Source organism: Lotus japonicus, chromosome 4 (genome assembly GCF_012489685.1).
Source record: "Lotus japonicus ecotype B-129 chromosome 4, LjGifu_v1.2".
Classification (NCBI taxonomy): domain Eukaryota; kingdom Viridiplantae; phylum Streptophyta; class Magnoliopsida; order Fabales; family Fabaceae; genus Lotus; species Lotus japonicus.
Window position 1 is genome coordinate 51,567,775 of NC_080044.1, and position 72,089 is coordinate 51,639,863.

Sequence of the window (72,089 nt, forward strand, 5' to 3'; positions counted from 1 at the left end):
TTTAATGAGGTTCCTTTTTATTTCAGCTTTATGTGGGATCTACATAGAATTCGTTTGACCTATTGGGTTAAAGCTTCACAACGTGATTGTGCTTTCATGGTGGAGCAATTACTGATGAACTTGGAAGCTATTAAAATCCTACTGCCCCCATAAAAAAATATATTAGCGTAGTGGATTCCCCCTGAACAACGTCTTGTTAATGGCAAAGCCATATAGGCTATAACCTTATGCCCCAAAAAAATTACAACCTACAGTATACTATTGAGATTTGAGAGAGGTAATGGAGCAATGAAAAGTCAAGTCATATTAATTGCAATGTTGACAATGCAAAGTGGGATTTGAAAAGTGCAACTGTGACAATTATTAGTAGTAGTGTTTCATACTATCAAACTTACATTTTTCCCAAAATCTAATAAATAAAATATCTATGTTTTTACATTCTCGAAACTGAAAACTTAATTTGTGTTAACTTATAACCGTTAGTTTTTTATGACTTTTGTATCCAAATGACTAACGAAATACAAATGCAATAAGTCCAATATCAAACACAATACTAAACCTAAGTTGTCTATATACAAACTCAACTTAAAGTACCATCAAAGTACAAAAACAAAGAAGTTAGTGAAAATAGGGAAAATATTAGGTATACAAGCTATGATGGAAGTCATGTCTTTTGTTGTTCCTTTGTTTGGTTGTCTGCATTTTAGCTAAGTATGTGTGTGCTAACTTGTCGGACCCGATGTTGTAACAACTTGCCTATGACATCTGTTCCTAAGTATCTGCTATTAGTTGGTTATTTGGTTATCCGTGAAGCTTTGTTTTCAAGTTAGGTTTTGCTGGAAGCTTCTGTGCGCCGTCAAGGGATATTCCATGTGTAATCAAACCCGGTTCAAGGGGGTTTGATTTGGAGCTATTTATGGAAGTTGGAATCTGCTTATTTACGAGGACCTGAATCAGATTTGTTACTCGATTGTTTTCAATTAACAACTTCCTAATTTGTGTATGGAGTGTGTGCTCTTTCAAGCTCAATGAAGACAAGGCCTGAAAGACTATATATGAAGACTCAAGACCTAGTCTCGTTGTAGAGAACATATCATTGAATTAGGGTTTTCATCGAGTTCATACTACTTGTACTCTTAGCAGCTTTATGCAATAGTTGTGAGCTAAGGGTGAGTGTCTTTCTGTGTGATCTTGAGATCTGTCTTTGTAACTCATACTTGAGTTCAATCACTGTGGCAGTGATTGTGAGAGAGAGTGAGAGGAGGTTCTCATACTTAGGGGGAGACCTAAGTAATATTCCACGGGTAGAGATAGGTAGAAAAGGTAGTTGAACTGGGGCAATTCTTGTGAGACCTTTTATGTACAATTTCTCTATAATAATGAATTATCTCTCTTGGGTGAAAACCCTCCAGACGTAGGTGATATTGCACCGAACTGGGTTAACAATTTCCTGTGTCTTTTAATTGTTGTTCAGTTGTTATCTTGTTGCATTATTTGCTGAGTTGTTCATGTTATACTTGCCAGAATTTCAATTGGCATCAGAGCAGGCACCCCTTGTTCTACTTTTGGGTGAGATCTAGGGAGATAATTCTGGTATTATGGATAACAACAAGGAAGGAGGATCTGTTCATAGGCCACCAATCTTGGATGGTACTAATTATGACTATTGGAAAGCTCGTATGGTAGCATTTTTTAGATCCATTGACAGCAAGACATGGAAATCCATTGTCAAAGGGTGGAAACATCCTGTGAAAAGTGACAAAGAGGGAACTTCAACCACTGAGTTGAGGCCTGAAGAAGAATGGACCAAAGAGGAAGATGATGAAGCCTTAGCAAACTCAAAAGCACTGAATGCCATCTTCAACGGAGTGGACAAGAACATGTTCAGGTTAATCAATACCTGCACTGTGGCTAAGGATGCCTGGGAAATCCTCAGAGTAGCTCATGAAGGTACCATAAGAGTAAGAGTGTCAAGACTTCAACTTCTCACCACTCAGTTTGAGAATCTGAAGATGAAGGACGATGAAACTGTGTCAGAATTTCACATGAGGGTGTGCGTCATGGCAAATGCTTCATTTGCACTTGGAGAACAAATGTCTGAGGAAAAGCTTGTCAGAAAAATTCTCAGATCTTTACCCAAGAAATTCGATATGAAGGTGACAACAATTGAGGAAGCTCAGGATATTGGGAGCATAAAAGTAGATGAATAAATTGGTTCATTACAGACCTTCGAGATGTCTATGAATGAAAGGTCAGACAAGAAGAGCAAAAGTATAGCTTTTGTATCAAATACTGAAGATGATGATGCAAGATAGAAAGAGTCTGATGAAAATCTATCTGAAGCAATAGCTATGCTTGGGAGAAAATTCAACAAAGTAATGAGGAGGTTTGAAAGAAGACCTAGACCAAATGTGCCAGACAAGCGGTCTGACGTCGCAAAACATTCTGGCTTTGCTCGCAGAAACAAGGAAGAAGACAAATCCAACAAAAGCAAAGGTGTCCAGTGTCATGAATGCGAAGGATATGGGCATATCAAGGCAGAATGTGCAACTTATCTAAAGAAACTGGGTAAAGGAATGGTGGCAACTTGGTCTGATGATGATACATAAGAGGAAGAAGAACCTCAGGTCATGGGTCTTACTGTGAAGTGCAACTCTGGATCAGAATTAAGTGATGGTGAAATATCTGAGGAGGAACTTGCAGAAACCTACAAACTTCTATTCAATAACTGGAAGGATGCCCGTGAAAAAGGAATGAAGTTGGAAGGAGTTGTCAAGAATCTGGAAGTTGAGAAGCAGAATTTGCTGATATTGAATGGCAACCTTCAAGAAGAAGACATTGTGCTGAAGTCAAAAATTGAAGGTATGGTAAAATATGTTCGTATGTTGAATAAAGGAACTGATGTGTTTGACTTAATTTTAGAAACAGGAAAGGTTGCAAAGGATATGACAGGATTAGGATATACTGAAGACCCCGCAGCTGAAGAAAATAAAAAGGTCAGTAACAAGTTCATTCCTGCAGAGAAGAAGACCGAGTTCAAGATGTCAAGCCGAATGTCCCAACATGTTGCTCAACAAGGGTACCGGCAGATTCCTTACTCTTATCCTCCAACCCAGATAATGAGGAACACAACCTGGAAATGTCACCACTGTAGTAAGCATGGACATATAAGACCTTACTTTTACAGGCTGTATGGAACACCTCAACATTGGAGAACTACTCAGATGCACACCTTTGCTAATCCAAAGAGAAGAGAGTGGAAACCTAAGAACATTGTAACAGCTCTTGTTGCCTACACCTCTCTGAGAGCATCTTCTAAGGAGGATTGGTACTTTGATAGTGGATGTTCCAGGCACATGACTGGTGTGAAGATGTACCTAGATAATATCAAACCTCACTCAACCAGCTTTGTCACCTTTGGTGATAGTGCTAAAGGAAGAATCAAGGGATCTGGAAAGATTGTTAGTAGTGGCTCTCCGAATCTAAGTAATGTTTTGCTGGTAGAAAGCTTGGCTGCTAACCTGATTAGCATAAGTCAATTATGTGACTTGGAACTGAATGTCTCTTTTAACAAAGCTGGCTGCACTGTTACTAATGAGAATGAGGAAGTTGTCATGACTGGAGTGAGATCCAAAGACAACTGCTATATGTGGTCTCCACAGAACAATGCTATGTCTTCAGTGTGCTTAGTATCAAAGGAAGATGAAGCAAAACTATGGCATAAAAAATTAGGACATCTAAATCCCACAAGCATGAAGAAGGTCATATCTAAGGAAGCCATCAGAGGTATTCCCAGATTGAAGATAGAAGAAGACAAAGTGTGTGGAGAATGCCAAATTGGAAAGCAGACTAAAACTTCTCACAAGAAACTGACTCAGATTGGTACAACAAGATCCTTAGAACTGCTACACATGGACTTGATAGGACCAATGCAAAAAGAAAGCTTTGGTGGAAAAAGGTATGTGTTTGTATGTGTTGATGATTTTATAAGATTCACTTGGGTGAGCTTTCTTGCAGAAAAGTCAGACACTTTTGAAGTATTCAGAGAGCTAAGTCAGCAACTCCAGAGAGAAAAGGGCTATGGAATTGTAAAAATCAGAAGTGACCATGGAAAGGAATTTGAGAATGGAAAATTTTCAGAATATTGTGGAAATGAAGGAATCAAGCATGAGTTCTCTGCACCTATTACTCCGCAATAGAATGGTGTGGTTGAAAGAAAGAACAGAACACTGCAAGAATCTGCTAGAGTATTGATTCATGCTAAGAAAGTTCCTTATCACTTCTGGGCTGAGGCTATAAACACTGCTTGCTATATTCACAACAGGGTAACTATACGTTCAGGAACTGACTCTACTCTATATGAGCTGTGGAAATGGAAGAAACCTACTGTTAAGTACTTTCATTTCTTTGGAAGTAGGTGTTATATTTTAACTGATAGAGAACAGAGGAGGAAGCTTGATCCTAAGAGTGATGAAGGGTTATTTCTGGGTTACTCAATAAATTGCAAGGCTTACAGGGTGTTCAATTCTCGCACAAAAACTATGATGGAATCCATAAATGTGGTTGTGGATGACAGGGTAAGCAGTCTAAATGAAGTCAACACAGATGGAGATGATAATGCGCCTCAGATAGTTGATGAGAGACAAAATGACTATGACATCCGGTCTGACACAGAACCTGAAGAAGAAAAATAACAAGAGTCATCTAAGGAGGTTGTTCCCTCAATCAGAATTCAGAAGTTACATCCCAAAGAAAACATAATTGGGAATCTAAATGAAGGAGTTATTACTAGGTCTAGAGACATCATTGCAAATGCATGCTTCATCTCTAAGATTGAACCAAAGAACATCAAGGAGGCCCTAACTGATGGGTATTGGATCAATGCTATGCAGGAAGAATTGAGCCAATTTAAGCGGAATAAAGTATGGAATCTTGTTCCCAGACTAGAAGGCGTGAATGTGATTGGTACCAAGTGGATTTTCAGAAATAAGTTAGATGAAAATGGTGCTGTGACAAGAAACAAGACCAGGCTAGTTGCTCAAGGGTATACTCAGATTGAAGGAGTTGATTTTGATGAGACCTTTGCCCCTGTTGCTCGATTGGAATCAATCAGATTGCTGTTAGGACTAGCATGCATTCTGAAATTCAAGCTGTTCCAAATGGATGTGAAGAGTGTCTTCTTGAATGGATACCTGAACGAGGAGGTCTATGTAGAACAACCAAAGGGCTTTGTAGATCCAACCTTTCTAGAACATGTTTACAAATTAAGAAAGGCTTTGTATGGATTAAAGCAAGCGCCAAGGGCTTGGTATGAAAGGTTGACTGAGTTCCTGATAAGCAAGGGATACAACAAAGGAGGAATAGACAAGACTCTATTTGTGAAAAGTGATGGTGGAAAAGTCATGATAGCTCAGATATATGTAGATGACATTGTCTTTGGAGGCATGACAGACCACATGGTAGAACATTTTGTTCACCACATGAAATCTGAGTTTGAAATGAGTCTGGTTGGTGAATTAAATTACTTCCTGGGATTGCAAGTAAAACAGATGGAAGACTCCATGTTCATCTCACAGAGCAAGTATGCTAAAGAACTAGTTAAGAAATTTGGACTTGAAGGTTCAACTCATAAGAGAACTCCTGCAGCAACCCATATCAAGCTAACTAAAGATGAAAGTGGAACTGATGTTGATCAAAGCTTGTACAGAAGTATGATTGGAAGTCTTCTTTATCTCACTGCTAGCAGACCAGATATTGCTTTCTCTGTTGGAGTGTGTGCCAGATATCAAGCTGCACCTAAAGAGAGTCATCTGATTCAAGTCAAGAGGATTATAAAGTACATTAATGGAACTGCTGATTACAAAATCTTTTATGGTCACAACTCTAATTTCAATTTGATAGGCTACTGTGATGCAGATTGGGCAGGAAATGCAGATGACAGAAAAAGTACTTCAGGAGGATGCTTCTTTCTTGGAAATAATCTCATATCTTGGTTCAGCAAAAAGCAGAATTGTGTCTCTTTATCTACTGCTAAGGCTGAGTATATAGCTGTTGGAAGTGGGCGTACTCAACTATTATGGATGAAGCAGATGCTGAAGGAATACAATGTCGAGCAAGATGTCATGACATTATACTGTGACAACCTGAGTGCCATCAACATTTCATAAAATCCAATTCAACATAGCAGGACTAAGCATATTGACATTCGTCATCACTTTATCAGAGATTTGGTGGAAGAAAAGATTATCACTCTTGAGCATGTGGAAACAAATATGCAGTTAGCGGATATTTTCACAAAAGCGCTGGATGCGGCTAAGTTTTAGGAGTTAAGAGGAAAATTGGGGATTTGTGTAATAACTGACTTATAGCAGTTATTGACACATGTCAAGGGCAACGACTATAATTTTCTCTATTTAACCGCCCTTGCTGCAGTTGAGGAAGACACATAACTGATTTGTCTTGGTTCCACAAACTTGATTTATTCTCTCTCTTTGTATTTTCTGCACTCTAACGGTTAATTTTGTAAGTGTGTCAAGTTGCTCTCAATCATGACTCAAGATTCAGGAAAGAAGATCGCTGCCGGTCCCAAACCTATCAAGAACTCACATGGAGTCGAATTTCTTGGTTTGAAGACTGCATCTTCTACTCCCTCTAGGGTTACTCGTTCTTCTGCAAAAATTGTTTCTCCAGAATCGTCTGGACCAGCTAAGAGGACAAGGAGTATGAGGATCAAGCATGTTATCAAGCGAAGCACAGGGAAAGCTTCAAGTGTTCAGGACATCTCAGAAGATTCCATTCCTGATCCACCGGTTGATGATAATCAAGAAAGCGATGTCGTCGATGCTGAAGCAGATCAAGTTATCCACAATGTCTTAGAGACTCTTGCAGATGTTGCCACTGCACAGGATGTCATGCCAAATGTTTAATCACAGGATGATCGTGATTCCGAACCGAACTCTGAGGCAAACCCTAGTGAACCTGATGCTGAGAAGGAAGATGATACTGATGGTTCTAGTCAAGAATCTTCAAGTAAGAAGACTCCCTCTGTTGAAATTCCCCATGAGAAGACCCCTGAACCCTTGTCCAAGAAGGGTAAGAAACAAGTGTATGTTGCCTCTGAAGAAGAAGACTCTGATGATCAAGAAGTGCACAAGAAAGTCACTACCTCTGCTAGTCAGAAGGCCACAGTTTCTACAAGCAAGAATGTTGCAGGTTTTAAAGAAAAGAAGAAAAAGGTTCCTGGTCCTCAGACTCCCAAGAATCCAAAAGCATCTCAGGTCTCAGGTCTCAGTTCCTGAGAAGAAGACAAAGAAGGACAAGAAAGATGAGAAGATTGCTGCATCCACTAGAAGGAAGAGGAAACATGTTGCTGAAACTGACTCTGAGCCAAATGTCGAGCCAGATGTTCCTGACATCACCACTACGGCCAAGAAAAGGATCAAGGGAAAGAGAATTCCTTTGAATGTTCCTGAGGCACCAATTGACAATGTATCCTTCCACTTTGCCAGTTATGCACAAAGTTGGAAGTTTGTTGTTCAGAAAAGGTTAGCCATAAAAAGGGAGCTTCATGCAGATGCCTTGGAACTCAAAGAGATCATGGAACTGTTGGTTCATGCAGGTTTGATGAAGACAGTCAAGGACATTGGCAGATGTTTCTCTCAATTGGTTAGGGAATTCATTGTGAATATCCCTACTGAAGATGAAATTCTGGAAAGTGTAGCCCTGAGTTCAGGAAGGTCTATGTCAGAGGAAAGTGTGTTAATTTCTCTCCTGAAGTTGTTAATGAGTTTTTGGGAAGAAGTCCGGTTGCTGGAACTGGTGAAGAACCTTATTTAAATAGGGTTTCTAAGACCCTTACTTGCAAGATGGTCAAGAAGTGGCCAAAGAAAGGATTGCTTCCCTCTAGGAAGTTAACTACCTAGTATGCAGTTCTTTTCAAGATTGGGTGTGAAAATTGGATGGCCACCAATCACCTATCTGGTGTAACTCCTCCCCTTGCAAGAATGCTCTATCTGATTGGCATTGGTGGTGAGTTTGATTTTGGCAAACTGGTTTTTGATCAGACTCTGAAGCATGCAGGCTCTTATGTTGTGAGACTGCCAATTCTATTTCCATGCCTATTGTCTGAACTAATTGTCAAACAACATCCTCATGTTGTGAGGGCTGATGAACCACAAGGTAAGAGACCTATGCCTTTCAAGTTAGATTATCACTTGTTTGCTGGGACACGTGTTCCAGACATTGTGCTATCTGCAGCAAAGGGTTCTGCCAGTACCAGTGGTACTCAGGCAGTTGGTGCAAGCAAAGATGATATTTTGGCTGAATTGAGGGTTGTCTCCAAATCCTTGGATGCCACTAGTCAGGCTTGCAAGATTAGGAAGCGGAATGTGGACAAGCTCATCAAAGCCATGACACAGGTTCCTGCTGCTGCTGCTGAGGAAAGTAATATTGAAGAGTCTACTGAGAATGTTGAGGATGACAATACTGATGTTGAGGAAGAAGAGGCTCAGTATGAAACTGCTGGAGAGGATGATGATGAGTCTGACAGGGAAAATGAGGAGTCTACTATAGAAGAGAAGGAAGATGTAACTGGATCCACAGTTCTAGCCCTCGTAGCACCTCTCTTTAGTTAATTTTTTTTTTTTGGATGTATTTGCTACAGCCTTGTGTGGCTCTATACCTACTACATTTTCTCCTGGTCTGTAATAAGCTTCTGAATACTGCTCTTGGATCTCTCAACAATAGAATGACTTTTCTATAATAGAATGACTTTTCTTCTTTGAGCCTTTGCCAAATTGTGCTAGTAAGGGGGAGTAATGGCTGTATGCAGTAATTGTAGCAGTAGTTCTTAATGATGCTGATGTGATGTGATGTGATCTTCTGTTGTGTGTTGTACTCTGTTTGTTTCTAGTCTTTGATACTGAATCTGGGTATTCATAGCTGCTTATAATAACTTTGTTGTTGAAGAATGTTTTAAGCTACCTTGGTATGGTTTGAGTTACTCTTCTCTGGTATTTCAAGCTACAAGTGTTTCTGAAGAGTCTTTATGGTAGTGTAGTATATTAGCTAAAATTTGACTAAGGGGGAGATTGTTGTTCCTTTGTTTGGTTGTCTGCATTTTAGCTAAGTATGTGTGTGCCAACTTGTCGGACCCGATGTTGTAACAACTTGCCTATGACACCTGTTCCTAAGTATCTGTGAAGCTTTTTTTTCATGTTAGGTTTTGCTGGAAGCTTCTGTGCGCCGTCAAGGGATATTACATGTGTAATCAAACCCAGTTCAAGGGGGTTTGATTTGGAGCTATTTATGGAAGTTGGAATCTGCTTATTTACGAGGATCTGAAGCAGATTTGTTACTCGGTTGTTTTCAATTAACAACTTCCTGATTTGTGTATGGACCGTGTGCTCTTTCAAGCCCAATGAAGACAAGGCCTGAAAGACTATATATGAAGGCTCAAGACCTAGTCTCGCTGTAGAGAACATATCATTGTATTTGGGTTTTCATCGAGTTCATACTACTTGTACTCTTAGCAGCTTTATGCAAGAGTTGTGAGCTAAGGGTGAGTGTCTTTCTGTGTGATCTTGAGATCTGTCTTTGTAACTCATACTTGAGTTCAATCACTGTGGCAGTGATTGTGAGAGAGAGTGAGAGGAGGTTCTCATATTTAGGGGGAGACCTAAGTAATATTCCACGGGTAGAGATAGGTAGAAAAGGTAGTTGAACTGGGGCAGTTCTTGTGAGACCTTTTATGTACAATTTCTCTATAATAGTGGATTATCTCTCTTGGGTGAAAACCCTCCAGACGTAGGTGATATTGCACCGAACTGGGTTAACAATTTCCTGTGTCTTTTACTTGTTGTTCCGTTGTTATCTTGTTGCATTATTTGTTGAGTTGTTCATATTGTTATACAAGATGTCTTAGACATCTGGTAGAACATCTGAGTTATACTTGCCAGAATTTCATCTTTATTCATACTTGCCTTTCACACCTATGATAGTGCATCATAACGACTTGATACTCCTAACTACTGTACTAAATTGAACTCATTCGTGAAAGTGTGTGTTTGGAGGTAAGAATATCAACTCTGGGGTTCAAGGTTTTCTCCATAATAAGTTTCGAACTTGAAACTTTATTTAAAGAGAATCAAGTAGGGGTGTGCACGTGTTGGACTTGGTCGAGTTAAGATGATCTTTGGACCCCAACCGACCTTATAAACATGGATTGGATCGGTTCGAGTTTTGAAAAAATTGGTTTCATATTTGAAACGGACATGCCTGATTGTTAACGAGTCAGCGGGTAGTCAGTTTAAAAATAAATATAATAAGTAGAGAAGGTAATAATAGTATTATGTTGTACTTGGGCTATAAGTCCATACTCAAAAGGAAACATTAGATTATCTCGTGCCTTAATTTCCTCTTAGCCTCTTTGCATCTCCTAAGTCACATCAACCTTTGTTCCTTACAGAGATGAACTCCTTCGAATCTGGACTACTTTTCCACTCTACAAGATCACCGCCCTTTCTTAAAATCTTGCTCTTCAACATGATCCACTTCACAAAAGCTTGAGAGCTCAACTCCTCACATGATAGTTCTTCAAATCAACACATATTGCGTCGTCAAATTTATTGGCATCTCCCATGTCGGCATTGTCAGCGTCGACACCATCAATCTCATAGGAGATTTAAGCGGATATTTCGGCACAACATTGATGGGGATGACTGTTACTCCATCATGGAGATAAAAAAGGTGAGATGCAAGTAAATAACACAAGAAAGGGGGGGGGGGTTGAATTGTGTACTTGAAAATTGATTTTTAAAACTTAGATTTTTGAAAAGAATATTAGTTCTCGAAAACGTTTAGTGAAACTTTTCGTAAACCGTTTAGTGCAGCGGAAATATAAGCAAAGTAAAGCAGACGATCAACACACAAAGATTTATACTGGTTCACCCTAAACGATTGGGCTACGTCCAGTATTTGGCCACCACCAAGATTTTCACTAGCAAGCTTCAAGGACTTCTCCGATACAAGTATATATATTCTCAAGGACTTCTCCAACAAGTATTATCACGGACTTCTCCCACAAGTATTATCATGGACTCCTCCAAGTATTCTACAAGACTCCTCCTACAAGTATTTTTCAGGACTTCTCCCACAATCTATTCAAGATTATTTCCCCCTACAAGGTTTCTCTTCGTACAAGAGTATAGGTAGAGAATTTATAGCACTGGAACTCTAAGTGTTTGGGTTCATATTTGACTTTGGTTCACTCAAGAGTTCTGGATTTAAGAGAGAAAGGAATAAACAGATTTGACTCTTTTAAGGTACGAGATTCTCTCTTTCACTTTGCAGAAGAAGTGGCTTGGATTTGACACTGACGGAATTTTCTGCTTTGAATGCTTTGAAGAATATTGAAATGAATGCTTTGAGTTCTTATGCTTTCAGTGTTGATTCTCTTAGTCTTAATTCTTCATGAATGCCTTAAATACTCGCTTTCTAGTGTTGTAGTCGTTGCGAGTCATGATCTAACTGTTGTTCTAGCCGTTGAGAGATGAGATCCATCTGTTGATTCAAATGGCTTCGGTTGGTAGCTTCAATGAATACATGTTCAGAATCAAGTCTATCATTTAGCCGAAAAGGTGATGTTTGTCAGCTAGTAGGTGGCAATAGACTTGGGCTACTTTTCAGACATGAGACAATTGGGAAATTTGATGTTTTACAACTTGTCATTTTCCCTTGTTGGTCAGCGTGCCTTTAGAAAAAGCAACATAGTCTTCACGTGATTTGATTTGAATGTAAGTCAATTGGTTGCAATCTTACTTTGTCTTTGGCGCTCAAAATTTGTCTTCAATTTTTCTGACTGATGAGTTTGCATTGGACGGTCAGAACAAATGTGTCTTGACTTGAGTTAGTTTGCTTGCCAAACAGTCTTGTAAGTTATGAAGCTTTTTCTCTTTTTGATGATTGAACGTTGAAGCATATTGAGCAAATTGAATTTCTTGCTGAAATTCAAATAGTTTAAGAAGCTTAGTTGACAATAGAAGTGCTTTTATAAAACAATTTATGATCAAAATAAGATTTTAGAAACGTTATGATGCATTTGAACTTAACAATCTCCCCCTTTTTTATAATGACGATTTTTAATTAAAAGGATAGAGGGTAGTTGAGAACGGTTAAGTAAATAAAGCATAGACTCCCCTGAGTTCAATATCGTTTGCAAAAAGAAAATATTTAAGTTCTGCTTAGCTTCCATTTCACAATAGGACTATTTCTAAGAGTTACTCCCCCTAAGTAAAACAACCCTGTTTGAATAAAACTTTTTCAGAAAATAAGGGTTTTAAGTTTTAAGTTCTAAAAATTTAATGATATTTTCTCTATACGTTTCTCCCCCTTTGACATTATTAAAAAAAACGTGCAATAATTTGACCAAAAGCGGTATCATAGCCTAAGCTATCATGTTAGGTCCTGCAATAAATAATTGAGATTTGCATAGCATATAGAAACATATTAAACAGTGCAGTAATGTGAGTTGCACCAGAGGTGCAATAATTAAACAGATAGGTAAACAACTGAAACTGTTTAAAAGAGTTTAAGATAGAAGGTGGCCATTAGCCAGAATGATTGAGCATCTGTTAAATCTTTGACGAGAGATTCATGAAGAGTTGATTGATGTAGTCTTTTGTGGTTGCTGAAGTCCTCCCTGCTGAAAATTTGATTTTCCAGAGACTGTTCTTGAGTTGATTGATGTAGTCTTTGTGGTTGTTGAAGTCCTCCCTGCTGAAAAGTTAAACTGATTTTTGAGCCAATAATTAGAGCATCACAAATGATTAGTATTACATAGATAAATCAGCAGATTAACTTCCCATTAGCTGAAGAGGTTAGCTTTTATATAAATGGAACAAGAAGATATTAACAGAATCAAACTAGCAAAACAAGTACTGAATCAATGGATTCATTCACAGACAAATGAAGAAAAACATGTTTAAAGATCTACACCATCAATTGCAGCAAACCCAGAAAAGCAATCATCAAATCATCAACAGATAAGAGAAGAGGAATGGGTGTAGTGAGAGAAAACTTGCAGCAAATCCAGAAAAGCAATCATCAAATAATCAGCAAAAATGAACCAAACCCAGATTAGAAACTACAATGAATAGATAATCAAACATTCTGGAACGTCGCTGTTGGTGGGAAGAATCTGAGCTCGGTGGTCAAGGTGACGGCGGTGCTGCCGTGCTGGCCGTGGTCAAGGTGACGGCGGCGCGTACGGAAGGTGTAAGACCCTACTTTGATGAATGAAATTATTTATTTTAGAATAAATGATAAAATGTGTCTTGCTTGTGAATTGTGAATTTTTCCTTGATGCATTGGAGTGTATAGTATTATTTATATTGAAGTGATAATACTCGGGGGTTAGGAAATAATTATTTATAAGGTCAAGGACTCCAAGGTAAGTGATTTTGGGTTGCTTGAGGGCCATACGCGAGTATGTGAAGAGGAGAGGAGAGGAGACTTGTTTTGACTAGGAATGCAAGAGTTAAGGGGAATATTGAGGGATTATTGCTCATAATCATGGCTGATCAGTTTTTATTCAAGGAAATAAAGGAGAATGAAGAGCCATAAATGCATTGTCTCCATTCAAATTCGTGAAATTTGTGGATGCCCTTGCATATCCTTGTCTTGGCCGCGGGTATAGGGGTAAAAGGGGAAGATTTATGCAGCTTTTGAGAGACCTAAAAGAGGCTGAGTAGAATCAAAATCTCATACCATCATTTTCCACACACATTCAGAAGAAAAAAAGAAAGAAAGAAAGAGTAAGAGAGTGAGAGAGGGCGGCGGCTGAAGGTGTGAAAAACGGTAGAAAGGGGGGGGGGGGTTTGAATAACGTTTTCAAGATAAAGCTTCCACGTTAAAGATTTTGACAAATCTTTCGAGAACTTAAGTGCTAAAGATAAGAGATAGAAAAGCACACAAGGATTTTATCCTGGTTCACTTGATAAATCACTCAAGCTAATCCAGTCCACCCGTTAAGGTGATTTCTTCCTTCTTAGAATGAAGGCAATCCACTAATCAGGTAAGAGTTACAACTGCACTTGAAACCTACAAGTGACTAACAATTACACTGACTTAGCTCACACTAAGATTCACTCTCTTAGTCTTCTCTAGGATCCGATCAACCTTGATCTCCTAAAGGAAAACTATACAACTGTATATGAAGTTCTTGTTTACAAAGAAAGTGCTTCTAAAAAGCTTATAGTAAACACAATGAATTTCAGATGAAAGAAAGCTTAGAAGAATTTGAATTTGTCTTGCGCGTATGTGAATGCTTCTAGCCGCTTCTTTCAGTCTTCAGCCTCTTTTTATACTCCAAGGATTAGGGTTGAACGTTGCATGGGAAATGCTACAGTTGGAGAGCAGTTCTGGAAAATCCAGCTTCTGCTGTGTCTGAGACTGTTAGGTAGGTCGTCATGAAGGTACAGTTGCTTTTGTACTTGGATAGTGACTTGACCTTTAAACCTAGGAGACTTCTGATCAGGGGAATGCTTCATATTGGGACTTGTGAAGCCAGTTGATCAGAGTCAGAGGGAAAGCACAGATCCTCTGATCGTTGTATCTTCTGATTCTGAACTCAGAGGGAAGTACATGGTCTTCAGAGTATCTTGCTTCTGGACATCAGAGTTTCCACTATTCAGCTTCTGGATCTTCAGAGTCTTCTACACCATCAGAACATCTGAACCTTCAGTGTTTCTTGGTTATCAGACTTTCTGGATCTTCAGAACTTCTAGTGACTGAGTCCACATCAGAGTTTGTATAACTTCTGAACTTCTGAAGCTTTTCCACTGTTCATACTGAACATGGTGAATGCGAAAGCGTTGCTTGGGACACTCTTTAAGCACAGTGCTTCTGATTAGTGTGAGATTGAATAGAGGTCAGAGCCTGTAAATAGCACACCAGAAAAACACGTTAGAGTACCACAATTGTTCATATCAAAAGGTTAACTTGTAATCATCAAAACATAGAGTTGTACTACTAGATCAAAACTTGATCTTACAGCGGCTAGAGGAGAGAAAGAAGAAGTAGAAGGAGTGAAAGCAAGAGAGATCAAGAGAGAAAGGAGAAGATCAAGTCAAGGCTGAAGGTGCAGCAAGTAGAGGACTTCTCCATTCATCTATTCCATCACCATTCTTTCATCCTTTCATTCCCAAAAACTAAGGTAAGGGTGGATCTAGTGGGTAGAGTCTAAGATAAAAATGATGAAGGTTTGTATGATTTACATGGTTATGGTCTGAATTTCGTGATGATGATGATGTATGTGGGTTAGGGGGCTGATCTTTTACTTTAAGAACTTGATATGTGCTGCCTTAAACATGATCAAAAGTTGATGCCATGATCACTTGCTATTGATGCCAAACTTGACAATTTTACCATGATTTTGCCTAGAACAAATTCTGTGATGTATCATATACTTAAGGATGATTATGTTGATGATTAACATGATGCGTTTGCTGCTGTATGTTGGCCTAGAGAATGGCCAAAACGTTTTCAAAAAAAAGAGAGAAGCCTAGAGCATATGGTGCTCTCGGCTACACCCAAAACAAGGGTTTTGGTGGATTTTTCTTTAGTTTTTTGGTGCTATTCATTATTGCTGCTTGCTACTGGAATTTTTACCAAATTTGTGATGCTTGTATAATGATATGATCAATATGTCAATGCTTATCAAATGATCCCATGTCATAGGTATGAATTCCATGATTTTTCACTAGATTTTGACTACATTTTCACATGATTTAGCATGAAAGATGATGTATGTTCAGTTCTGAAATTTTTGTGAGAATATGCTTGATAATGTTGGCTGGACATTGGCTTGTGAAGTTGGAATGGAAGAAACGAAGAGTTTTGAAAACCCTTGAGCCATTTAGGGTTCGGCCGAGCCACTTTTGTGGTTGTCGGCGAGTTTTCTTTCTTTCGATTCATGCACAAGTTTATGTGATAGCTTGATTGATGAGTTTTCCATGATTTAAGTATTGGTATGCATGAGAATACGGCTATGTGTTTTGGTATAGCTTATATGTTGCCTAACTTGGATATTGCCAAAGGGTCGCTCACCTAGCTGTAATTCCTTTTGGTGCTGTGTTTTTTTTCTGTCGTTTATGTTTCCCTATTCGATGATATAAGTGCTAAGACTCTAGGATGACTTATTAGAGCCTTGAACAAAGAGAAATGAGAACTTAATCGCTTGCAAGTAAAATGTGATGTGTAATTCAGGTTCCCTCTGATACGAATGTCCTGCACGATGCTGGGACAAGAGGTTTGACAACCGCTTAACAGTAAAACAGAACTTAACAACTGAAACAATAACACACAGTAATTGTTAACCCAGTTCAGTGAAAAACTTTCACCTACGTCTGGAGGGTTTGCACCCAAAGAAAGGAAATCCACTATCTCAAGATTCAGGAATTACAAACACTCATGAATAACTCAGTTCATAGTTCACTTCCTAATCTACCCAGTGTATTTCTACTTAGAATCTAAACCTAAGTATGAGAGCCCCTCTCACTTTCTCTCAATCACTGCCACAGTGATTGGTGAACACAATGAACAATCAGAGTTTGAATGTAATCAAAAAACACAGAACCCTTCTTTGCTTTATAGAATCAGTGAGCAAAGAGGATTCACAACTAACAAAGGACAAAGCACAATAACAAATCCTAAAACACTTGATCTCTCTCTATCAGCTTCGATAGTCTTCATGTTTTAGGTCTTCATCCTTTTATAGACTTCAGAAGCGGTAGCATGGGCTTTAGGGTTAGCATGGGCTGAAGAAACAGATTCCAGCAACAGCAATTCAAAACGCAATCTTGATAGATTTGGTTTCTTATTGCACAAGTAAAGATAGAAATCAATCTTTTAACAAAGATTGTTTCAACAAATAACAACCCAACAATTTAAAACCCTTATGGAATAGCTACTTGCTCCTCAAGTAATTCAAAAACATATCTTCAATAAATCTTCAGAGGGCCCACAACAGAAACACAAGCTGAGGACTGATGCCCTAGCTTCACGGAATCAGATGCCACGACAACTGCTTCGACAATCGGTTGTTTTGACAAAATGCATGGCAACATGTTCCAACAATCTCCCCCTTTGTCAAATTTTGTCTAAAACAACTCACAATCAGAGAGGATAAAAACTAGAGAATCAATTCTCCCCCTTAACCATTGCTCCCCCTCACATGATGCATCCATACCAACAACTTAGCATAGTTGAACCTCATACTTAGCAGCAAAAATGCACACACAGAAGAACTATCAACCCTTAGCAGATGATGACTTCACAGTTTATCAGCTTGAACTTCAACAAACCAGAAAGCACTATCAGAAGTAACTTGCACAAACAACTAACCACATAGCAGAAGATGCAACTTGGAACAAACATAGCGAATGTCTTGAACACGTCTTCAAATTGAATAGACCAAAGATAAACATTAGCAAGACACACATAGTCTTCACAGAAGCAACTTCACAGTAGTAACACAGAATCTTACAGACCACATAGCAGATAGAATCTTCAATCTCAAACTACTACCCCTTTTTAGCACAAATTTGCAAAGGGTGCACAAATACTGCCAACAACAAAAGAGATTAACAAAAAATTCATAACAATCTAGGCTTCAGAACTAGACTCCTCTCCTGATCCTTCTACACTCTTCTCTTCACTCTCATCAGATCCTTCCTCCTCTTCATTGCTCACATCCTGAGCAGCTGTAGAAGTAGCACTTTGCTCACCACCTTGGCGTTCTTCTTCCTGTAGCTTGAGTAGCAAAGCATCAACCTTGAGCTTCCTGGCAGTGCTCACCCTAATTGTCTCCTGCAAAGCCTTGGAGACTTCCAGTAATTCAGCAATTATGGCCTTAGTGCCAGATTCAGTCACAGGAGGAGCAGATGTTCTGCTGGTTGGTAAGGCAATGTCTAGGACATTTGGCTCCATAAACAAACGTTGATCCAAAGTGATTGGAACTCCACGAGACATAGCCACTTCATCAGCCCTAAGAATCTGAGGATGTTGCTTGAGAATGATCTCAGTAAGAAGTGATGGAAATGAAACAGGTAGCTTCACAGCACAAGTATCAGCATGCTTCAATGTCTGCTCAAACACAATAGTTCCAAAATCAAAAGCGATAGACTTGCCAATCCTATAGATCAATTTGGCAAGCGTTGCAGAAACACCAGAGGTATGCTGAGTAGGAACCCAATTCACAGCACCAATCCTGTTAAGGATAGCATACTTCACACTGAGATTTCCAGTAGACAGCAACTTCTTGTTGGGCCACTTCTTCACATAACCAGCAGTAAGTTCCTTGGCCACATCATCCATGGACACTTCCTCATCAACAAACTCAATAGCACTTCTGCCAAGTGCTTGATTGATCACAGCAGGTGAGAACACAACACATTTAGCCCTTGATGACCCTAGTTTAGTAGTGTTTTTAGGGTCATTTCTTAGTTTGTTTTGAGTCTTTTTGTTGAGTCTCATGTAGTGTTTCATGCATTCTCATGCATTTTTATCTTTATTTGTGTTTCTACTTTGTTTTGGTAATTTCATAGTTTTATAGGGACCTTTCATGCATTTTAAGTAAGTTTAAGACTTGCATATCTTTTCTACTTGAATTGAGGGTCTTTTGTGCTAATAAACTCTTGGAAATCCTAGATATTTTCCTTGCTTTGTTCCCAAGCAGCTAGGTCTGAAAACTGATGAAGAAAGAAGGTCAAAAGGCTTGGAAAATTGAAGGGAGGCTTAAAGGGAAGTTAAGAAGAAGGTCAAGAGGCTTCCTAGCATGTAGAGAGCGCTCAGGCGCTCGTGTTGAGCGCCTGAGCGCCAATTGGATCGATGTTTACAAGATGCTAGAAAGGAATTGGCGCCTGAGCGCTCCTGATTGAGCGCCTGAGCACCAATTACTTCCAGAGAGCATGTTTTCAGCTTGGAATTGGCGCTCAGGCGTGCTTAATTGGCGCCTGAGCGCCCAGACTCGGCCTGTTTGCCTATAAATAGGCTTTTTGCCATTTCTTTTGTAACTTTTGTCATTTCTATACATCCCTAAATAAGTGAGAAGTAGGGTTAGGCTCTGGAGCTTGAGGAGAAGCATTCTCCAAGTTCATGTTCCAGGTTTTATCCTTCTTTTCTTGTATGGATTCTATAGCCATGCTTGGCTAAAACCCCTTTTGCTTTGGGTTCTTTGTAAGACTTTGAATGTTTTAGCTATCAATCCTTTTCTATTCATGATGTTCTGAGTAAACCCTTGAATCTCACTTCTATGCTTTATCTTTCAAGCTTGAATGCATGCTAGCTTCTTACTTTTCTATAATCATAACGATAGTTTGTTATAGAATTGGGACTTGTTGTGAGATTACTCCTTCTATACTTGCTACTAGGAATAGAGGAAGGGTTGGGGTTTGTTGGCCTGATTTGTATGCTTAGTGCTTCTAGCAAATGTTTAGGTTATCAAGGAATTGAACCTATCTTTTGATTAGGAAGGGTTTTCTTTGCGAGGCATCGAAAGATAACTAACTAGGCTAGAACATCAAGGAGATACTCCGGATTAATTGAATAGGAAGGTTTGCTAAAACTGAATTAGTTGAACAAGAACCCAAGGCAATCTCATCTCTGTTTTTCAATTGCTTTATTACTTGGCTACTTGTCTTTTTACAAACTCGAGAAACAACCAATTATTAAAACTGAATTTTACTCGCTTTACTACCGTGAACTCGAGGCTTAAACTGAATTGCCACACCAATTCCCTGTGGTTCGATAATTTAAAACCGGGTGAATTCCGTACCCTTGCAGATTGACCAACAAGTTTTTGGCGCCGTTTCCGGGGAATTGTTTGTGGTTTTTGGTTTAAGTTTTTAGTTTGTGGTTTTATTTTTTGTTTTTATCTTTGTCTAGAATTGGTGCTACTAATCTTTCTCTGTTTGAGTGTCACACTTTCAGGTTGCTCTCGAGAGAGACACCATCATGGGTGGCCATATGACGGAGGAGGAGATGCAAGCCCATATCGAGGCAAGAATCCAAGAGGGGATTGTAAGATCAAGTTTTGATCTAGTAGTACAACTCTATGTTTTGATGATTACAAGTTAACCTTTTGATATGAACAATTGTGGTACTCTAACGTGTTTTTCTGAGTGTGCTATTTGTAGGTTCTGACCTCAACTCAATCTCACACAAATCAGAAGCACTGTGTATAAAGAGTAACCCAAGCAGCGCTTTCGCATTCACCATGTTCAGTATGAACAGTGGAAAAGCTTCAGAAGTTCTGAAGCTATACAAACTCTGATGTGGACTCAGTCGCTAGAAGCTTTGAAGATCCAGAAGTTCTGATAACCTAGAAACACTGAAGGTTCAGATGTTCTGATGGTGTAGAAGACTCTGAAGATCCAGAAGCTGAATAGTGGAAACTCTGATGTCCAGAAGCAAGAAACTCTGAAGGCCATGTTCTTCCCTCTGAGTTCAGAATCAGAAGATACAATGGTCAGAGGATCTGTGCTTTCCCTCTGACTCTGATCAACCGGCTTCACAAGTTCCAATATGAAGTATTCCCCTGATCAGAAGTCTCCTAGGTTAAAATGTCAAGTCGCTATCCAAGTACAAAAGCAAGTGTACCTTCCTGACGACCTACCTAACGTTCTCAGCCACAGCAGAAGCTGGATTTTCCAGAACTGCCCTCCAACGGTAGCATTTTCCATGCATTGCTCAACCCTAATCCTTGGAGTATATATAGAGGCTGAAGATTGAAAGAAGCGGCTAGAAGCAAGATATATGCACAAGATATATTCAAAATATTCTAAGCTTTCTTTCATCTGAAATTCATTGAGTTTACTATTAGCTTTTTAGAAGCAAATCTCTTGTAAACAATCCTTTGATAAACAGTTTGTTTAGTTCCTTTAGGAGATCAAGGTTGATCGGATCCTAGAGAAGACTAAGAGAGTGAATCTTAGTGTGAGCTAAGTCAGTGTAATTGTTAGTCACTTGTAGGTTTCAAGTGCAGTTGTAACTCTTACCTGATTAGTGGATTGCCTTCATTCTAAGAAGGAAGAAATCACCTTAACGGGTGGACTGGAGTAGCTTGAGTGATTTATCAAGTGAACCAGGATAAAATCCTTGTGTGCTTCTCTATCTCTTATCTTTAGCACTTAAGTTCTCGAAAGATTTGTCAAAATCTTTAAGGTGGAAGTTTTGTACTGAAAACGTTATTCAAACCCCCCCTTTCTACCGTTTTTCATACCTTCAGGGATCACCCTTCGATTACGTGAACAAGAAGTTGATGTAAGATCAAGTTTTGATCTAGTAGTACAACTCTATGTTTTGATGATTACAAGTTAACCTTTTGATATGAACAATTGTGGTACTCTAACGTGTTTTTCTGAGTGTGCTATTTACAGGCTCTGACCTCAACTCAATCTCACACAAATCAGAAGCACTGTGTATAAAGGGTAACCCAAGCAACGCTTTCGCATTCACCATGTTCAGTATGAACAGTGGAAAAGCTTCAGAAGTTCTGAAGCTATACAAACTCTGATGTGGACTCAGTCGCTAGAAGCTCTGAAGATCCAGAAGTTCTGATAACCAAGAAACACTGAAGGTTCAGATGTTCTGATGGTGTAGAAGACTCTGAAGATCCAGAAGCTGAATAGTGGAAACTCTGAAGTCCAGAAGCAAGAAACTCTGAAGGCCATGTTCTTCCCTCTGAGTTCAGAATCAGAAGATACAATGGTCAGAGGATCTGTGCTTTCCCTCTGACTCTGATCAACCGGCTTCACAAGTTCCAATATGAAGTATTCCCCTGATCAGAAGTCTCCTAGGTTAAAAGGTCAAGTCGCTATCCAAGTACAAAAGCAAGAGTACCTTCCTGACGACCTACCTAACGTTCTCAGCCACAGCAGAAGCTGGATTTTCCAGAACTGCCCTCCAACGGTAGCATTTCCCATGCAACGCTCAACCCTAATCCTTGGAGTATATATAGAGGCTGAAGATTGAAAGAAGTGGCTAGAAAAAAAAGAAATACACACGCGCAAGACATTTTCAAAATATTCTAAGCTTTCTTTCATCTGAAATTCATTGAGTTTACAATTAGCTTTTTAGAAGCAAATCTCTTGTAAACAATTCTTTGATAAACAGTTTGTTTAGTTCCTTTAGGAGATCAAGGTTGATCGGATCCTAGAGAAGACTAAGAGAGTGAATCTTAGTGTGAGCTAAGTCAGTGTAATTGTTAGTCACTTGTAGGTTTCAAGTGCAGTTGTAACTCTTACCTGATTAGTGGATTGCCTTCATTCTAAGAAGGAAGAAATCACCTTAACGGGTGGACTGGAGTAGCTTGAGTGATTTATCAAGTGAACCAGGATAAAATCCTTGTGTGCTTTTCTATCTCTTATCTTTAGCACTTAAGTTCTCGAAAGATTTGTCAAAATCTTTAAGGTGGAAGTTTTGTTCTGAAAACGTTATTCAAACCCCCCCTTTCTACCGTTTTTCATACCTTCAATTGGTATCAGAGCGCAAGTTCTGATTACCACACCTAACAGTGTTCAGTGATCCGGGCCGGTGTGAAAAACAATGGCTGCCACCACCAGTGAAACTCAAAGAGATGGTTACAACGCAAAGCCTCCTATGTTCGATGGTCAAAGGTTCGAATATTGGAAAGATAGACTGGAAAGTTTCTTTCTGGGTTTCGATGCAGATCTCTGGGATATTATTGTGGATGGCTATGAGCGTCCAGTTGATGCAGATGGCAAGAAGATCCCAAGGTCAGAGATGACTGCAGATCAAAAGAAGCTGTACTCACAACATCACAAAGCAAGAGCAATTCTTCTAAGTGCTATTTCCTATGAGGAGTACCAGAAGATTACAGATCGTGAGTTTGCTAAAGGCATTTTTGAATCTCTGAAGATGTCTCATGAAGGAAACAAGAAAGTCAAAGAATCAAAGGCATTGTCTTTGATCCAAAAGTATGAATCCTTCATCATGGAGCCAAATGAGTCCATTGAAGAAATGTTCTCCAGATTTCAATTGCTTGTAGCTGGCATACGACCTCTCAACAAGAGCTACACAACAAAAGATCATGTCATAAGGGTCATCAGGTGTCTTCCTGAAAGTTGGATGCCTTTGGTGACTTCAATAGAGCTCACGAGAGACGTTGAGAATATGAGTTTAGAAGAACTCATCAGCATTTTGAAATGCCATGAGCTGAAACGCTCAGAGATGCAAGATCTGAGGAAAAAGTCCATAGCCTTGAAATCCAAATCTGAAAAGGCTAAGGTTGAGAAGTCAAAGGCTCTTCAAGCTGAAGAAGAAGAATCTGAAGAAGCATCAGAAGATTCTGATGAAGATGAGCTGACTCTGATCTCCAAGAGACTCAACCGCATCTTGAAGCACAGGCAGAGCAAGTTCAAAGGCTCTGGAAAGGCAAAAGGAAAGTATGAGTCCTCAGGCCAGAAGAAGTCTTCAATCAAGGAAGTCACATGTTTTGAGTGCAAAGAATCTGGGCACTACAAAAGTGATTGTCCAAAGTTGAAGAAAGACAAGAAGCCAAAGAAGCACTTCAAGACGAAGAAGAGTCTGATGGTGACATTTGATGAATCAGAGTCAGAGGATGTTGACTCTGATGGTGAAGTCCAAGGACTCATGGCAATTGTCAAAGACAAGGAAGCAGAGTCAAAGGAAGCTGTTGACTCTGACTCAAAATCAGAAGGAGATCCTAACTCAGACGATGAAAATGAGGTATTTGCTTCTTTCTCTACCTCTGAACTGAAACATGCTTTGTCTGATATCATGGATAAGTATAACTCTTTATTGTCTAAGCATAAAAAGTTGAAAAAGAACTTATCTGCTGTCTCCAAGACTCCTTCTGAACATGAGAAAATTATTTCTGATTTGAAAAATGAAAATCATGCTTTGGTAAATTCTAACTCTGTGCTTAAGAACCAGATTGCTAAGTTAGAAGAAATTGTTGCCTGTGATGCCTCTGATTGTAGAAATGAATCTAAGTATGAAAAGTCTTTTCAAAGATTCCTAGCTAAAAGCGTGGATAGAAGCTTAATGGCTTCAATGATCTATGGCGTAAGCAGAAATGGAATGCATGGCATTGGCTATTCTAAACCAATTAGAAATGAGCCTTCTGTGTCTAAAGCTAAATCCTTGTATGAATGCTTTGTTCCCTCTGGTACCATATTGCCTGATCCTGTACCTGCTAAAATTGCTAAAAACCCTCTTAAAAAGGGATCTTTCTCTATGACTAAATATCATGCAAATATTCCTTTAAAATATTATGTTGAGACACCCAAGGTGATCAGAACCTCTGGGGTAACTAACAAAAGAGGACCCAGAAAGTGGGTACCTAAGGACAAGATTATCTATGTTGCAGATATCCTTGATAGCTCCACTGAAACACCAATCATGGTATCTGGACAGTGGATGCTCGCGTCACATGACGGGAGAAAAGCGTATGTTCCGAGAGCTGAAACTTAAGCCTGGAGGCGAAGTTGGCTTCGGAGGAAATGAAAAGGGTAAAATTGTTGGTACTGGTACTATTTGTGTAGATAGTAGTCCATGCATTGATAATGTTTTATTGGTAGACGGCTTAACACATAACTTATTGTCTATAAGTCAATTAGCTGACAAGGGTTATGATGTTATATTCAATCAAAAGTCCTGCCGGGCTGTAAGTCAGATCGATGGCTCTGTTCTGTTTAACAGCAAGAGGAAGAACAACATTTATAAGATCAGATTATCTGAGTTGGAGGCTCAGAATGTGAAGTGCCTTCTGTCTGTTGATGAAGAGCAGTGGGTATGGCATAGACGGTTAGGGCATGCCAGTATGAGAAAGATTTCTCAGCTGAGGAAGCTAAATCTTGTCAGGGGCTTACCCAATCTGAAGTTCGCTTCAGACGCTCTTTGTGAAGCATGTCAGAAAGGAAAATTCACAAAAGTCCCTTTCAAGGCAAAGAATGTTGTCTCAACCTCAAGGCCGTTAGAACTTCTGCATATCGACCTGTTTGGACCAGTGAAAACTGAGTCTATAGGTGGCAAGAGATATGGGATGGTTATCGTTGATGACTATAGCCGCTGGACATGGGTAAAGTTTCTAACCCGCAAGGATGAGTCTCATGCTGTGTTCTCTACCTTCATTGCTCAAGTGCAAAACGAGAAGGCTTGTAGGATTGTGCGTGTCAGAAGTGACCATGGTGGAGAGTTTGAGAATGACAAGTTTGAGAGTCTGTTTGATTCCTATGGAATTGCACATGATTTCTCTTGTCCCAGAACTCCTCAACAAAATGGTGTTGTTGAGAGGAAGAACAGAACTCTTCAGGAGATGGCTAGAACCATGCTCCAAGAAACTGGCATGGCTAAGCACTTTTGGGCAGAGGCAGTAAATACAGCATGTTACATTCAGAACAGAATCTCTGTGAGACCAATTCTGAATAAGACTCCTTATGAATTGTGGAAGAACATAAAACCCAACATTTCTTATTTTCATCCTTTTGGCTGTGTTTGTTATGTTCTCAATACTAAGGATAGATTGCATAAATTTGATGCTAAGTCTTCTAAGTGTCTATTACTTGGTTATTCTGATAGATCTAAAGGTTTTAGATTTTATAATACTGATGCTAAGACTATTGAAGAATCTATTCATGTTAGATTTGATGATAAGCTTGACTCTGACCAGTCAAAGCTAGTTGAAAAGTTTGCAGATTTAAGCATTAATGTTTCTGACAAAGGCAAAGCTCCAGAGGAAGTTGAGCCAGAGGAAGATGAACCAGAGGAAGAAGCTGGTCCCTCTAACTCACAAACTCTGAAGAAGAGCAGAATCACTGCAGCTCACCCTAAGGAATTGATTCTGGGCAACAAAGATGAACCAGTCAGAACCAGATTTGCCTTCAGACCCTCTGAAGAGACCTTGCTGAGTCTGAAAGGATTGGTGTCCTTAATTGAACCCAAGTCCATAGATGAAGCTCTTTAGGACAAGGATTGGATTCTGGCCATGGAAGAAGAATTGAATCAATTTTCCAAGAACGATGTTTGGAGCTTAGTGAAGAAGACTGAGAATGTTCATGTTATTGGAACGAAATGGGTATTCAGAAACAAGCTAAATGAGAAAGGAGAAGTAGTCAGAAACAAGGCAAGGCTAGTTGCTCAAGGCTACAGCCAGCAGGAAGGAATAGACTACACTGAAACATTTGCTCCGGTAGCAAGACTGGAGGCAATTAGACTGTTGATCTCCTTCTCAGTAAATCACAACATAGTTCTACATCAGATGGACGTAAAGAGTGCCTTCCTAAATGGTTATATCTCAGAGGAAGTCTATGTTCATCAACCCCCAGGTTTTGAAGATGAAAAGAAACCAGACCATGTGTTCAAATTGAAGAAATCACTCTACGGTCTGAAGCAAGCTCCCAGAGCATGGTATGAGAGACTTAGCTCATTCCTTCTGGAGAATGAGTTTGTAAGGGGTAAAGTAGATACAACTCTTTTTTGCAAGACTTATAAAGATGATATCTTAATTGTGCAAATTTATGTTGATGATATTATATTTGGTTCTGCTAATCAATCTCTATGCAAAGAATTTTCTGAGATGATGCAGGCTGAATTTGAGATGAGTATGATGGGAGAATTAAAGTACTTTCTGGGAATACAAGTTGATCAAACACCAGAAGGAACATATATCCATCAGAGCAAGTACACTAAAGAACTTCTGAAGAAGTTCAATATGCTGGAATCTACAGTGGCCAAGACTCCAATGCATCCTACATGCATTTTGGAGAAAGAAGATAAAAGTGGTAAAGTATGTCAGAAGCTCTATCGTGGAATGATAGGTTCACTTCTATACTTAACTGCATCTAGGCCAGACATATTATTTAGTGTTCACTTATGTGCTCGTTTCCAATCAGATCCAAGGGAAACCCACTTAACTGCTGTTAAGAGGATCCTAAGGTATCTGAAAGGCACCACTAACCTTGGCTTGATGTATAAGAAAACATCAGAGTATAAGCTTTCAGGTTATTGTGATGCTGATTATGATGGAGATAGAACAGAGAGAAAAAGTACTTCTGGAAATTGTCAATTTCTGGGAAGCAATCTAGTCTCATGGGCAAGCAAGAGGCAATCAACCATTGCACTATCAACTGCAGAGGCAGAATATATCTCAGCAGCAATATGCAGCACTCAGATGCTCTGGATGAAACATCAGCTGGAGGATTATCAGATCCTTGAGAGCAATATCCCAATCTATTGTGATAACACTGCTGCAATCTCATTGAGTAAGAATCCTATCTTGCATTCAAGGGCAAAGCACATTGAGGTAAAGTATCACTTTATTAGAGATTATGTACAGAAGGGCGTACTTCTTCTGAAGTTTGTTGATACTGACCATCAATGGGCAGATATCTTTACAAAGCCCTTAGCAGAGGATTGATTTAATTTTATTCTAAAAAATCTAAACATGGACTTTTGTCCAGAGTGAAGATGGATCAGAACCTCTGACTATGATACTTCTTGATCAGAAGATGTCTAGTCCAGAAGGTAACTCAATCAGAGTGTGTGTGCCCACTGGTACTGACTCTGAAGCTGAGACAACAACACGTGTGTCAGAAATTCTGATGCATAATTCCTTGTGCCCGTGTGACAGTCTGTTATGATTGCGTGTAGATATGCTTATCTCCTGTGTGTGATTGTGTATTTTACTGTTACTATCTATCTTTAATTTTCAACCGTTGATCTTAAAGTGCTTTTTGAATCAACAACGGTTATTTGATAAAACCCACTATACACACACGTTCTCGTTCACTTCCGATTTTCACTCTCGCACTCTCTGCTTTTCAAAACCGCCTCTTTCTTGATTTCTCTCTCGATCTCTCTTCATCCTTCAAACTTCATCTTCTACCTCAAACCTTCAACCTCTTCAAAATGGTGAGACAAACCAGAAGATCTACTGCAGATGCACCTCAGTTCCCTCACATGGAAGTTGGTTTGGCAACGGGTCAAAGGGGCTCTGAGAACCCGGCACAAGAACAAGTTCAAGTTCAAGAGCAGATTGTTCCAATTGCAGAACGGGGCTGTGCCGTTCACTGCGTATTTGCTCCTGAGGAACTCCAAGTCCTGGCAGAATGGAGATTCGACCTCGACAACCTGGCTGCAAACGGGTTTGATCTTCGTCCTGAAGTCCAAGCTCAAGGTTGGGGAAACTACTTCAACCGACTTCGAGGACCGGTGTATGAGAAGTTGGTCAAGGAATTCTGGAAGCACGCCGACTGCGATGATACTCAAGTGGTATCTCATATTCTTGGCAGGAAGATCATCATCACGGAGAAGTCATTCGTGAATCTGCTAGGTGCAGACACTGCTTATGGGTTTCGATTCCCATTCACTGAGTCGAAGCTGAAACCCAGCACCAAAGACAAAACCAACCAGGCCCTGTACACCACTTTCAAACCGGGCAAGACAAGTTACAAGGTGATGGACCTTCACCCCAACCTCAGGATCTGGCACAAGATCCTGCTCAACTGCATCAATGCTGGTTGCACAGAGGACTTGAGCACAATTGTCAGCGATGTCTTCACTGCCAACTCTCTGAAGAAGATGGGTTTGGTCCAGAAGAAGATTGCTCCTGCTCATGAAGACACATCTTTTGAGATCAGAGGAAGAAGGATGCCTCTGAATGACTACCCACTGTGGACTCAAGCAGACAATCCTGAAGCCATCAGATGCTATGTTGAAGACCTCAGGGCTCAAGGATTCGAAATTGATCTTGATGATTTCTTCAGCAGACTGCCGCCAGCTCCAGAGTTTCCTTCTCCTCCCAAGAAGAAAGCTCAAAGGAAGATGGTTCTGGAAGAATCCTCTGAAGACTCTGATGTCCCTCTGGTCAAGAAGACAAAGAGAAAGCCTGATGATGGTGATGATAGTGATAGTGAGGATGGTCCTCCAAAGAAGAAGCAGAAGAAGGTCAGAATCGTGGTGAAGCCTACTCGGGTGGAACCAGCTGCTGCAGTGGTCAGAAGGACTGAACCTCCTGCCAGAGTGACTCGATCATCAGCACATTCAAGTAAGCCTGCACTTGCTTCTGATGATGATTTGAATTTATTTGATGCACTACCTATTTCTGCCTTGCTTCAACACTCCTCAAATCCCCTCACTCCTATTCCTGAATTCCAACCAGCCGCACAAACCACCTCTCCACCACATTCCCCACGATCCTCCTTCTTTCAACCTTCTCCTACCGAAGCACCTCTCTGGAATTTGCTTCAGAACCCAACCTCTAGGTCAGAAGATCCAACCTCTCTCCTTACCATTCCGTACGACCCATTATCTTCTGAACCCATCATCCATGACCAATCAGAGCCCAACCAAACAGAACCACAACCCAGAACGTCTGATCACTCTGCTCCCAGAGCATCAGCACGTCCTGCTGCCAGAACCACGGATACAGACTCTTCAACAGCCTTTACACCTGTATCCTTCCCAATCAATGTTGTTGATTCTTCTCCCTCCAATAACTCTGAATCAATTAGAAAATTCATGGAGGTTAGAAAAGAGAAGGTGTCTGCCTTGGAAGAGTATTACCTTACCTGTCCAAGCCCTAGGAGATATCCTGGCCCTAGACCTGAACGTCTAGTTGACCCAGATGAACCTACCTTGGCCAATCCTATCCAAGAGGCAGACCCCTTAGTTCAACAAGCTCACCCTGTCCCTGACCAACAAGAGCCCATTCAACCAGACCCTGAACCCGAACAATCAATGTCTAACCAATCCTCGGTTAGATCACCTCACCCTCTGGTTGAAACTTCAGACCCTCACCTTGGAACCTCTGAACCCAATGCTCCCATGATTAACATTGGTTCTCCACAAGGTGCCTCTGAAGCTCATAGCAGCAATCACCCAGCCTCTCCTGCACCCAACCTCTCCATAATTCCCTATACTCACCTTCAACCCACATCTCTCTCTGAGTGCATCAATATCTTCTATCATGAAGCCTCCTTGAGGCTCCGCAATGTGCACGGTCAGACTGATCTCAGTGAGAATGCTGAAAATGTGGCTGATGAGTGGAACAATCTGAGCACTTGGCTAGTGGCTCAAGTTCCGATTATGATGCAGCTCCTGCATGCAGAGGGCAGTCAGAGCATTGAGGCTGCAAAGCAAAGGTTTGCTAGAAGGGTGGCTCTTCATGAACTAGAACAGAGAAATAAGCTTCTTGAAGCTATTGAAGAAGCCAAGAGAAAGAAAGAACAAGCAGAAGAAGCTGCACGTCAAGCAGCAGCTCAAGCTGCACAAGCAAGACTTGAGGCAGAGCGACTTGAAGCTGAGGCTGAAGCTCTTAGATGCCAAGCACTTGCACCAGTTGTGTTTACTCCTGCTGCTTCTGCTTCCATTCCAGATCCTCAAGCTGCTCAGAATGTTCCTTCCAGTTCTACTCAGACAAGCTCATCCAGACTCGACATCATGGAACAACGTCTTGACACTCATGAATCCATGCTGATTGAGATGAAGCACATGATGATGGAACTTCTGCGACGCACTGACAAACCTTAGTTTTAGGATCTCTTCTTTTTCTTCTTTTTCGTTACCTTTGTTTTCCTTTGTTAAACTCTGTTTCTTTTTATTCTCTTTTGTTCGTTTGTGATTATATATGCATAACTATATACTTATGTCACATATGTTTGCTAAACTCGTTTTATTCATAATTGTTTTGTGTTTACATCATATTTCTTTCCATCATATAATCTAGAATGGAGGATCTCTCCTCATTCTTCTGCACTCCTGGCGCTGCTCTGACCTATCCTTCTCCAGACGCTCCAGTACATGCTGGATGTTGCTGAGCCTGATCTTTAGCTCATCCCTCTCCAGAATCTCTTCTGAAGTCTTGAGCTTCTCTTCCAAACTCTCTTTCTCTTCCAGCAGCTTGAGTTCAAGCCGGCTGAGTTCTTGCACCTCCTCCACGAAGGCAAGAAATTCCTTCAGGTCTCTCTCCAACTCTGGACGCAGGTCCTCTTCCAGCAGTGTCCGTGTCAGCTCCGCGATGGTAGTTGCACCTTCTGGATGCCTGATGTTCAGGAACAAGTCCTCTTCAAAGGCCTTCTTCCTCAGCTCTTCTAGTGCTACGTTGTATGATGCCATTTTTTTCTTACTGAAAATTATTCGAGGTGTGAAGCTTACCTTTCTCTCCAACGCTTTTTATAGGCTTCACTTTCTCTCTGAAAGTTAATGCTCTTACAGTTTCTCGAGGTTAAGTTCTTGGTAACTGAGCCTTCTATTTACTCACACCCCAAGCTTTTTGCTTATGACAAAAAGGGGGAGTAAACCCAGTTTTTGATTTGTAAGATGTGTTAGTGTGACTTATTTTTCTTTTGGAGATTTTAAGAGTTCCACCTTCATGACCATAGATGTGTCACTGGGCAAATACAAGGAATACATTTCACTTCTTCTGAAGTGATTCTAAGTTGACTCTGATACCCAAGACTCTGATACCTTGTCCCTGACTCTGATCACTTATGCGCTATGATTATTCGTTTTTCATCTATGTCATAAGCTTTTCACTCTGAACTCTTATATTTTTTAGCTCAGAATCTAGACTTTACTAACGTTTTCATCAAGTATTAGATTTAGGGGGAGCTAAGCTCAGAATCAAGCAGTGACTTGAATTCAGAATGAGCAAGATAAACTATTCACATCAGGATAAGTCTTATTCTATATCTCTAAACTCTGAGTGAATTCAGTTTAATGTTTAAGAATTGTTCATCAAAAATCTTAGTTTTGTCATCATCAAAAAGGGGGAGATTGTAAGATCAAGTTTTGATCTAGTAGTACAACTCTATGTTTTGATGATTACAAGTTAACCTTTTGATATGAACAATTGTGGTACTCTAACGTGTTTTTCTGAGTGTGCTATTTACAGGCTCTGACCTCAACTCAATCTCACACAAATCAGAAGCACTGTGTATAAAGGGTAACCCAAGCAACGCTTTCGCATTCACCATGTTCAGTATGAACAGTGGAAAAGCTTCAGAAGTTCTGAAGCTATACAAACTCTGATGTGGACTCAGTCGCTAGAAGCTCTGAAGATCCAGAAGTTCTGATAACCAAGAAACACTGAAGGTTCAGATGTTCTGATGGTGTAGAAGACTCTGAAGATCCAGAAGCTGAATAGTGGAAACTCTGAAGTCCAGAAGCAAGAAACTCTGAAGGCCATGTTCTTCCCTCTGAGTTCAGAATCAGAAGATACAATGGTCAGAGGATCTGTGCTTTCCCTCTGACTCTGATCAACCGGCTTCACAAGTTCCAATATGAAGTATTCCCCTGATCAGAAGTCTCCTAGGTTAAAAGGTCAAGTCGCTATCCAAGTACAAAAGCAAGTGTACCTTCCTGACGACCTACCTAACGTTCTCAGCCACAGCAGAAGCTGGATTTTCCAGAACTGCCCTCCAACGGTAGCATTTCCCATGCAACGCTCAACCCTAATCCTTGGAGTATATATAGAGGCTGAAGATTGAAAGAAGTGGCTAGAAAAAAAAGAAATACACACGCGCAAGACATATTCAAAATATTCTAAGCTTTCTTTCATCTGAAATTCATTGAGTTTACAATTAGCTTTTTAGAAGCAAATCTCTTGTAAACAATTCTTTGATAAACAGTTTGTTTAGTTCCTTTAGGAGATCAAGGTTGATCGGATCCTAGAGAAGACTAAGAGAGTGAATCTTAGTGTGAGCTAAGTCAGTGTAATTGTTAGTCACTTGTAGGTTTCAAGTGCAGTTGTAACTCTTACCTGATTAGTGGATTGCCTTCATTCTAAGAAGGAAGAAATCACCTTAACGGGTGGACTGGAGTAGCTTGAGTGATTTATCAAGTGAACCAGGATAAAATACTTGTGTGCTTTTCTATCTCTTATCTTTAGCACTTAAGTTCTCGAAAGATTTGTCAAAATCTTTAAGGTGGAAGTTTTGTTCTGAAAACGTTATTCAAACCCCCCCCCTTTCTACCGTTTTTCATACCTTCAGTAGAGGATGCCAACCGGTCTCTTCGGGAACTCACTTCGGCTACCATGAGTTATGACTATCCCGGGAGCATTGTCTTTCCCGAGGGAGTGGGAAACTTTAAGTTGAGACCGGCATTCATCAACTTGGTGAGCCAAAACCAATATGGTGGAGGTACTTTGGAAGATCCACATGCTCACATGGTGAGGTTCATCCGGAATTGCAACACTTACCGTGTGAACAATGTTCCGACGGATGCAATTCGGTTGAGCTTGTTTCCATTTTCTTTGAAGGATGCAACGGAGGAATGGCTGAATTCTCAACCTCAAGGGAGCTTCACTACTTGGGAAGACTTCGCAGAAAAATTCACAACAAGGTTCTTCCCAAGAGCCCTTTTGAGGAAATTGAAAAAAGACATCATGAATTTTGTGCAAACCGCTGAAGAGAATCTCTATGAAGCTTGGGAGCGCTTCAAGAAGCTCTTGAGGAAATGTCCTCAACACAATCTCACCCAAGCTGAATTGGTTGCAACATTTTATGATGGTCTACAATACTCTTGGAGGTTTGGCCTAGATGCGGCTTCAAATGGGGAGTTCGATGCTCTTCCCCCACAAGCGGGGTATGACTTAATAGAAAAGATGGCAGCGAGAGCCATGAACTCTGAAAATGATAGCCAAACCCGAAGGAGTAAGTTTGAAGTGGAAGCTTATGACAAGCTCTTGGCCTCCAACAAGCAACTCACGGAACAAGTGGCAGAGATTCGAATGCATATTAAGGAGACCAAGGCTATTGGTGCAAGAATGACTTGTGTGGAGTGCAAGTCTTGTGGTGGACCTCATGTTAGTAACTTGTGTACTGTCAATGCTGAGAGCAATGAAGCCAAAGCTATAGCTCAAGGAAGCATAGTTCCATCCTCAAATCATGGACCTCTTGTCCAAACACAAGTTGTTGGAAAGGTGAATTGCAAGAGGAGTTTAGAGAAGCTATTGGAGAGTTGCATCAACCGCATGAACAACAACCATAAGAACCAAGAGGCGGCTATCAAGAACTTGGAGAACCAACTTGGCCAGCTAGCCAAGAAAATTGCCGAAAGGCCTCAAGGTAAATTTCCTTCCGATACTATCCCCAATCCCGAACAAGAAAATTCTGCTGTTGTTACCACTAGGAGTGGGAGAGTGTTACATGAGTTAAAAAAGAAAGTAGAGGGAGAAAAAAGTGAGAGGATAGTTGAGGAGGAAAGGAGTGTTCCTATTAAAGCTAGAGTGATGAATGATCCTATTCCTGAGCTTAGCAAAGTTCCATTTCCTAAAGCATTGGCTAAAAAGAATTTGGATAAAAAGTTTTCAAAATTTATGGATGTTTTTAAGAAACTCCATATCGATATCCCTTTTTCTGATGCTTTGGACCAAATGCCTATCTATGCTAAGTTCATGAAGGACATTTTAAGTAAGAAAAGGAAGTTGAGTGAGGTTGATGAAACTATCATGATGACCGAGGAGTGTAGTGCCATTTTGCAAAGAAAAATGCCTAAGAAGAGAAGGGATCCTGGGAGTTTTACCATCCCAGTGGAGATTGAGGGGTTGATTGTTGTTGAAGCCTTGTGCGACTTAGAAGCGAGCATCAACTTGATGCCGCTTAGCATGTTTAGGAGGTTGAACTTAGGTGAGGTTACCCCAACTATGATCTCTTTGCAAATGGCGGACCGATCCCTAAAAACACCATATGGGATTGTGGAAGATGTTATGGTGAAGGTGGACAAGTATGTGTTCCCCGTGGACTTTGTGGTGTTGGACATGGAGGAGGATGCAAAGATTCCTCTCATTCTAGGCCGACCCTTCTTAGCCACTGGCAGGGCGAAGATCGATGTTGATAAGGGTCAGCTCATTCTCAGAGTTGGTGAGGACAAGGTAAGATTTTCGGTTTTCAATCCTAATTTGCAAACTAACATTAATGATGGTTTTGTTTGTGATATGATCAAAAGCTTGTCCAGGTCTTCAAAGGAGACCCCCAATGTTAGTGAAAAAGATGTTGAGCTTAATAAAGCTCTCATCAAGCTTGTTAGTGAAAACAAGAATGGGGGGTCTAAGGATGAGAATTTCCAAGCCCACATGGCCCGATTCACTCAAGCTAGTCACCTTGTAAAGAAGGAAGGTGTGACTAGTGATGAGCTCAAGGTTAAGCTCTTCCCTCACTCCTTGAAGGGGGGAGCAAGGATTTGGTATGATGGTTTAGATGATACCCTCTCTTGGGAGGAGATGTTCCAAAGGTTTTGTGCAAGGTTCATACCTTGCACATGTGGAAGAAATATTGATGGTAAGGAATTTCCTTCCTAACACCAAAGGAAGGAGAGTCCACCTAGGACTATAACTTAGGGCTGCTTGGGAGACAACCCAAGTCTTGTTTTATTTCCCTTAGTTTAGCTCATGCATTTTTGCATATTTTTCTTTTGTAGCTTTTATTTTTCTTTTATTCATGCATTGTTTTGTTAGAGTCGTTTTTGGGTCTTTACTTCCCTATACTCACATGTTTTTGCCCGTAGTTATGCTCTCGTACTTGTGCTGGTTTTGAAAATGTTTTTGTGAATACTTGTGTTTCTTTTGGGGATAAGTGATTGCATGCTTTGGGGAAGAGAGGAGGAGACTTCGGTCTTCCGAGTGTTTCTTAAGGATAGAGTTGGTGTGAGTCCATAAGGGTCCATCTTTGACCCTTCACCATAAAATTTCCCTGGAGGATCCTGACTCACTCGTACTTCTTGGTTCTGTATTGATCTCACTCTTTGCATGCTCTGTGATACTTGCACTATTCTTGAGACTTGTAGGTTTTTGAGCTTCAGAGTTGTTGGTTTGAACATTGTCTTTAGTTGTCCCATTTGAGCCTTATTGGAGAATTTGTTGTAGCCAGGTGATTGGGACGGATGTTTGGTTGGATTTTGGGGAGTGTTGGTCCTTGCATTGTTTTGGAGCTAAGTAAAGTTGAAAGTGTCTCTTGCCCCAAGTGAAAAATATTGAAAAAGAAGAAGAATAAAAAGAAAAGAACTCCTAATCAAAGTTGGAGTGCAAAAAAAAAAAAAAAAAAGAAAAGGAAGTTGAGAAAGGGGTCAAGAGACTGGTGTTTGTAAAGTTTGTTGATGAAAGCTCCGGGGTTATGTGATTGGACCACACTCAACAGTTTTGAAGCTTTAGACTTCCTTAGGGACCAACCACCTTGTACTTCACCAAGCCAACATTTCAACCCTTTGAAGTCTCATTGAATTTGTGCATGTTTGATCTCTGTTGCTCTTGAGTGAATGATATCCAGAACCTATGAACTACTTGTGTGCTTAGTGTACTTAATATATATCTCATCCTAGGAATTTTAGATCTATATGCTTCTCATGATGGACTCTACACTCTCCTTTATCTAAAAGTTGCATAAAGTGGATTGTTGTGTCTTTCTTTTGGAACCAGCGGTAGTTGCTAAATCCCCCGGTTTTCTTATAACTATTCCTTGTTGAGAGCACTTGTTTTGGGAGCATTTCTTGCGCTTGAGGGCAAGCGAGTGTTTTTTACGCTCGAGGGCGAGCTGTCGTTGAGTATAGTGGTGTGATGACCCTAGTTTAGTAGTGTTTTTAGGGTCATTTCTTAGTTTGTTTTGAGTCTTTTTGTTGAGTCTCATGTAGTGTTTCATGCATTCTCATGCATTTTTATCTTTATTTGTGTTTCTACTTTATTTTGGTAATTTCATAGTTTTATAGGGACCTTTCATGCATTTTAAGTAAGTTTAAGACTTGCATATCTTTTCTACTTGAATTGAGGGTCTTTTGTGCTAATAAACTCTTGGAAATCCTAGATATTTTCCTTGCTTTGTTCCCAAGCAGCTAGGTCTGAAAACTGATGAAGAAAGAAGGTCAAAAGGCTTGGAAAATTGAAGGGAGGCTTAAAGGGAAGTTAAGAAGAAGGTCAAGAGGCTTCCTAGCATGTAGAGAGCGCTCAGGCGCTCGTGTTGAGCGCCTGAGCGCCAATTGGATCGATGTTTACAAGATGCTAGAAAGGAATTGGCGCCTGAGCGCTCTTGATTGAGCGCCTGAGCGCCAATTACTTCCAGAGAGCATGTTTTCAGCTTGGAATTGGCGCTCAGGCGTGCTTAATTGGCGCCTGAGCGCCCAGACTCGACCTGTTTGCCTATAAATAGGCTTTTTGCCATTTCTTTTGTAACTTTTGTCATTTCTATACATCCCTAAATAAGTGAGAAGTAGGGTTAGGCTCTGGAGCTTGAGGAGAAGCATTCTCCAAGTTCATGTTCCAGGTTTTATCCTTCTTTTCTTGTATGGATTCTATAGCCATGCTTGGCTAAAACCCCTTTTGCTTTGGGTTCTTTGTAAGACTTTGAATGTTTTAGCTATCAATCCTTTTCTATTCATGATGTTCTGAGTAAACCCTTGAATCTCACTTCTATGCTTTATCTTTCAAGCTTGAATGCATGCTAGCTTCTTACTTTTCTATAATCATAACGATAGTTTGTTATAGAATTGGGACTTGTTGTGAGATTACTCCTTCTATACTTGCTACTAGGAATAGAGGAAGGGTTGGGGTTTGTTGGCCTGATTTGTATGCTTAGTGCTTCTAGCAAATGTTTAGGTTATCAAGGAATTGAACCTATCTTTTGATTAGGAAGGGTTTTCTTTGCGAGGCATCGAAAGATAACTAACTAGGCTAGAACATCAAGGAGATACTCCGGATTAATTGAATAGGAAGGTTTGCTAAAACTGAATTAGTTGAACAAGAACCCAAGGCAATATCATCTCTGTTTTTCAATTGCTTTATTACTTGGCTACTTGTCTTTTTACAAACTCGAGAAACAACCAATTATTAAAACTGAATTTTACTCGCTTTACTACCGTGAACTCGAGGCTTAAACTGAATTGCCACACCAATTCCCTGTGGTTCGATAATTTAAAACCGGGTGAATTCCGTACACTTGCGGATTGACCAACAGCCCTCACATAGACTTTCCTGAATTCTGCACTATCAGGAAGTCCAACATCACCAGAGAGATTCACCAAGAACTCTCTCACAAGCTTCTCATAGCACCTTCCAACATTCTGAAATGTCTTCATCAGACCAGCCTTCTCAATAAGAGCAATAACATCCTTACACTCAGGAACATCAGGGCCAACTTCCCTTTCCTTGGCCATTCTCCTTTTGCAAACAAACTTCCACTTCTGAACATTCTCTTCTAAGTAAAAGGACACTCTATCAATAGGAACAGCAGGAACATTTTGAGGGATACGCTTACCAGAAAACTTCTTTTTCTCAGAGGATCGAATGTCCTGAACATCGACTTCAACATCTGACTCAGAGTCTGCAACTTCAACTGGAATTTTCCTCTTCTTCTTCTCATTGGGAGTCTTGTCTTCCTTTTGCTTTCCCTTACTCTTCACACTGGCCTGTCGTGACTTGTAGTTTATAGGTGAAGACTTGGATTTCTTTGATGGAGTAGAAGTGACTTCAGGAGAAGAAACCCTTCTTTTCTTTTTCATCCTCGCAGCAACATTATCAGCAAAGGACTCAGTCAGAGGAAAATCATCAGAATCATCATCAGAGATGTCCTGAACAGAGGCTGGAGCCTAGATTGGCTCTTCAGAATTGGTGCCCTCAGAGTTACCATTCTTTGGATCAGCATCCTTCGAAGAGGATGAAACAGAGATATCAGATTGGGTAGCATTGCCTGAATCTTCATGAGAAGTGGAATCCTTTCCAGGATTTTCTTGAGCAGAACTTTCCATAGACCCAGATGTCTCAACATCAGGCACAACATCAGGGGGCGATTTTACAGGAGAATCTTCATCATTGATTTCCTCTTCGTCAGGAACATCCTCAAGGACAGGAACATTCGTAGGTTCTCTGTTCTGAACCTGTGACTTGTAGACCTTACAAGTTGGGTTTCTTGATCTCATCTTGGGAGCTTTCTTTGACACAGAAGATGGTTGAGAAGAATCACTCTTCAAAACCATACACTTGACTCCTTTAACAGTTCTTTCAATCTTGGCCTTGACAAATTCCTTCTTTCCTGAACTTTGAGACATGATGACTCGAGAGCAAATACAAACAGAGTACAGAACAATGAAACAGAATTGCAAATGAGAAATGATAAGTCTTGAAGAAGATAGATGCACAAGCGGTTGAGAGAACACAATTTGCCCGTTGGAGGTAGTTATAAGATAAGTGAACCATGAAGTAACAACGGGGCACGCTAATTGCTATGCATCAGAAAGACAAATCCCTAGACTTCATCTTAATTTTTCAAAAGTGATTGCATCAAGGGGTTTTGTGAAAATATCAGCCAATTGCTTGTCAGTTGTAATATGATCCAAATTGACAATTTTATCCTCCACCAAGTCTCTAATAAAATGATGTCTAATGTCAATATGCTTGGTCCTGCTATGCTGTATGGGATTCTTAGAAATATTAATTGCACTGAGATTGTCGCAATACAATGTCATGATATCCTGTTCAACATCATACTCCTTCAGCATTTGCTTCATCCACATGAGTTGTGTACAACTACTTCCTGCTGCAATATATTCTGCTTCAGCTGTAGACAATTCTGCTTCTTGCTAAACCATGAAATCAAATTATTCCCTAGGAAGAAACATCCACCAGATGTGCTCTTTCGATCATCTGCACTACCTGCCCAATCTGCATCATAGAATCCAACTAAAGAGGAATTTGTATCATGAGTATAGAGAATACCATAGTCACTTGTGCCATTGATGTACTTGATAATTCTCTTGACTTGTAGCAGATGACTTGCTTTAGGAGCTGCTTGATATCTAGCACAAACTCCGACAGCAAAGGTGATGTCTGGTCTGCTAGCAGTGAGATACAACAAGCTCCCAATCATGCTTCTATAGAGACTTTGATCAACATCTTCCCCTTGCTCATCCTTGGAAAGTTTGATGTGTGTAGCAGTAGGAGTTCTCTTGTGACCAGTCTTTTCAAGGCCAAACTTCTTGATTAACCCTTTAGCATACTTACTCTGTGATATGAACATAGAATCCTCCATTTGTTTGACTTGTAGTCCTAGAAAATAATTCAATTCACCAACTAGGCTCATCTCAAATTCAGATTTCATTTGTCGGACGAAATGCTCCACCATTGAGTTCGACATTCCTCCAAAAACAATGTCATCCACATAAATCTGTGCTATCATGAGCTTACCTTTGTCATTCTTCACAAACAGAGTTTTATCAATTCCACCCTTACTGTAACCATTGCTTACAAGGAATTCAGTTAACCTTTCATACCAAGCCCTAGGTGCTTGCTTCAAGCCATACAAGGCTTTCCTCAATTTGTACACATGATCTGGATGATGTGGATCTGTAAATCCTTTAGGTTGTTCAACATAAACTTCTTCACTCAAATAGCCATTCAGAAAAGAACTCTTCACATCCATATGATAAAGTCTGAACTTCAAGAGACAAGCAACACCTAACAAAAGTCTTATAGATTCCAGTCTAGCTACTGGAGCAAAGGTCTCATCAAAATCAACTCCTTCTATCTTAGTATATCCTTGAGCAACTAGCCTTGCTTTATTCCTTGTGACTGTTCCAGTTTCATCTGATTTGTTCTTGAAGATCCACTTAGTGCCAATGATGTTTACTTCTTCAGGTCTAGGCACTAACTCCCACACTTCATTTCTCCTGAACTACTCTAGCTCCTCTTGCATAGCATTTATTCTGTATTCATCAGTGAGAGCTTCATTGACATTCTTGGGTTCTATCTTAGAGATGAAACAACTGTGAGCAATTATACTTCTGGATCTGGTAGTCACCCCTTCTTGAAGATTACCAATAATGTTTTCTTGAGGATGATTCTTCTGAACTCTGATTGATGGAGCTTTGTTTGATGGGATATCTTTGTCTTCCTTTTCATCAGCACTTGTTTCTGACTCATTGTCGAGGGCGGTTGCTGGAGCATCGGCTGGCACATCCGCACCATTATCATCTTCATTCAAAACTGCTTCTTCCTTCTTGCTTGGTTCATCATCCACAGTCACATTCACAGATTCCATCATGGTCCTTGTGCGAGAGTTAAAAACTCTATAAGCTTTGCTGTTCATAGAATACCCCATGAAAATTCCTTCATCACTTCTAGGATCAAGCTTCCTCTTAGGATCACGATCTGCAAGGATATAACATTTACTTCCAAATATGTGAAAGTATTTTACAGACGGCTTTCTACCTTTCCATAGCTCATACTGTGTAGAGGATGTCCCTGCCCTGATGGTGACTCTATTATGTATGTAACAGGCAGTACTCATAGCTTCAGCCCAGAACTGGTGTGGAATCTTCTTAGCATGTAACATTACTCTAGCTGATTCCTGGAGAGTTCTATTTTTCCTTTCAACAATTCCATTATGCTGTGGAGTGATGGGGGCAGAAAATTCATGGCTAATACCTTCTGTTCCACAGAACTCCAAGAATTTTGAATTCTCAAACTCCCTTCCATGATCACTTCTGATTCTTACAAGCACACAGTCCTTCTCATTCTGAAGTCTCAAACATAGATTCTTGAATATTTCAAAAGTCTCTGATTTTTCTCTCAAAAATTCAACCCATGTATACCTTGAAAAATCATCTACACAGACAAACACATACCTTTTTCCTCCCAAGCTTTCAACCTGCATGGGACCCATGAGATCCATGTGAAGCAATTCCAGAACCTTTGTCGTGGTCTGATGCTGGAGCATCTTGTGTGGCACCTTGGTTTGCTTACCAATCTGACATTCTCCACATAGCTTTCCTTCTCCCAAGCTCAAATTGGGCAATCCCCTTATTGCTTCATCAGCAATAATCTTTTGCATGCTCCTGTAGTTGAGATGTCCTAGTCTTTGATGCCATACATTCACCTCATCTTCTTTAGTTAACAAACATCTAGAAACATGAGCTTTTTCTTCTGATGTCCACATATAACAGTTGTCTTTTGATCTGACTCCTCTCATCACAACTCTCTCATCATCAGTGGTCACAACACATTCTATCTTATTGAACTTCACATCATACCCTTGATCACACAGTTGACTTATGCTGATTAGGTTGGCAGTTAAACCATTTACAAGTAACACATTGTTCAAGTTAGGAGATTCTGTGCTAACAAGCTTTCCTACTCACTTGATCTTTCCTTTAGCTCCATCTCCAAAAGTAACATAGTTGGTGGAGTGACTTCTGATGTCTTGCAAGAAGCTCTTGTTTCCTGTCATGTGCTTTGATCAGCCACTATCAAAATACCAATCTTCCTTTGATGATGCTCTGAAAGACGTGTAGGCTACCTGACATCTGACTTCACCCTTGGGCTTCCATTGCTTCCTCATCTGACCAGGCTTTTTATCGTACATCTGAGGATAACCATAGAACCTGTAACAGTAGGGATTTATATGACCATTCTTACCACAGTAGTGACACTTCCAAGGTACAGTTTTGTCAAGCTTAAGCTGGGGTTTCACATGTTGAGGTACATGTCGAGGCAGTGGATCTGGCAACTGATAATTTCTGGGCTTCTTGAATTCAGTTTGTTTTGCAGCAGACACAAATTTCTTTGAACTTTTCTGATTTTCTTTGTTTGTTGTTCTATAGTCAAAGCCAATTCCCTTCAAACTCTCTCCTTGCTTGCTAGTTTCTTTCAGAATTTCATCAAGCATATCAGAACCACTGTTCAACATTCTAACAGATTTATGAGTGGCTTCAAGTTTTATTGTCAGAGTTGTCACTTCCTCTTGAAGTCCTGCATTAATCAGCATTAGGTTAGCCTTTTCCATAACATCAGCATTATTAAACTTACTTTGCCATTCCTCCAGATCTTCCTTCAGCTTAGTGCTGAGCTCTTTCAACCTTTCATTCTGAGAAACAAGTTGTTCTATCTCACTTTGCTTTTCTCTTACAAGTTTGCATGCTTCTTCCCACTTGTTGTGTAGCAGCTTGTAAGTTTCAGCCAATTCCTCATCAGAGATGTCCTCATCACTTGTCTCAGACTCACAGATAGTTCCAGAGAAAGCATTGACTTTGTTTACAGATATCTCCTCCTCATCTTCAGTGTCTTCATCTGACCAAGTTACCATCATACCTTTCTTTTGCTTCTTTAGATAGGTGGCACATTCAGACCTGATGTGACCATATCCTTCACATTCATGACATTGCACTCCTTTGTTCTGAACAGGTCTTTCTTCTTCCTTGGTCTTCCTCTGTGAATTTGAAAACTTGGGTTTGTTGTCGAACTTCATGTCCTGGACATTAGGTCTGGTTATTTTGTCAATCTTCCTCAAAGCCCTGTTAAATTTTTTTGCTAGCATAGCCAGAGCCTCAGAAAGATTTTCACCCTCACAGTCTTCATCATCACCTTCATCAGTGTTAGACACAAAAGCAATACTCTTATTCTTCTTCTCAGATTTTCCACTCAGTTTCAACTCAAATGTTTGCAAAGAGCAAATAAGTTCATCAACCTTCATGTTCTCAATGTCTTGAGCCTCCTCAATTGCAGTGACTTTCATAGCAAACTTCTGAGGAAGAGATCTCAAGATCTTCCTTACAAGCTTCTCATCTGACATAGGTTCTCCCAAAGCAAATGAAGCATTAGACAAGTCACGGACACGCATGTGGAATTCTGAAATAGTCTCTTCTTCAGTCATCATCAAATTTTCAAATTGAGTAGTAAGCATCTGAAGCCTTGACATCCTCACTCGAGTAGTTCCTTCATGTGCAGTTTTCAGAATTTCCCAAGCATCTTTTGCCACAGTACACGTATTGATCAGCCTAAACATATTCTTGTCAACTCCATTAAAGATAGCATTTAGAGCCTTTGAATTTCCAAGAGCAGCTTCATCTTCAACACTGGTCCATTCTTCTTCAGGTTTTTCCACAATAGTAGTAGAGGTGCCTTCAACCTCAGCCTTAGTGGGGTGCTTCCAACCCTTGACAATAGCTTTCCAAGTCTTGTTGTCAATTGATTTGAGAAAGGCTGTCATGCGAACCTTCCAGTAGTAATAGTTAGTACCATCCAGAATGGGTGGCCTATTGACTGATCCTCCCTCCTTGTTATCCATGAGAACTTGAATAAAACTCCCTTGAGCTCACCCAACCAGAACAGGGTGCCTGCTCTGATGCCAATTGTAATTCAGGTTCCCTCTGATACGATGGTCCTGCACGATGCCGGGACAGGAGGTTTGACAATCGCTTAACAGTAAAACAGAACTTAACAACTGAAACAATAACACACAGTAATTGTTAACCCAGTTCAGTGAAAAACTTTCACCTACGTCTGGAGGGTTTGCACCCAAAGAAAGGAAATCCACTATCTCAAGATTCAGGAATTACAGACACTCATGAACAACTCAGTTCATAGTTCACTTCCTAATCTACCCAGTGTATTTCTACTTAGAATCTCAACCTAAGTATGAGAGCCCCTCTCACTTTCTCTCAATCACTGCCACAGTGATTGGTGAACACAATGAACAATCAGAGTTTGAATGTAATCAAACAACACAGAACCCTTTTTTGCTTTATAGAATCAGTGAGCAAAGAGGATTAACAACTAACAAAGGACAAAGCAAAATAACAAATCCTAAAACACTTGATCTCTCTCTATCAGCTTCGGTAGTCTTCATGTTTTAGGTCTTCATCCTTTTATAGACTTCAGCAGCGGTAGCATGGGCTTTAGGGTTAGCATGGGCTGAAGAAACAGATTCCAGCAACAGCAATTCAAAACGCAATCTTGATAGATTTGGTTTCTTATTGCACAAGTAAAGATAGAAATCAATCTTTTAACAAAGATTATTTCAACAAATAACAACCCAACAATTTAAAACCCTTATGGAATAGCTACTTGCTCCTCAAGTAATTCAAAAACATATCATCAGTAAATCTTCAGAGGGCCCACAACAGAAACACAAGCTGAGGACTGATGCCCTAGCTTCACGGAATCAGATGCCACGACATCTGCTTCGACAATCGGTTGTTTGGACAAAATGCATGACAACATGTTCCAACATGATGAAATTGGAACATAGGTCTAGTGATGACTATGGACCATGAGAACGATGGTACCGTTAGAGACAAACGGTTGCTTGCACGAGAGGGTGTTTGTGGATTGTACTGTGTGTCCCCACGTGATGAGGTTGACTGCGGTCTCCTCGAGATTTATGGATTGTACTGTGTGTCCCCATGTGACTTGGGATGTACTGAGTGTCCCCTTGTGATTGTTCATCTGCGGATGATCGTGATTTGGCCATGGTGTTGAGGTGGTTGTGTGAATGGTGAGGACGTTAGTCTAACTGGACTTAGGTGACTAACTGAGATGAGACTTAAAGATTTTCCATTTAAAACTTATTATTCATGTGATATATGATTTTGCTATATGTGAACATGAGATCTGGCCCTGTTATGTGTTATGTGTTATTCTGGGGGGGGGCCCAGATGGTGAAGATCAAGAGCTCAGTGACCTCTTGGACGATCGATCTTCATGATCAGGAGAAGGACAACGCCTGGCAGACCGACTCTAGCCAGGTACGTCGCTTGTACGTCGGCAGTGCTACGATCACCGGACGAGACCGACATGGGAACATTATCGAGACTCAGAAGATGGAATGGGGCAAGGTCAAGATGCCCTTTGCACCATGCCGCTTTCTGCACCCAGGTGATAAGGGTTCCAGCTCAAACTATCCATAGTTGGCTGATGCAGAGGAGGATACTTCACGAGCGCCTGAGGCACCAGCCTGGTGGGGGCGTATTGGTGACTTTCCAGTCCCGCCTCTAGAGTCACTTCCAGATCCTGATGCCGGTGCTCCGTCAAAGAAGAGACAATGTGGGTGGCTCGAGGAGTGATTGATGTTTGTCTTGTTGGGGGTCCAGTGACACGTAGTTCTGAACTATCATTTATTTGTTTCATTTTCAGAGATTTTGGGTGTATTTTGGTTTAGGGCTTTAGCCCGAGGTTTCAACTTTTGTATTGTTGGATTATTTACTGCTTTTATTAAAGAGTTGCTTTATTCATAAATGTATGTTTTATTTATTCCGCAAGTTTAAGTCGTAAAGTTTCCAAGAGTTTCATAATAATTGAACCTTTGTCATTAATGCAAGATTAATATGTGAATCGACGAAAACTCTTTACGAAAATACATGTGATTGGTTACTGTGTGACACTCGAGAAATCGGGGCGTTACATTGTGGTATCAGAGCTCCGGTTGAGAAACCAGAGCACTAAGGGTTTTGGGCTTACGAGTTTCCGAACTAGTTGTGTTTTTTTTTATAAAGGTGTTTTCAAAGCTTCGCGGTGAGATTGGGTAGACTTGTTTGTTAAGATGTTTGCTTGGCTGTGAGATTGTCTGCAGTTAGTATCATTGTCGTGATACTTGAGACTAAGTGTTTGATTATGTTAAGATGTTTGAACTCTAAGATCGATTGATGGAATGTCAACCGAAGGAAGAGTGAGCTTTGGAAACCCTTTTGCGCCCCACAGCGTACGCCTGTGTGCGTTTGGGGAGCACCTGTGTTGTTGGTGAAGAAGAAGAATGGGAAGTCTGGAGTATGCGTGGATTACCGACAACTCAACAAAGTGACTGTGAAGAATCGTTATCCGATGCCTCGGATAGATGATTTGATGGATCAACTTCGAGGAGCTGTCGTTTTCTCGAAGATAGATTTGAAGTCGGGTTATCACCATATTCGAGTCAAGGAAGCTGACATTCAGAAGACCGTATTCAGAACTCGATACGGGCATTATGAGTACCTTGTGATGCCGTTCGGAGTCACTAATACACCTGTTGTATTCATGGATTACATGAACAAAGTGTTCAGGCCTTTCCTGGACAAGTTCGTAGTGGTATTCATCGACATCATCCTTATCTATTCGAAGAGTAACGAGGAACACGAGGAGCGTCTACGACAAGTCTTGGGAGTATTGCGGGAGAAAGAGTTGTATGCTAATGGTTCCAAATGCGAATTCTGGATGGAGGAGGTGAAGTTCCTGGGTCACGTCATATCAAGTCAGGGTGTGGCTGTTGACCCCAGCAAAATTGAATCGATTTTGTCGTGGGAACAACCTAAGCCAGCAAGTGACATCAGAAGTTTTGTTGGACTTGCTGGTTACCACAGACGCTCCGTGAAAGACTATGCAAGTTGACTTCGTCGTTGACTCAATTGACGAAGAAGAATCAACCTTTTGCATGGACGGAGAAATGTGAAGAGAGTTTTCAGGAGATGAAGAAGCGACTGACTACTGCACCAATACTAGCCTTACCCAAGGAGGGTGAACCATACGACGTTTACTGTGATGCTTCACATAATGGTTTGGGTTGTGTAATGATGCAAGAGAAGAAAGTGATTGCTTATGCCTCACGACAGCTGAAGATTCATGAGAAAAACTATCCTACGCATGATTTGGAGTTGGCTGCTATAGTGTATGCTCTCAAGATTTGGAGGCATTACCTGTATGGCAGTACGTTCACGATCTACAGTGATCACAAGAGTATGAAGTACTTGTTTGATCAGAAGGATCTAAACATGAGACAGCGAAGGTGGATGGAATTTCTGCAAGACTATGAGTTCGCTCTACAGTATCATCCGGGGAAAACCAATGTTGTAGCTGACGCTCTTAGTCGAAAGGCTATACATGTATCCTCGTTGAAGGTCAAAGAGCTAGAACTGTTGGAGACATTCTGAGACCTGAGCTTGGATGTTAAGCTCGCACCAAGGGAGTTGAGATTCGGAATGGTGACGGTGTCGAGTGGACTCTTGGACGAGATAAAGTCGAAGCAAGAGACCGATGAAGGACTGATTGAGTGGCGCAAACTCGTTACTCAAGGAAAGGCACCGGGAATCACTATCGGAAACGATGGTCTTTTGCGTTGCAAGGGTTTTGTGTACCCAATGACGCAGCTATGAGGAGGTTGATCTTGGATGAAGGCCACAAGAGCAGGTTGAGTATTCATCCAAGAATGAACAAGATGTATCAAGACTTGAAACTTCATTTCTGGTGGCCTGGGATGAAGAAACAAGTAGCTGAGTACGTGTCGACATGTCTGACTTGTCAGAAGGCGAAGGTGGAACATCAGAAGCCGGCAGGGAAACTACAATCGTTGGATGTCCCTGAGTGGAAGTGGGACAGCATCTCTATGGACTTCGTGATGGCGTTGCCCCTAACACGAAGGAGATTTGATGCAATATAGGTAGTGGTCGATCGATTGACGAAGACTGCTCACTTCTTGCCGATTAATCTGAACTACATGGTGGAGAAGCTAGCAGAGATCTACATCGCTGAGATTGTAAGACTGCATGGTGTACCGTCTAGCATTGTTTCGGACAGAGACCCGAGGTTTACCTCACGTTTCTGGGGAGCTTTGCAACAAGCTTTGGGAACCAAGTTGAGATTGAGTCCGCTTATCATCCACAGACGGATGGGCAAACTGAGAGGGCTATTCAATCCTTGGAGGATTTGCTATGGGCTTGTGTGTTAGATCATCAGGGAAGCTGGGATGAGTTGTTGCCGCTGATTAAGTTCACCTACAACAATAGTTTTCATGCGAGCATAGGGATGGCACCTAACGAAGCTTTGTATGGTCGGAGGTGTCGTATGCCCTTGTGCTGGCATCAGGACGGTGAGAATCTGGTCATTGGACCGGAGTTGGTTCAGCAAACTACAGAAGAGGTGAAGCGAATCCAAGAAAAGATGAGGATCTCGTAGAGTCGTCAGAAGAGTTATGCTGACAACAGGAGGAAGGAGCTGGAATTTCAATTTGGGGATCATGTCTTCTTGCGGATTACCCTGATGACAGGACTCGCAAGGGCGATCAAGTCCAAGAAGCTTACTCCAAAGTTCATTGGACCGTACCAAATTACGGAGCGAGTTGGACCAATGGCATACAGGATTGCATTACCGCCATTCTTACCCAACATCCATGATGTGCTTCATGTGTCACAACTGCGGAAGTACATGACTGATGACTCTCATGTGATTGAACCTGATGACATTCAGCTTAAGGATGACCTTACGATGGTGATGCCACCCATCAAGATCGTCGACAAGAGCACGAAACGCTTGAGAAACAAGGAGGTGTCCTTGGTGAAGGTTGTGTGGAATCAAGCGACAGGCGACGCTACATGGGAATTAGAAGATAAGATGCGGGAGTCACATCCCAACTTGTTTGTAAACCCTTAAGTTTCGAGGGCGAAACTATTTTTAAGGGGGTGGTATTGTAAGACCCTACTTTGATGAATGAAATTATTTATTTCAGAATAAATGATAAAATGTGTCTTGCTTGTGAATTGTGAATTTTTCCTTGATGCATTGGAGTGTACAGTATTATTTATATTGAAGTGATAATACTCGGGGGGTAGGAAATAATAATTTATAAGGTCAAGGACTCCAAGGTAAGTGATTTTGGGTTGCTTGAGGGCCAAGGAGGAGGGCCATACTCGAGTATGTGAAGAGGAGAGGAGAGGAGACTTGTTTTGACTAGGAATGCAAGAGTTAAGGGGAATATTGAGGGATTATTTCTCATAATCATGGCTGATCAGTTTTTATTCAAGGAAATAAAGGAGAATGAAGAGCCATAAATGCATTGTCTCCATTCAAATTAGTGAAACTTGTGGATGCCCTTGCATATCCTTGTCTTGACCGCGGGTATAGGGGTAAAAGGGGAAGATTTCTGCAGCTTTTGAGAGACCTAAAAGAGGCTGAGTAGAATCACAATCTCATACCCTCATTTTCCACACACATTCAGAAGAAAAAAAGAAAGAAAGAAACAGTAAGAGAGTGAGAGAGGGCGGCGGCTAGAGGAGAGAAAGAAGAAGAAGAATGAGTGAAAGCAAGAGAGATCAAGAGAGAAAGGAGAAGATCAAGTCAAGGCTGAAGGTGCAGCAAGGAGAAGACTTCTCCATTCATCTATTCCATCACCATTCTTTCATCCTTTCATTCCAAAAAACTAAGGTAAGGGTGGATCTAGTGGGTAGAGTCTAGGATCAAAATGATGAAGGTTTTATGATTTACATGGTTATGGTCTGAATTTCGTGATGATGATGATGTATGTGGGTTAGGGGGCTGATCTTTTACTTTAAGAACTTGATATGTGCTGCCTTAAACATGATCAAAAGTTGATGCCATGATCACTTGCTATTGATGCCAAACTTGACAATTTTACCATGATTTTGCCTAGAACAAATTCTGTGATGTATCATATACTTAAGGATGATTATGTCGATGATTAAAATGATGCGTTTGCTGCTGTATGTTGGCCTAGAGAATGGCCAAAACGTTTTCAAAAAAAAGAGAGAAGCCTAGAGCATATGGTGCTCTCGGCTACACCCAAAACAAGGGTTTTGGTGGATTTTTCTTTAGTTTTTTGGTGCTATTCATTATTGCTGATTGCTACTGGAATCTTTACCAAATTTGTGATGCTTGTATAATGATATGATCAATATGTCAATGCTTATCAAATGATCCCATGTCATAGGTATGAATTCCATGATTTTTCACTAGATTTTGACTACATTTTCACATGATTTAGCATGAAAGATGATGTATGTTCAGTTCTGAAATTTTTGTGAGAATATGCTTGATAATGTTGGCTGGACATTGGCTTGTGAAGTTGGAATGGAAGAAAGGAAGAGTTTTGAAAACCCTTGAGCCCTTTAGGGTTTGGCCGAGCCACTTTTGTTGTTGTCGGCGAGTTTTCTTTCTTTCGATTCATGCACAAGTTTATGTGATAGCTTGATTGATGAGTTTGCCATGATTTAAGTATTGGTATGCATGAGAATACGGCTATGTGTTTTGGTATAGCTTATATGTTGCCTAACTTGGATATTGCCAAAGAGTCGCTCACCTAGCTGTAATTCCTTTTGGTGCTGTGATTATTTCTGTCGTTTATGTTTCACTATTCGATGATATAAGTGCTAAGACTCTAGGATGACTTAGTAGAGCCTTGAACAAAGAGAAATGAGAACTTAATCGCTTGCAAGTAAAATGTGATGAAATTGGAACATAGGTCTAGTGATGACTATGGACCATGAGAACGATGGTACCGTTAGAGACAAACGGTTGCTTGCACGCGAGGGTGTTTGTGGGTTGTACTGTGTGTCCCCACGTGATGAGGTTGACTGCGGTCTCGTCGAGATTTATGGGTTGTACTGTGTGTCCCCATGTGACTTGGGTTGTACTGAGTGTCCCCTTGTGATTGTTCATCTGCGGATGATCGTGATTTGGCCATGGTATTGAGGTGGTTGTGTGAATGGTGATGACATTAGTCTAACTGGAATTAGGTGACTAACTGAGATGAGACTTAAAGATTTTCCATTTAAAACTTATTATTCATGTGATATATGATTTTGCTATATGTGAACATGAGATCTGACCCTGTTATGTGTTATGTGTTATTCTTGGGGGGGGGGGGCAGATGGTGAAGATCGAGAGCTCAGTGACCTCTTGGACGATCGATCTTCATGATTAGGAGAAGGACAACGCCTGGCAGACCGACTCTAGCCAGGTACGTCGCTTGTACGTCGGCAGTGCTACGATCACCGGACGAGACCGACATGGGAACATCATCGAGACTGAGAAGATGGAATGGGGCAAGGTCAAGATGCCCTTTGCAACATGCCGCTTTCTGCACCCAGGTGATGAGGGTTCCAGCTCGAACTCTCCACAGTTGGCTGATGCAGAGGAGGATACTTCACAAGCGCCTGAGGCACCAGCCTGGTGGGGGCGTATTGGTGACTTTCCAGTCCCGCCTCTAGAGTCACTTCCAGATCCTGATGCCGGTGCTCCGTCAAAGAAGAGACAATGTGGGTGGCTCGAGGAGTGATTGATGTTTGTCTTGTTGGGGGTCCAGTGACACGTAGTTCTGAACTATCATTTATTTGTTTCATTTTCAGAGATTATGGGTGTATTTTGGTTTAGGGCTTTAGCCCGAGGTTTCAACTTTTGTATTGTTGGATTATTTATTGCTTTTATTAAAGAGTTGCTTTATTCAGAAATGTATGTTTTATTTATTTCGCTAGTTTAATTCGTAAAGTTTTCAAGAGTTTCACAATAATTGAACCTTTGTCATTAATGCAAGATTAATATGTGAATCGACGAAAACTCTTTACGAAAATACATGTGATTGGTTATTGTGTGACATTCGAGAAATCGGGGCATTACAGAAGGAGGAGAAGGAGGAGGCGCGGCGCTGAAATTAGGGTTCACTCATCACTGGTTCTCACTTCTCGGTTCAAGACTTTGGAATGTGGTTAACTGGTTATTGGTTGTGTGGAAACAGGATAAATGGATATATCAGTTCGGTTCGGTTACCGAACCGGTTTTGAGACTTTTGATCGGTTACCGAACCGGTTTTTAAATTTAGGTTCGAGTTTGGTTCGGTTCTTAACGGTTCGGTTTTTTGTTAGCTTCGGTTTTGAGAGAACCATAAACAGTCCTAGACATAACCCACATCAGATGATTTTCTCCATGACACATGAACTTGATCATCTGGAGCTCTTTCAATGCGTTTTGTCAGACGATTCTGAAGGTCTTTGAAACAAACTTTGGTGGTTTTGGTAGTTCGTCTACGTTTGATAGCTGATGACATAAGCGTCTGGAGACGCCTCTTTTGCACTTGGGAAAGGGAAAGGATGGTGCCAAACCTTGTCGCTTTTGAAGAGCTGGTTTCTGGAGTTGATTGAGAGGGTTCTTTTTCAAGAATGGGTGCAGTTTGAAAAATCAGTGGTGAGTGTGGAATGGGGATATTAGTGATTGGAGATATTTGTGGTGAAGTGGTGTTGTCATTGTTTTTGTTGTTGATCAGATCCTCATTGGTTCTTTCCTCATCAGAGGAATCAATGGAGTGAATGGGCGTAAACTGAGGAGAGTTCTGAACAGTGGGTTCCACAACCTGTGGTTCAGCCATGTTGGTGTTTGGAGAGTTTGGTCTTGATGGTTCAGTGGTGTTTGGTGGGGAAAGATTATTGTGGTGTGATGGTGTTTCAGGAGCTTATTGTTCATAGGTTTCATTGAAAAGAGAAATGGCGAAGTCTTGATTAGAAAAATCAGATGGTACCTCTTGGTATGGTAGAGTGGTTCCCAAGGAAATTGCAAGCCTGGTGTGAAAAGCGATGTCTTCATCACCCAGAATCTCATCATGTTCATCTGCTATAATTTTTCTCTTTCTGTACCGAGGCTGGGTAGCCTTCTCAGCAGGTTCTTCTTCAAATTGCTTCCTTAAGTGTTTAAGCTTTTTGGGTTCTACTGGCTTGGTCGCTGGGGATCCTTTGCCATAACGGGTTCTTGAAGCAACTAGATGAGACGGAGGCGGCAATGGTACTCCACTCTTGATGATTCGAATGGACTGTTCCTTGGTAAGGACCTTGGGTAGCTCTCTAGACTGTTCAACCTCATCTTCAGGAAACGGTGCAATCCTTAAAGCTCTTTGACGAACGCACTGTCGCGGGTGCGTGTCAAAGTATTTTTGCTTTGAATGCAGTACAAGGTGATGAACACCAGGATCGATCTCACAAGGACTCGGTGAATTATTAATTGATAATGGAGTAAAATAAAATCAAACAAAAAGGGGGGTTTTGATTGATTTGATAGAAGGTAACAAAGAAATAATTAAATAGATCAAACAGAAGAGAGAAAACGTTAGTCATCAGATTATAACATTCAAGTGCAACAAACCTTCATTGGTTACAAAAGATTAACTCTTCCTTATCAATTCCCTAATTCATGAGAACTAATTAACTAAGCGAAAATTAATTTACAGTTTCCTAAACTAAGCGATTAAGAAACAGTTACGAACTAACATGAACTAAGCGAACATGCATCAACTCTTATTTCTTAAACTACGGAATTAAGCAAACCCTAGATCAGAAATAGAGATGAAGAGAATTAATAAAGAAGAAATTTGCATTAAGAACAGAACCTCAAGTTTGCAAACACAAGAATATTAAAAATCCTAAGACTAACTATGGAGTTTAGCAACTCATACTAGAAAAGATGGAGAGAGATATTAGGAGAAGGTGGAGGAGGTGATGGTGAGATGTGGTGAGGTGGTGAGGTGGTGAGGTGGTGAGGTCTAACAAAAGCCTAAACTCACTTATTTATACTAATAAATAAACTTGTTCATCAAGTAACAATCTTTGTTATCTAAATCTTCACAAAATCGGGCCAACATAAAGGAGTAAGCTGCTGAACAATCAGGCATTCGCGGGTCCCACAAGAAGTCTGAATCTTCAATTGAGGTAAACATGAGAGTTGTAGCTCTTTAAGTCAGCTTCGTGGGCCTTCAATCGGATCCTAATTTGGAGTTCTGTAGCCCAAGATATGATCATTTTAGTGCAGACTGTTCCAGACTCGCAGGATTAGCGACAGCAACTTTGCAAGGACATTATGACCAAGTTCGAGGCTGATTCTCAAAATGTGCTCAACATAAACGTTGTAGGGCTTCGAGTTAGCTTTCCAACGACATATTATTCGCCCTATTTGGATATTTTTAGCTATGGACTCAACCTGTTCTAGCAAAACAGTCACAGAAACTAAAAGTGTAGAATTAAACTCTTTTCCATGAATAATCCAAATAAACACTAACGGTCAAAACATGGCTAAATCATAACAATTAAGCACAAGAATGTATATAATGAAGCTTAGAAAGACACACGTAAAGTGTATCAATTATACACTTATCAAATACCCCCACACTTAACCTTTTGCTCTCCTGGGCAAAACTTAACTTCAAAGAAGATTCAAAAAATCAATTATGATAACAAGTACTTCCTAAAACCTAAAAACTCAGCACACACTTATCTTTGAGAAGTAGAAATTCAGATTTATGAGCAAGAAAACAACCACTTTAATTTTCACATAGATTAACAAACAAGAATTTCATCAGCTACATTTCAAGCCAACAAGAAATTGCAAATTGAACATCAAAGTTGGATGCAAGTGTTATACTCTCTACTCTCAAGTGTTTGGGCTTGTGTTTAATCATGCTTAAGCAACTCTCATCATCTCATGAAAACATGCATCTATCATAGGCTTGACAAGATTCTAACACACCAATTAAATTGAACAAATGCATACAAAGATCAAAGGACTTTTGAAGGTTGTAATGAGGCTAAGGTCAAGGAATGATTTATGAAAGATATTCAGAGTTAAAACCTTAGGAAAAATAAGAGCAATGAGGAATAATTCAAATTAAACCTACTCACAACCCCAAGAATTAACACATTCTTCCTTTTACAACTTCATTTTTGTCAACTTCCACTTCCTTTTCTTTCTTTAGTACCTTCCTTCACTTAGTAACTTCTCTTTTTTTCTTTCTTTTTCTTTTTTTGACATTTGCATATTTTTCTTTTTTTTTTCTTTCAACTTCTTTTCAGCTTGCTTACAATTTATCCTCAAGGAAGGCACCTCTTTTGAGCAACTTAGACCATGCATTCAAATACTCATTCCCAAGTCAATTCCAAAGCTCTTACATTTCCTAAGGTAAGGTATCATCATTGTTTTTCACTTAGGCTTGTAATGAGCTACAAAAGAATAGAGATATTAGGCTCAAAGGGGTTAAAACAAAGGTTAAAACATGCAAGGTAAGCTTTTTAGGCCAATAGCTTATTGAAAAAGAATGCCTTATCACATCAAAGTATGAAAATGAACAACAATTTGAGTCAGAATCAAGTCAAGTTCTGCAGTGCATATAAACATGAGGAAATCACACAAGAAAGAAGAGAATCATGACAAAGATATTACCATTCAAGTGTTTGGTCCAAAATCTCACAAGGTAGTCTCACATGGCAAGCATATAACACAATGAATCCAACAAATCAGTTCTCAATGCAAATCATGATGAACTCAAAATGCAAGCAACTTCATCCAAAAGAGACATGAAACTTAACAGAAAAGTGGTTACATTGCTCACAAACTCAGCATCTCTAAAACTCATTGAAAAAGTGTGAACTCTTTTATTGAAAACAATAAAAATAAAGCAAATAAATTGAAATTGCAAACTATCCTAACTGAGGTTCTACTACTCCTAAATAAGATTCTCATTCCAATACTTAAATCACATATTGTCCTCAATGTGAGGCACAAATCATCAAATAAATTAGACAAGTGTAATAAAAGAGAAAGGTTAGGAAAAACCAGGGATCAAGGGAGTTGGCGAGACATGAAACCTGGTAATGCTCTGAATCTGCTATCACCTGGGTCCGGTGGAGGCCTTGCATTAAGGGGAAGCTCATAGTCTTGAGGCACAACAACAACAATCCACAAGTCAGGTGGCTTTGGAGGGATCTCATCTGCAACAATCTTAACAGACTCAAACTGTTTTCTAGCACCTTTAGCATGACTCATGACAATGTTCAGTTTGAGTGAAAACTTTTTTCGAGCATCTGCCCAACCTGAAACAAGAGTAAATGAAAAATCAGTACTTTCAACAATCAACTCTTTGTCTAGAGGCTTCGGTAGAGGTTTCAAAAAGTATTCTTCTATGGAAATTGATTCCTTGCAATCAACAGAGTCTCCAATAAGCACGACTTTTTCAAAAATGTCTAGATTAATTAAAAGCGGCTTGTGTGAAAAAATTGCTAATTTAGATCTACGTTCTACATTCATATTCTTAACTGCATCCCCTGCAAAACACTTCTTGAGATCATCCAACAATTTATTTTCTTCTTCACCAGGATACATCTTCTCACTCTCATAAGTTCTATGTGGAAGAGGGAGATGTATTTCTTGTTGGTTGGCTTCATCATTAGAATCTGCAAAATCAAAACATGATGGACTATCAACACTAGTATCAAAAGCAGCATCGAATTCAAGCTTACTAACATCACAAGAACAATCAGTGTTAGCATCAAGATGAGTATCATCACAAGGATTAACTTCATCATCAATCTCTGCATCAGCTTCATGTTGCAATGTGGGAGCGCGTGCAACTAGCTCGTTAACTGGAGCTTGTAAATTTGCAGTATCTTGCAGGTGTTGATCAGCATTTGCATTGAGATTTGCAGACATTTGGTTCAACATGTCTTGAATTTCTTGCAATATGGAAGGTTCCTCGTGTCGAGGTTGTTGAAACTGGGCTTGGTTTGCTTCATATTGCTTTGAAATGTCTTCCAGAAATTCGGGTGGATCATTCCAAGGTTGATGAAATTCCTCTTGTGAATGATGTGGATCATGAAATGAATATTGAAATTCCTCTTGCGGATAATAGCATAGTGGTGAATAAATAGGCGGCTGGAATTGCCCTTGTGGATGATAGCAAGGTGGGTCACACCAAATATTTTCAAAATTCTCTTGTGGATAACATTGAGGTGACTCAAACGGTTGTTGATAGCTCTTGAGCAACATTTGTGTAACAGAAAATTGTATCTCGTCGAGTTTGGCTTCTAGCTTATCAAGTTTAGCTTCCATCACTGCAAAAACTCTACAGACTAACACAGTAACACTCGTGTTCTGTTTATTTTTTTCACCACAAAGAAAATAGTAAACAAAAACAAAAAAAATCTAACGAAGAAAACAAAAACGTAAAAGAAAAGAATCTAATAGGAGTAATACCAATGGAAGAAGAAAAAAAAACTGAAAGTAACGAAAAAAAAGAAGAAAATATGTTAGTGAAAAAAAAATTAAATGGGACCTGAAAGACAAAAAAAAAAGAATCTGGTAAGAAAAAAAAATTGAACGAAACCAGCAAAAATAAAAGAAAAAAAAAGTTAGTAAAAAGAAAATCTAGTAATAATAATAATAAGAATAATAATGAAGGGAAAGAAGATAGAAAAGATAGCAAAATAAAATAAAAGAGAGAAAAGATAGAGAAATAAGAATAGAAGATAGTGATATAAAAATAGAAGATGGGAAAGAGAATTAGAAGATTGAAGATAGAGATAAAAGATATGGGATAGATATATAAGATATAAAAGAAAAAACAACTTACAATCTAATTAATAATTATAAAACCAAATCAAATTTATGTATAACCGTGTTCCTCTTTTCTTTTTTCTTTTTTTTATTAAAAACGTAAAAAACAAAAAAAATACTCTAAGAATAATTAATAATCACCGAAGTCCCCGGCAACGGCGTCAATTTGATGAACGCACTGTCGCGGGTGCGTGTCAAAGTATTTTTACTTTGAATGCAGTACAAGGTGATGAACACCAGGATCGATCTCACAAGGACTCGGTGAATTATTAATTGATAATAGAGTAAAATAAAATCAAATAAAAAGGGGGGTTTTGATTGATTTGATAGAAGGTAACAAAGAAATAATTAAATAGATCAAACAGAAGAGAGAAAACGTTAGTCATCAGATTATAACATTCAAGTGCAACAAACCTTCATTGGTTACAAAAGATTAACTCTTCCTTATCAATTCCCTAATTCGTGAGAACTAATTAACTAAGCGAAAATTAATTCACAGTTTCCTAAACTAAGCGATTAAGAAACAGTTACGAACTAACATGAACTAAGCGAACCTGCATCAACTCTTATTTCTAAAACTACGGAATTCAGCAAACCCTAGATCAGAAATAGAGATGAAGAGAATTAATAAAGAAGAAATTTGCATTAAGAACAGAACCTCAAGTTTGCAAACACAAGAATATTAAAAATTCTAAGACTAACTATGGAGTTTAGCAACTCATACTAGAAAAGATGGAGAGAGATATTAGGAGAAGGTGGAGGAGGTGATGGTGAGATGTGGTGAGGTGGTGAGGTCTAACAAAATCCTAAACTCACTTATTTATACTAATAAATAAACTTGTTCATCAAGTAACAATCTTTGTTATCTAAATCTTTTCTAAATCTTCACAAAATCGGGCCAACATAAAGGAGTAAGCTGCTGAACAATCAGGCATTCGCGGGTCCCACAAGAAGTCTGAATCTTCAATTGAGGTAAACATGAGAGTTGTAGCTCTTTAAGTCAGCTTCGCGGGCCTTCAATCGGATCCTAATTTGGAGTTCTGTAGCCCAAGATATGATCATTTTAGTGCAGACTGTTCCAGACTCGCAGGATTAGCGACAGCAACTTTGCAAGGACATTATGACCAAGTTAGAGGCTGATTCTCAAAATGTTCTGAACATGAAAGTTGTAGGGCTTCGAGTTAGCTTTCTAAAGACATATTATTCGCCCTATTTGGATATTTTTAGCTCTGGATTCAACCTGTTCTAGAAAAACAGTCACAGAAACTAAAAGTGTAGAATTAAACTCTTTTCCATGAATAATCCAAATAAACACTAATGGTCAAAACATGGCTAAATCATAACAATGAAGCACAAGAATGTATATAATGAAGCTTAGAAAGACACACGTAAAGTGTATCAATTATGCGCTTATCACTCTTGGAACAATCCTCTTGGACGATTCCTTCACCGCTTGATCAGACAGTTCTCTCAGTTTCTTCTTCTTGCCTTCTCCCAACGGTTCAGAGGTAGTAGCCTTTCCCTTGCCCTTGGCGGATCTTTTCTTCTTGGCTAAAAACTCATCAGGAACTTCAGAGTCATCACAGAGAATGTTCATCCTGCTCACATCTCTCAGTTTGATTGGTGTTGGAAAGATGACATCTTCATCCAACCTTTCATCTGATTCCAGGAACTCAGCAGTAATCCCATTCTTTTCAAAGATTACAGTGAGCAAAGAACCAAAAGAGAGAAACCCTTGGCTCTTTTCTAGTAACTTTATCAAGTAGTTCCATATCAGATGGGCGGGGTTGATCTTCACCCGCTTGAAAATATTATACAATGCATACCTTGCATGTGCATTCACATGATTTCTGGCTCCGTCCTTTGGTAGAATCACCTTGCTGATCTCAACATTGTTGAACTTGACTTCATCTTTGAGGTTGCTCACCTCCACATATAATGGGTCTTCAGGGTTCTTCCAAATGCACTTCCAGTCGTGTGTATTCTCTTCGAAAATCTTGGAGATGTACTTTGATTAAGAATTTGAAGTGACGGTTTTAGAAAGTCGTGCATTGGCATTTTCTTTGTGGAGAGAGAAATTGATAAACAATTAATCGCGGTTACACGCGCGGTAAAAGCTGTTTGAATAACTGTTCCGCATTGAATGTGATATGACCTTTCAGAAAATAACTGTTGAAGCACGTGTCATAGATATGATGACGTTGAACTTGACAATATTTCTGCGAGCTGTGAATGAACGATATGAAGTTCCATAATGCTCCCTCATAGAACAGTGAGTCATTAGACGGTTCATGATTGTTGCCAGATGGTAGAGACACTGAACGATTCATGATCTTTGCTGAACGGTGGATTTATAGAACGGTACTTGCAAGCAAAAGGAAACATGCTTTCGTACCTTTAATATGCAGATTGCATATTAATTCTTGCTCTCAGATCCACGAATCTGCTTTCTAGCAATGGCTTGGTGAGAATATCAGCTAGTTGATCTTCAGTGTGTACATGAGATATATCAATATGTCCTTTAGCCACAAGATCTCTAATGACATGATGCTTGATTTCAATGTGCTTTGTTCTTTAGTGCTGAACATGATTTTTAGCTATGTTGCTGGCGCTGGTGTTGTCACATAATAGAGGTATACTGCCTTCATGGATGTTGTAGTCTTCAAGTTGATGCTTTATCCATAAGAGTTGTGTGCAACAAGAGTTAGCTGCAACGTGTTCAGCTTCAGCGGTGGATAGTGATATAGTGCTTTGTCTTCTACTTGTCCAAGAAACTAGACAGTTTCCTAGGAAGTGACATCCTCCACTGGTGCTCTTTCGTTCAATTCTGTCTCCAACATAATCAGCATCGCAAAATCCTTTTAACCTGAAATCACTAACTTTCTCATACAAAAGACCAAGATTAGCAATACCTATTAAATATCTAAAAAATCATTTAACAACACTGAGGTGTGATTGTTGAGGGTTTACCTGAAACCTTGCACACAAGCAGACGATATACATGATGTCTGGTCTGCTAGACGTTAGGTACAGGAGAGATCCTATCATTTAATTTTGTTGTTCCTTTGTTATGTTGTCTGCATTTTAGCTAAGTTAAGTTTTTGGCCAACATGTCGGACCCAATGTCACAACATCTTGCCTGTGACATCTGTCCCTGCGAAACCTGCAATAAGTTGGCTAGGTTTTCTGTGAAGCTTCGTTTTGATTACTTGGTGATCAAGCTAGGGTATTTCTGGAAGCTTCTATGCGCCATGCAAGGATTATATTCTATGTGATCAAATCGGTTTCTTGATCTGAGATTGTGTGGGAGTTTTATTTTTGAAATAGGAAACTTATTATTGAAGACTTTTCTGCAGATTTGTTTCCTAGTAACTCCCTGAGTGTTGTGTGGACCTTTGCTCGTCCAAGCTCATCGAAGATAAGGCCTGGATGACTGCTATATATGAAGACCGAAACCTAGTGTTTAGGTAGAGAGCTTCTGTTGAGTAAAACTAGGGTTTACTCTTGTCTGTGTTCACACTTGTTGTTCTCTCAGCTTATTCATGTATTGATTCTTTTGCTGAGAGTTGAGTTTTTTGTTGTTTGATCATGAGATCTGTCTTTGCTCTTGTTGTGAGCTATTGAATCACTGTGGCAGTGATTGAGAGAAAGTGAGAGGGGCTCTCATACTTAGGGGGAGGACTAAGTAATAAACACTTGTAGAGATGGGTAGAAAAGGCTGTGAACTGGGGAAGTTCAATTAAGACCTTTTGTGTACAATTTCTCTGAATAATGGATTATCTTTCTCTTGGGTGAAAACCCTCCAGACGTAGGTGATTTTGCACCGAGCTGGGTTAACAATCCCGTGTGTCTTGTCTCTGTTTATGTTCTTTATATTGCACATTCAATTAACTGTTTCGTATCATGTTGTACAAGATGTCTTAGACATCTGGTAGAACATCTGTCCGCGTGTGCCAGAATTTCACATTCCTCTGTACGATGTTGGATCAACAGGTGAACCTTGATCATTCTTGTCCAGAACGGTGTTTGGATACATATGAAGGTATGAAAAACGGTAGAAAGGGGGGTTTGAATAACGTTTTCAAGATAAAACTTCCACCTCAAAGATTTTGACAAATCTTTCGAGAACTTAAGTGCTAAGAATAAGAGATAGAAAAGCACACAAGGATTTTTATCCTGGTTCACTTGATAAATCACTCAAGCTACTCCAGTCCACCCGTTAAGGTGATTTCTTCCTTCTTAGAATGAAGGCAATCCACTAATCAGGTAAGAGTTACAACTGCACTTGAAACCTACAAGTGACTAACAATTACACTGACTAAGCTCACACTAAGATTCACTCTCTTAGTCTTCTCTAGGATCCGATCAACCTTGATCTCCTAAAGGAACTAAACAAACTGTTTATCAAAGAATTGTTTACAAGAGATTTGCTTTTGAAAAGCTAATAGTAAACACAATGAATTTCAGATGAAAGAAAGCTTAGAAGAATTTGAATTTGTCTTGCGCGTATGTGAATGCTTCTAACCGCTTCTTTCAGTCTTCAGCCTCTTTTTATACTCCAAGGATTAGGGTTGAACGTTGCATGGGAAATGCTACCGTTGGAGGGCAGTTCTGGAAAATCCAGCTTCTGCTGTGTCTGAGACTGTTAGGTAGGTCGTCAGGAAGGTACAGTTGCTTTTGTACTTGGATAGTGACTTGACCTTTAAACCTAGGAGACTTCTGATCAGGAGAAAGCTTCATGTTGGAACTTGTGAAGCCGGTTGATCAGAGTCAGAGGGAAAGCCCAGATCCTCTGACCATTGTATCTTCTGATTCTGAACTCAGAGGGAAGTACATGGTCTTCAGAGTATCTTGCTTCTGGACATCAGAGTTTCCACTATTCAGCTTCTGGATCTTCGGAGTCTTCTACACCATCAGAACATCTGAACCTTCAGTGTTTCTTGGTTATCAGACTTTCTGGATCTTCAGAACTTCTAGTGACTGAGTCCACATCAGAGTTTGTATAACTTCAAAACTTCTGAAGCTTTTCCACTGTTCATACTGAACATGGTGAATGCGAAAGCGTTGCTTGGGACACTCTTTAAGCACAGTGCTTCTGATTTGTGTGAGATTGAATAGAGGTCAGAGCCTGTAAATAGCACACTCAGAAAAACACGTTAGAGTACCACAATTGTTCATATCAAAAGGTTAACTTGTAATCATCAAAACATAGAGTTGTACTACTAGATCAAAACTTGATCTTACAATCTCCCCCTTTTTGATGATGACAAAACTAAGATTTTTGATGAACAATTCTTAAACAATAAACTGAATTCACTCAGAGTTTAGGGATAGAGAATCAGACTTATCCTGATGTGAATAGTTTATCTTGCTCAATCTGAATCCAAGTCACAGCTTGATTCTGAGCATAGCTCCCCCTGAATCTAATACTTGATGAAAACGTTAGAAAAGTCTAGATTCTGAGCTAAATAATATAAGAGTTCAGAATGAAAAACTTATGACATAGATGAAAAAGGAGTAATCAGAGCGCATAAGTAATCAGAGTCAACGGACAAGGTATCAGAGTCTTGGGTAACAGAGTCAAACTAAAATCACTTCAGAAGAAGTGAAATGTATTCCTTGTATTTGCCCAGTGACACATCTATGGTCATAAAAGGTGGAACTCTTAAATTCTCCAAAAGAAAAATAAATCACACTAACACATCTTACACATCAAAAACTGGGTTTACTCCCCCTTTTTGTCATAAGCAAAAAGCTTGGGGTGTGAAAAACTTAGCTTGAAGTACAAGGTACTCCCCCTTAGAGAAGGTCTAAGTTGTAAGAAAATAAAAACGATGCAAGAATCAGAGTTAGGCGAATTAAAGAGAAGAGTTAATGCAGAAAAGAGGAGCGTTTACCACCGGCCAAAGGAGTAAAGATAAGGGTCAGTTACCAAGAACTTAACCTCGAGAAACTGTAGGAGCATTAACTTTCAGAGAGAAAGTGAAGCCTATATAAGGCAATGGAGAATGGGTTAAGCTTCACAACTCGAGCAATATCATAACAGAGAAAAATGGCATCATACATGATCACATTAGAAGAGCTGAGAAAGAGAGCCTTTGAGGAGGACTTGTTCCTCAACATTAGGCATCCAGAGGGTACAACAACCATCTCAGAGCTAACACGGACACTGCTGGAGGAGGACCTGCGTCCAGAGTTGAAGAGAGACTTAAGGGAATTCCTTGCCTTCGTGGAGGAAGTGCAAGAACTCAGCCAGCTTGAACTAAAGCTGCTGGAAGAAAGAGAAATTATAGAGACGAAGCTCAAGACTGCAGAAGAAATTCTGGAGAACGATGAGCAGATTGTCAATCTCAACAACACCCAGTATGCACTGGATCGCTTGGAGAAGGAGAGGTCAGAGCAGCGCCAGGAGTGCAGAAGAATGAGGAGGGATCCTCCATTCTAGGATTTTAGGAAAAAAAAAATATGATGTAAACGCAGTTTATTATGAATAAAAAAAAATTTGCAAACATAATGTCAGATATATATATATATGCATAGATAATCACAAACGAGCAAAGTAAAGATTAACAAGAAGGAACCAGAGGTTAACGAAATAAAACAAGGGAAAGAAAAATAAAAACGTAGAGATCCTAAAGCTAGGGTTTATCAGATCGACGCAGAAGTTCCATCATCATTTGCTTCATTTCAATCAGCATAGACTCATGAGTGTCAAGACATTGTTCCACGGTGTCGAGTCTGGACGAGCTGGACTGAGTAGAGCTAGAAGATACAGTCTGAGCAGCTTGAGGAGCCGGAATGGAAGCAGAAGCAACAGGAGTAAAAACCACTGGTGCAAGTGCTTGGCATCTAAGTGCTTCAGCTTCAGCTTCAAGTCTTTCTGCCTATAACCGAGCGTGTTCAGCCTGAGCTGCGGCTTGACGTGCAGCTTCTTCTGCTAGTTCTTTCTTTTGTCGGGCCTCTTCAATAGCTTCGAGAAGCTTGTGTCTCTATTGTTGTTCATGAAGAGCCACTCTTCTGGCAAACCTCTGCTTAGCAGCAGCTATCCTTTGATCCCTTTCAGCAATGAGATGACTCATCATAGCAGGAACCTGAGCAACTAACCAAGTACTCAGATTATCCCATTCCTCAGCAACAGAGTCAGGATTCTCACTCAGGTCAGTGTGACCTTGCACGTTGCGTAGCATCAAGGAAGCTTCGTGATTAAACACATTGATGCACTCAGAGAGAGAGGTGGGTCTGAGGTGAGTGTAGGGAACTATGGAGAGGTATTGGTCTGGAGAGGTTGGGTGATTGCTGCTGTGAGCTTCAGAGACACCTTGGGGAGAGCCAATGTCACAGGTTTGGTCATGAGGTTCAGAGGCTCCAAGGTGTGGTTCAGAAGTTTCAACCAGAGGATTGGGTGATCTAACCGAAGAGTGGTTAGACACAGATTGTTCTGGGTCTGGTTGAACTGGCTCTTGTTGTATAGGGTCAGGTTGAGCCTGTTGAGCCAAGGGGTCTGCCTCATGTAAGGGATTGGCCAAGATAGGTTCATCTGGGTCAACTAGACGTTCAGGTCTAGGGCCAGGGTATCTCCTAGGGCTTGGACAAGTGAGGTAATACTCTTCTAGGGTAGACACCTTTTCTTTTCTGACCTCCATAAATTTTCTAATGGATTCAGGGTTATTGGAGGGAGAAGAGTCAGCAACATTAGTTGGGAAGGATACAGGTGTATAGGCTGTGGAAGAGTCTATATCAGTAGTTCTGGGAGCCAGACGTTCTGATTCTCTTGGGACAGAGTGATCAGAGGTTCTGGGTCTGGTTGGTCATGGATGATGGGTTCAGAAGTTAATGGGTTATACTGGATGGTGATAGGTGAGGTTGGATCAGAGGGTCCTGTAGGTTGGTTCGGAAGCATATTCCAGAGAGGTGCTTCATTTGGAGAAGGTTGGAAAAATGAAGACCTTGGGGAATTGGGTGGGGAGGTAGTTTGTGTGGCTGGTTGAGATTCTGGGATAGGAGTGAGTGGGTTGGAGGAATGTTTCAGCATAGCAGAGATAGGGAGTGCATCAAATGTATCTAAATCATCATCAGAAGCAATAGCAGACTTACTTGATGATCGTGCTGAAGAGCGAGTCACTCTGACAGGAGTCTCAATCCTTCTGATAACTTGAGCAGCAGGTTCCACACTTGTAGGCCTCACCACAAGTCTTACTTGTTTCTTCTTCTTCTTGGGAGGAGAAGGACCAGCTTTATTGGGACCAACAATACCATCACCATCAGCATCAGGCTTGATGGTTTCATCATGTTTCCTCTTTGGCTGGTCAGCCTTCTTCTTCTTCTTCTGAGAACCATCAGATTCCTCAGAGGATTCTTCTAAGACCATCTTCCTCTGAACTTTCTTCTTGGTAGGAGAGGGAAACTCTAGAGCTGGCGGCAGCCTTCTGAAGAATTCATCGAGATCAATTTCAAAGCCTTGAGCCCTTAGGTCTTCAACATAGCACCTAATAGCCTCAAGATTGTCTGCCTGTGTCCACAGAGGGTAGTCATTCAGAGGCACCCTTCTCCGTCTGATTTCAGAAGATGTGTCTTCATGAGCAGGGGCGATTTTCTTCTAGACCAAGCCCATCTTCTTTAGAGAATTTGCAGTGAAAACATCACTGACAATGGTGGTCAGATCCTCTACACATCCAGCGTGGACCAGATCCTGCACCAGGTTGCTCTCAATGAAGAGATCTGAGAGCAGTCTCCCAAAGGGGATATACTTGATTGCTGACTTGATGGAGGCAGTAGTTCTGGACTTTCTGATACACTCCTTCAAGTAAGAGAACAGGAAGTAGGGAAGGCAGATCTTCTTCTTGTCTTGGATGAAAAACAACATCGCCTTCTGGTTGAAGTTGATGTAGTCTGGGGAACTGCCCTTTGGTCTCTGGTTGAAGCAGTTGAGCAGAATCTTGTGCCAGATTCTGAGCTTAGGATGAAGGTCCAGCACCTTGTAATCAGTTTTGCCCGGTTTGTATGTGGTGTACAGGGCCTTGTTGATTGTATCCTTGGTGTTGGGCTTCAGCTTCGATTCTGTCAGTTGAAATCGATACCCATTTGCAGTTTCTGCACCCAGCGGATTCACGAAGGACTTCTCAGTAATGATGATCTTCCTTCCAAGAATGTGAGATACCACCTGAGTATCATCGCAGTCGGCATGCTTCCAGAATTCCTTGATCAGTTTGTCATACACCGGTCCTCGAAGCCTGTTGAAGTAATTTTCCCAACCTTGAGCTTGGACTTCAGGACGAAGATCATACCCATTTGTAGCAAGATTGTCGAGGTCGAATCTCCATTCTGCCAGTACTTGAAGTTCCTCAGGAGCATATACGCAGTGAACGGCACAGCCACGTTCTGCAATCGGAATAATCTGCTCTTGAGCTTGACCTTGATCTTGATTCGGATTCTCAGGACCCCTTTGACCTGTAGCTTGACCAACTACCATATGAGGGAACTGGGTTGCATCTGCAGTAGCTCTTCTGGTTTGACTCACCATTGTTGGAGCGGTTGAAGGTTTTAGGTAGAAGATGAAGGTTGAAAGATGAAGATAGAGCGAGAGAGAAATCGAGGGTAAGTGGTTTTGAAAATACAAGAGAGAGAGTAAAAACCGAAAGTGAGGGAGATCGTGTGTGTATAGTGGGTTTTGACAAATAACCGTTGTTGATTCAAAAAGCAATTTAAAATCAACGGTTGAAAATTAAAGATAGATAGTAACAGTAAATACACATATCACACACTGGAGAGAAGCACATCTACACGCATCATGACAGACTGTCACACGGGCACAAGGAACTATGTATCAGAGATACTGACACACGTGTTACTGTCTCAGCTTCAGAGTCAGTACCAATGGGTACACACACTCTGATTGAGTTACCTTCTGGACTAGACATCTTCTGATCAAGAAGTATCATAGTCAGAAGTTCTGATCCATCTTCACTCTGGACAAAAGTCCATATTCAGATTTTTCAGAATAAAATTAAATCTATCCTCTGCTAAGGGCTTTGTAAAGATATCTGCCCATTGATGGTCAGTATCAACAAACTTCAGAAGAAGTACGCCCTTTTGTACATAATCTCTAATAAAGTGATACTTTACCTCAATATGTTTTGCCCTTGAATGTAAGATAGGATTCTTACTTAATGAGATTGCAGCAGTGTTATCACAATAGATTGGGATATTGCTCTCAAGGATCTGATAATCCTCCAGCTGATGTTTCATCCAGAGCATCTGAGTGCTGCATATTGCTGCTGAGATATATTCTGCCTCTGCGGTGGATAGTGCAATGGTTGATTGTCTCTTGCTTGCCCATGAGACTAGATTGCTCCCTAGAAATTGACAATTTCCAGAAGTACTTTTTCTCTCTGTTCTATCTCCAGCATAATCAGCATCACAGTAACCTGAAAGCTTATACTCTGATGTTTTCTTATACATCAAGCCAAGGTTAGTGGTGCCTTTCAGATACCTTAGGATCCTCTTAACAGCAGTTAAGTGGGTTTCCCTTGGATCTGATTGGAAACGAGCACATAAATGAACACTAAATAATATGTCTGGCCTAGATGCAGTTAAGTATAGAAGTGAACCTATCATGCCACGATAGAGCTTCTGACATACTTTACCACTTTTATCTTCTTTCTCCAGAATGCATGTTGGATGCATTGGAGTCTTGGCCACTGTAGATTCCAGCATATTGAACTTCTTCAGAAGTTCTTTAGTGTACTTGCTCTGATGGATATATGTTCCTTCTGGTGTTTGATCAACTTGTATTCCTAGAAAGTACTTTAGTTCTCCCATCATACTCATCTCAAATTCAGCCTGCATCATCTTAGAAAATTCTTTGCATAGAGATTGATTAGCAGAACCAAATATAATATCATCAACATAGATTTGCACAATTAAGATATCATCTTTATAAGTTTTGCAAAAGAGAGTTGTATCTACTTTACCCCTTACAAACTCATTTTCCAGAAGGAATGAGCTGAGTCTCTCATACCATGCTCTGGGAGCTTGCTTCAGACCATAGAGTGACTTCTTCAATTTGAACACATGGTCTGGCTTCTTCTCATCTTCAAAACCTGGGGGTTGATGAACGTAGACTTCCTCTGATATATAACCGTTTAGGAAGGCACTCTTTACATCCATCTGATGAAGAACTATGTTGTGATTCACTGAGAAAGAGATCAACAATCTGATTGCTTCTAGTCTTGCTACTGGAGCAAATGTTTCTGTGTAGTCTATTCCTTCCTGCTGACTGTAACCTTGAGCAACTAGCCTTGCCTTGTTTCTGACTACATCTCCTTTCTCATTCAGCTTGTTTCTGAACACCCATTTTGTCCCAATTACATGGACACTCTCAGGCTTCTTCACTAAGCTCCAAACATCGTTCTTGGAGAATTGATTCAATTCTTCTTCCATGGCCAGAATCCAATCCTTGTCCTGAAGAGCTTCATCTATGGACTTGGGTTCAATTAAGGACACCAATCCTTTCAGACTAAGCAGGGTCTCTTCAGAGGGTCTGAAGGCTGATCTGGTTCTGACTGGTTCGTCCTTGTTGCCCAGAATCAATTCCTTAGGATGAGCTGCAGTGATTCTGCTCTTCTTCAGAGTTTGTGAATCAGAGGGACCAGCTTCTTCTTCTGGTTCATCTTCCTCTGGCTCAGCTTCCTCTGGAGCTTTGCCTTTGTCAGAAACATTTATGCTCATATCTGCAAACTTCTCAACTAGCTTTGACTGGTCAGAGTCAAGCTTATCGTCAAATCTAACATGAATAGATTCTTCAATAGTCTTAGCATCAGTATTATAAAATCTAAAACCTTTAGATCTCTCAGAATAACCAAGTAATAGACATTTAGAAGATTTAGCATCAAATTTATGCAATCTATCCTTAGTATTAAGAACATAACAAACACAACCAAAAGGATGAAAGTAGGAAATGTTGGGTTTTATGTTCTTCCACAATTCATAGGGAGTCTTATTCAGAATTGGTCTCACAGAGATTCTGTTCTGAATGTAACATGCTGTATTTACTGCCTCTGCCCAAAAGTGCTTAGCCATGCCAGTTTCTTGGAGCATGGTTCTAGCCATCTCCTGAAGAGTTCTGTTCTTCCTCTCAACAACGCCATTTTGTTGAGGAGTTCTGGGACAAGAGAAATCATGTGCAATTCCATAGGAATCAAACAGACTCTCAAACTTGTCATTCTCAAACTCTCCACCATGGTCACTTCTGACACGCACAATCCTACAAGCCTTCTCGTTTTGCACTTGGGCTATGAAGGTAGAGAACACATCATGAGACTCATCCTTGCGGGTTAGAAACTTTACCCATGTCCAGCGGCTATAGTCATCAACGATAACCATCCCATATCTCTTGCCACCTATAGACTCAGTTTTCACTGGCCCAAAAAGGTCGATATGCAGAAGTTCCAACGGCCTTGAGGTTGAGACAACATTCTTTGCCTTGAAAGGGACTTTAGTGAATTTGCCTTTCTGACATGCTTCACAAAGAGCGTCTGAAGCGAACTTCAGATTGGGTAAGCCCCTGACGAGGTTTAGCTTGCTCAGCTGAGAAATCTTTCTCATACTGGCATGCCCTAACCGTCTATGCCATACCCACTGCTCTTCATTAACAGAAAGAAGGCACTTCACATTCTGAGCCTCTAACTCAGATAATCTGATCTTATAAATGTTGTTCTTCCTCTTGCTGTTAAACAGAACAGAGCCATCGATCTGACTTACAGCCCGGCAGGACTTTTGATTGAATATAACATCATAACCCTTGTCAGCTAATTGACTTATAGACAATAAGTTATGTGTTAAGCCGTCTACCAATAACACATTATCAATGCATGGACTACTATCTGCACAAATAGTACCAGTACCAACAATTTTACCCTTTTCATTTCCTCCAAAGCCAACTTCGCCTCCAGGCTTAAGTTTTAGCTCTTGGAACATACGCCTTTCTCCCGTCATGTGACGCGAGCATCCACTGTCCAGATACCATGATTGGTGTTTCAGTGGAGCTATCAAGGATATCTGCAACATAGATAATCTTGTCCTTAGGTACCCACTTTCTGGGTCCTCTCTTGTTAGTTACCCCAGAGGTTCTGATCACCTTGGGTTTCTCAACATGATAATGTAAAGGAATTTTTGCATGATATTTAGACATAGAGAAAGATCCCTTTTTAAGAGGAGGTTTAGCAACTTTAGCAGGTAAAGGATCAGGCAATATGGTACCAGAGGGAACAAAGCATTCATACAAAGATTTAGCTTTAGACACAGAGGGCTCATTTCTAATTGGTTTAGAATAGCCAATGCCATGCATTCCATTTCTGCTTACGCCATAGATCATTGAAGCCATTAAGCTTCTATCTACGCTCTTAGCCAGGAATCTTTGAAACGACTTTTCATACTTAGACTCATTTCTACAATCAGAGGCATCACAGGCAACTATTTCTTCTAGCTTAACAATCTGGTTCTTAAGCACAGAGTTAGAATTGATCAAAGCACGATTATCATTTTTCAAATCAGAGATAATTTTCTCATGTTCAGAAGGAGTCTTGGAGACAGCAGATAAGTCCTTTTTCAGCTTCTTATGTTTAGACAATAAAGAGTTATACTTATCCATGATATCAGACAAGGCATGTTTTAGTTCAGAGGTAGAGAAAGAAGCGAATACCTCATTTTCATCGTCTGAGTTAGGATCTCCTTCTGATTCTGAGTCAGAGTCAACAGCTTCCTTTGACTCTGCTCCTTTGTCTTTGACAATAGCCATGAGTCCTTGGACTTCACCATCAGAGTCAACATCCTCTGACTCTGATTCATCAAATGTCACCATCAGACTCTTCTTTGTCTTGAAGTGCTTCTTTGGCTTCTTGTCCTTCTTCAACTTTGGACAGTCACTTTTGTAGTGCCCTGATTCTTTGCACTCGAAGCATGTGACTTCCTTAATTGAGGACTTCTTCTGGCCTGAGGATTCAGACTTTCCTTTTGCCTTTCCAGAGCCTTTGTACTTGCTCTGCCTGTGCTTCCAGATTCGGTTGAGTCTCTTGGAGATCAGAGTCAGCTCATCTTCATCAGAATCTTCTGATGCTTCTTCAGATTCTTCTTCTTCAGCTTGAAGAGCTTTTGACTTCTCAGCCTTAGCCTT

The 72,089-nt window shown here is 40.3% G+C and overlaps 2 protein-coding genes and 1 non-coding gene across 3 annotated transcripts in view; 1 reads left to right on the forward strand and 2 right to left on the reverse strand.

Annotated features, from left to right (window-relative positions):
- The first annotated feature begins 6,548 nt into the window (after positions 1 to 6,548).
- Positions 6,549 to 7,836, forward strand: LOC130712917 (uncharacterized). The gene is made up of 3 exons (XM_057562731.1): positions 6,549 to 6,857; positions 6,933 to 7,235; positions 7,285 to 7,836. The coding sequence occupies exons 1-3, from the start codon at positions 6,549 to 6,551 to the stop codon at positions 7,834 to 7,836; spliced, it is 1,164 nt and encodes a 387-aa protein (XP_057418714.1).
- Positions 7,837 to 33,409: 25,573 nt separating this feature from the next.
- LOC130716444 (small nucleolar RNA R71) lies at positions 33,410 to 33,516 on the reverse strand. The gene has a single exon (XR_009012056.1). It is a non-coding gene; the product is annotated as a small nucleolar RNA R71 (small nucleolar RNA).
- A 34,363-nt stretch (positions 33,517 to 67,879) lies between these two features.
- LOC130712918 (uncharacterized) overlaps positions 67,880 to 72,089 on the reverse strand; it is a 12,664-nt gene continuing 8,454 nt past the window's right edge. Inside the window, exons 3-5 of the mRNA XM_057562732.1 lie at positions 71,820 to 72,089; positions 69,695 to 70,942; positions 67,880 to 69,520 (exon numbers count right to left, since the gene is read on the reverse strand). The exon at positions 71,820 to 72,089 is cut by the window's right edge and continues 609 nt beyond it. Of these exons, the coding sequence (XP_057418715.1) occupies positions 67,880 to 69,520; positions 69,695 to 70,942; positions 71,820 to 72,089 (3,159 nt within the window). The remainder of the gene's footprint in view (positions 69,521 to 69,694; positions 70,943 to 71,819) is intronic.

Excerpts from the sequence above, each read along its gene's own strand:
- LOC130712917 (XM_057562731.1), top strand. The coding sequence starts at position 6,549 with ATGACTCAAGATTCAGGAAAGAAGATCGCTGCCGGTCCCAAACCTATC. Across the intron at positions 6,858-6,932 it reads TCGATGCTGAAGCAGATCAA|GATGATCGTGATTCCGAACC; the intron begins GTTATCCACAAT and ends GTTTAATCACAG. Across the intron at positions 7,236-7,284 it reads TTAAAGAAAAGAAGAAAAAG|GTCTCAGTTCCTGAGAAGAA; the intron begins GTTCCTGGTCCT and ends CTCAGGTCTCAG.